This window comes from Hylobates moloch, unplaced genomic scaffold (assembly GCF_009828535.3).
Source record: "Hylobates moloch isolate HMO894 unplaced genomic scaffold, HMol_V3 SCAFFOLD_3, whole genome shotgun sequence".
Taxonomy (NCBI): Eukaryota; Metazoa; Chordata; class Mammalia; order Primates; family Hylobatidae; genus Hylobates; species Hylobates moloch.
The window spans coordinates 86,451,227-86,523,315 of NW_026652278.1; the positions used below are offsets into that span (position 1 = coordinate 86,451,227).

At 41.7% G+C, this 72,089-nt stretch overlaps 2 protein-coding genes across 3 annotated transcripts in view; one reads left to right on the forward strand and one right to left on the reverse strand.

Annotated features, from left to right (window-relative positions):
• Nucleotides 1–7,810: 7,810 nt before the first annotated feature.
• On the forward strand, nt 7,811–27,852 carry ZNF239 (zinc finger protein 239). Of its 2 annotated transcripts, XM_032142813.2 has the most exons (3): nt 7,811–7,887; nt 8,757–8,797; nt 24,339–27,852. In XM_032142813.2, the coding sequence occupies exon 3, from the start codon at nt 24,431–24,433 to the stop codon at nt 25,805–25,807; it is 1,377 nt and encodes a 458-aa protein (XP_031998704.1). In that variant the 5' UTR covers nt 7,811–7,887; nt 8,757–8,797; nt 24,339–24,430; the 3' UTR covers nt 25,808–27,852. The 2 variants fall into 2 exon arrangements, with proteins under 2 accessions (XP_031998704.1, XP_058292496.1); XM_058436513.1 differs by lacking the exons at nt 7,811–7,887; nt 8,757–8,797 and adding an exon at nt 18,560–18,577.
• Nucleotides 27,853–56,077: 28,225 nt separating this feature from the next.
• Nucleotides 56,078–72,089, reverse strand: part of LOC116480876 (zinc finger protein 239-like) — an 18,624-nt gene continuing 2,612 nt past the window's right edge. The window contains exons 2-4 of the mRNA XM_058437022.1: nt 57,268–57,465; nt 56,936–57,145; nt 56,078–56,794 (exon numbers count right to left, since the gene is read on the reverse strand). Coding sequence (XP_058293005.1) covers nt 56,078–56,794; nt 56,936–57,145; nt 57,268–57,465 — 1,125 coding nt within the window. The remainder of the gene's footprint in view (nt 56,795–56,935; nt 57,146–57,267; nt 57,466–72,089) is intronic.

Below are 72,089 nucleotides of genomic sequence, written 5' to 3' on the forward strand. Positions count from 1 at the left end.
AAACTAGTTCAACCATTGTGGAAGTCAGTGTGGCGATTCCTCAGGGATCTAGAACTAGAAATACCATTTGACCCAGCCATCCCATTACTGAGTATATACCCAAAGGACTATAAATCATGCTGCTATAAAGACACATGCACACGTATGTTTATTGCAGCACTATTCACAACAGCAAAGACTTGGAACCAACCCAAATGTCCAACAACAATAGACTGTATTAAGAAAATGTGGCACATATACACCATGGAATACTATGCAGCCATAAAAATGATGAGTTCATGTCCTTTGTAGGGACATGGATGAAACTGGAAATCATCATTCTCAGTAAACTATCACAAGGACAAGAAACCAGACACCGCATGTTCTCACTCATAGGTGGGAATTGAACAATGAGAACACATGGACACAGGAAGGGGAACATCACACTCTGAGGACTGTTGTGGGGTGGGTGGAGGGGGGAGGGATAGCACTAGGAGATACACCTAATTCTAAATGATGAGTTAATGGGTGCAGCACACCAACATGGCACATGGATACATATGTAACAAACCCGCACATTGTGCACATGTACCCTAAAACTTAAAGTACAATAATAAAAAAAGTTTTTTTAAAAAAAAGAAAGAGTAGACAGACTTCAAATAAAAAATCTAACAATGTGCCACAAGGAACTAGAAAAGCAAGAACACACTTAATCCAAAATTAGAAGGGAAAAAACAGTAAATATCAGAGCAGAAATAAATGAAGTTGAGGCAAAAAATATATACAGAATATCAACAAAACAATTGGCTTTTTGAAAAGATAAAATTGACAAACCTTTAGCAAGTCTAAGGAAGAAAGAGAGAAGACCCAAATACATAAAAGCAGAAACAACAAAAGGAGACAAAATAACTGAGACCACAGAAATACAAAGAAACATTAGAAACTATGAACAACTATACAACAACAACTTAGAAAACCTAGAAGAAATGGATAAATTGGACATATAGAACCTGCCAAGTTTGAACCATGAAGGAAAGAAAACATCAACAAGCCAATAACAAGTAATGAGATCAAAGCTGTAATAAAGTCTCCCATCAAAGAAAAGTCCAGGTGGTTTCACTGCTGAATTCTACCAAACACTTAAAGAACTAATACCGGCTGGGCGCGGTGGCTCACGCCTGTAATCCCAGCACCTTGGGAGGCCGAGGCGGGCGGATCACGAGGTCAGGAGATCGAGACCATCCTGGCTAACATGGTGAAACCCCGTCTCTACTAAAAATACAAAAAAAATTAGCCAGGCATGGTGGCGGGTGCCTGTAGTCCCAGCTACTCGGGAGGCTGAGGCAGGAGAATGGCGTGACTCCAGGAGGCAGAGCTTCCAGCCTGGGCAACTCCGTCTCAAAAAAAAAAAAAGAACTAATACTAACTCTACTCAAACTCTTCAAAAAAATGAAAAGGAGGAAATACTTCCAAACTCATTCTATGAGGCCAGCATTACCCTGATATCAAACCAGACACACAAAAAAAAGAAAATGAGAAGATAATAACACTGATGAATGTAGATGCAAAAATCCTTAACAAAATACTAGCAAATTGAATTCAACAACAGATTAAAAAGATCATTCACCATGGTCAAGTGGGATTCATCCCAGAAATGCAAAGATGTTTCAACATACATAAATCAAGAAATATTAAACATGTATTGATTTATGTTATACATTACTTAATAAACATTTATTGATTTACGTGATACATTAACGTGATACATTGCATTTACAGAACCAAGAACAAAAGCCATATAATTTCTTTTTTCTTTTTTTTTGAGATGGAGTCTTGCTCTTTCTCCCAGGCCAGAGTGCAGTGGCACGATCTCGGCTCACTGCAAACTCCGCCTCCCGGGTTCACACCATTCTCCTGCCTCAGCCTCCTGAGTAGCTGGGACTACAGGCGCCCGCCACCGCGCTCAGCTAATTTTTTTTTTTTGTATTTTTAGTAGAGACGGGGTTTCACGGTGTTAGCCAGGATGGTCTCCATCTCCTGACCTCGTGATCCGCCCGCCTCAGCAGCCCAAAGTGCTGGGATTACAGGCGTGAGCCACCGCGCCTGGCCGCCATATAATTTCAATAGATGCTGAGAAAGCATTCAATAAAATTTAACATCGCTTTATGATAAAAATGCTCAACAAACTGGGTGTATTCCATACCTCAAAGTAATACAAGCCATATATTAGACAAACCCAAAGCCAACATCATACTTAATGGGGAAAAATTGAAAATCCTTTCTCTAAGATCTGGAGCCAGACAAAGATCCCCACTTTCACCACTTTTATTCAGTATAATTCTGGAAGTCCTGGCCAGAGCAATTAGGTGAGAGAAAAGAATAAAGGGCATCTGAACTAGAAAGGAAGAAGTCAAGTTAGACTTGTTGGCAGGCAATGTGATCTTATATTTAGAAAATCCTAAAAACTCTACCAAAAAAACTCTTCGAACTGACAAATTCAGTAAAGTTCCAGGATACAAAATCAACATACAAAAATCAGTAGCATTTATATATATTAACAGCAAACAATTTGAAAAAGAAATCAAAAAGCATTTTTTGATTTACAATTTGTCCCCATTTACAATAGCTACAAAGAATACAAAATACATAGGAACCAATTTAACCAAAGAAGTAAAAGATCGATACAAGGAAAACTATAAAACACTGATGAAAAAAATTGAAGAGAACACCAAAATATGGAAAGATAGTCCATGCTCATGGACTGGAAGAACTGGTATTGTTAAAAAGACAATACTACTGGCCGGGTGTGGTTGCTCACCCTTGTAATCCTAGTACTTTGGAAGGCCAAGGCAGGTGGATTGCCTGAGCTCAGGAGTTCAAGACCAGCCTAGGCAACACGGTGAAACCCTGTCTCTACTAAAATACAAAAAATTAGCCAGGTGTGGCAGCAAGCGCCTGTAGCCCCTGCTACTCAGGAGGCTGAGGCAGGAGAATCACTTGAACCTGGAGGCAGAAGTTGCAGTGAGCTGAGATCACACCACTGCACTCCAGCTTGGGTGACAAAGAGAGACTCTGTCTCGAAAAAAAAAAAAAAGACAATACTACTCAAAGGAATTTATACATTCAATGCAATTCCTATCAAAATACCAGTAACATTCTTCACAAAAAACATTCTTCACAGAAATAGGAAAAAAATCCTAAAATTTATATGGAACCACAAAAGACCCCAAATAGCCAATGCAATCCTGAGCAAAAAGAACAAAGCTGAAGATAGCATAATACTTGATTTCCAAATATAGTATGAAGCTATAGTAACCAAATCAGTATGGGACTGGCATAAAAACAGACAAATAGTCAAACGGAACAGAATAGAGAACCCAGATACAAATCCATGCACTTACAGCCAACTCATTTTCAACAAAGGAATCAATAACATACGCTGGAGAAAGGGACAGTCTTTTCAATAAATGATGCTGGGAAACTGGGTAACCATATGCAGAAGAATGAAACTAGACCCCTATCTCTCACCATAAACAAAAATCAAATAAAATGGATTAAAGACTTAAATCTAAATCTGAAACTATGAATCTACTAGAAGAAAACATTGAGGAAACACTTCAGGACATTGGTCTGGGCAAAAATTTTTTTGTGTAAGACCTCAAAAGCATAGGCAACAAAGACAAAAATAGACAAATGGAATTACATCAAACTAAAAAGCTTCTGCACAGCAAAGGAAACAACCAACAAAGTGAACAGACAACCCACAGAATAGGAGAAAATACCACAACCTATCCACCTGACAAGGGATTAATAACCAGAATATACAAGGAGCTCCAAGAACTCTATAGTAAAAACACAAATAATCCAGTTTAAAAATGGGCAAAAGAGATCCGAATAGACATTTCTCAAAAGAAAACATAAAATTGCTAACAGGTATATAAAAGAATGTTAAACATCACTAATCATGAGAAAAATGCAAATCAAAAGCACAATGAGCTATCTTCTCACCACAGTTAAAATGACTTTTATCTGAAAAACAGGGAATAACAGATGCTGGTGAGGATTTAGAGAAAGGGGAATCCTTGTACACTGTTGATGGGAATGTAAATTAGTACAATCACTATGGAGAACAGCATGGAGGCTCCTCAGAAAACTAAAAATAGAACTACCATATGATCCAGCAATTCCACTACTGGGTATATATCCAAAAGAAAGGGAATCAATATACTAAAGAGCTATCTGCATTCCCATGTTTACTGCAACAATATTCACAATATCCAAAATATGGAATCAACCTAAGTGGCCATCAATGGATGAATGGATAAAGAAATGTGGTGTATGTACATAACGGAATATTATTCAGTCATAAACAAGAATGAAATCCTGTCATTCGCAGCAATATGGATGGAACTAGAGGCCATGATGTTAAGTAAATAAGCCAAGCACAAAAAGACAAATATTGCATCTTCTCACTCATACGTGGGAGCTAAACAAAAAAACTAGTGGATTTCATGAAGATAGAGAGTAGATTGGTGCTAACCAGAGTTCAGAAAGAGTAGAGATAGGGGTCTGAACAGAGGTTGGTTAAGGGGTATGTATTAGTCTTTTTTCACACTGCTATAAAAAAAATGCCTGAGACTGGGTAATTTATAAAGAAAAGAGGTTTAATTGACTCACACTTCCACATGGCTGGGGAGGCCTCAGGAAACTTACAATCATGTTGGAAGAAGCAGCAGTCACCTTCTTCACAAGGTGGCAGGAGAGAGAAGAACAAAGGAGGAACTTCCAAACACATCTCACAAACCATCAGATCTTGTGAGAACTCGCTCACTATCATGAGAACACCATGGGGGAAACTGCCCCTTGTAATCCAATCACCTCCCTCCCTCCACTTGTGGGAATTACAGGTCCCTCCCTCAACACGTGGGAATCACGATTCAAGATGAGATTTGGGTGGGGACACAGAGCCAAACCATATCAAGGTGTAATACACAGTTAGATAGAAAAAATAAGACCTGGTGTTCAATAAACCAGTAGGTTAGCTACAGTTAACATTAACCTACTGTACATTTCAAAATAGCCAGAAGAGAATCATTTGAATATTTCCAGCATACAGAAAAGACAAATACTTAGCCATAGATATCCCAATTTTCCTGCTTTGATCTTTACACATAATATTAATCAAATTATCACATGTACCCCCCAAATATGTGCATCTATTATATATCAATTTTTAAAATTAAGTTTAAAAATTAAATTTTGGATTTTGCATGTGAAAAAAGAGAGAATACGGGAGAAAAGAAATTGGAAACATCCCTTAGGGACAATTTTTTTAGGAGTTTTGCTGTAAAGCAAAGCAGAGAAATGAGGTAGTGGCTGGGGAGAAATAGGGTGCAAGGTAAGGGGTTTTATTTATTTTATGGACAATATTATAGCGTATTCATTAGTATGTTGATAATTCAGTACAGAATGAAAATCTTGAAATACAGAAGAGAGAGAAGGACCTCATTCATGAAAAAGCATTTAACATCCAGAGTGCAAAAGAATTTTCTCATGTAGGAACTAGGGCCAGTGACTCAGAATGAAAAGTAGAACATACAGGTTCTAATGCAGAGAGGAGGGCAGATGTGCCTGTGAGGTGGTATAGAAGTTCTCTTTACTCAGTAATAGAAAGCAAAGTCATCAGCACTGAGTGAGATGGGAGGAGTTGTTGGCAGCTTAAAAAGAGAGTAGAAGGCCAGGCATGGTGGCTCAGCCTGTAATCCCAGCACTTTGGGAGGCTGAGGTGGGAGGATCACTTGATCCCAGGAGGTGGAGACCAGCTTGGACAACATGGTGAAACTTCATCTCTTAAAAAAAAAAAAAAAAAAAAAAATTAGCCTGGCATGGTGGTGCAAACCTATAGTCCCAGCTACTTAGGAGGCTGAGGTGGGAGAGTCGCTTGTGCCCAGGAAGCAGAGATTGCAGTCAGCCAAGATCGCACTAGTGAACTCCAGCCTGGCTCAAAAAAATAAATAAATACATACATAAATAAATAAATAAATAAAAGAGAGTAGAACCTGTGAAATAGTCATTTAGGAGAGTGGATGGACTAAGACATGTAGAAGGATAGCCAGGCAGCATGAAGGGCCCACTTGAACTTAATGGGTATAAACTGAAAATGAGACCAATCATCCCAGCCATGTGGTTTTCTCAAACAACCTCTGCCATACAGGCGCAGGCCAGGAACTGGATTCAAGCAGATTTGGGTTTCTATCAAGAGAATAAAACCAAGAAAGACTGGGGCAAGAGAGTTAAGGGTAACTGCACATACACAGGACTGGCCATAACCATGGGCCATGGCCTCTTAAATTGCATGAGGAGGGAAGTGAGCACATGAGGAAGTGAATTTCAGGGCAAGGGTGGTAAAATCTAAATAGGGAAAAGCTCTGTGGTTTTCCATTGAAGAATGAGGAGAGGAGTAAGGTCCAAGGGAGACATTTTGTGTTCCCCAGGAAAAAGGTAAGAGAGCATCTCTGAGGAGGAGACTGAAGGGGACATGGGCCTCTTCAAGCATCGCAGGCTGAAAATAATAGTCCCCCAAATATGTCCAAGTCCTAACCCCGAGAAGCTGTGGATGTTAATTTCTATGGCGAGAGGGATTTTTTTGAAATGTGATTAAATTAAGGATCTTGACGTCAAGAGATTACCCCAGATTAGCCAGCTGGGCCTGATGTAATCACAACAGTCGTTATTAGAAGGACCTACGAGGAGCCAGTGACTGAGCATGTGATGTGATGATGAAGGCAGAGATTGCAGTCATGCACTTTGAAGATAAAGGAGCGAGCCATAAGCCAAGGAATGCAAACAGTCACTGGGAGCTGGAAAAGGCAAAGAAATATTCTCATCCAGAACCTCCAGGAGGAACTAGCCCCACCAGCACTGACTTTATAAAGCCCAGTAAAACTGATTTCAGACTTGGCACCTCCAGAAGTTTAAAAGAAAACATGTTTGTTATACTACTAAGTTTGTGATAATTTGTTGTGACAGCAATTGAAAACTAATGCACCAAGGAAGGGGGAGGATGTAGAAGAGAGGTCCAGGCAACATCTCTTTCCTCTCCAAAATAAATCTGAAAGAAAGGAATTGGGAAAAGACCAAATGGGTAGCTCTGTGTCACTCGGTGAGAAGTGAAAGAAATGTAAAATCCTGGCATCAACAACCCTTGTGTGCGTTTAGGAGAGTTCTGACTGCTGGGAGCCACTTGTTTAATTCCCTCACCTCCTGTGTTTGTTCCAAGATCCCCTATTTTAAATTGCAAAGTACACCCCCAGCCCTACACACCCACACACGTACCTCGCCACACCCCGCCCAGCTCTATGCTTTCTGTACCACCTCATGACACACACGACGCCATATATTTACTATATTTATGGATTGCTTGTTTCTCCCACTAGAATAGGGCAGTGACTTTTGTGCAAGCATCTTGAACAGCTCTTGGTACACAGTTGGCTCTCAATTAATATCTGTTAAATGGATGAACTTCAGAGGTGAGATGGAAGATGCTGAATGGCAAATATTCACTTCAGAATGTTTTTAAAGGTAAAGATGAAATTACGGGTATTTACATCCTTTTCCCCCAATAGTATTTTAACAAGTGAAAATCACCTTAACAGGTATTCCCAAAATAATTCTTATTTGTTTGTAATAAAAAACGACGAGGAGGACTTGAATACACGCGTCGCTGACTCAAAGATGGTCCCCTCCGCCCAAGAATCCGGCTCCGCACAGCGCAGAGCTCCGGGGCCCGCGCCGGAAGTGGGCGTGGCTCGCCCGCGGCTTGCTGGGACTTGTATTTCGGGGCCCTAGGCGCGCGAGCGGTCAGCATCCGGAATCTGGTCCCTGCAGGCGTGGGGTTCCACGTGGGAGGTGAGACTGGCCGGGCTTCCCCAGCCGCTGCAGAGGCGTTCAGGGGTCAGGAAATGGGTGTGCCGCGGGGAAGGCGCTGGGCCGCCGAGCTGCGGAAGCCTGGAGGGCGGCGATGGTAGGGCACGCGACCAGCAGAGGCGCGGCCCGCGGCGGCACGTGTGTCCTGGCACTGCATTTCCGAGCTGCTGCGCCCACGGGGCCGGGCTGCGGCCACACAGAAGCCTGTCGGGCCCTGCAGCTGAGCGGCCGCGCCTTCGATGGCCCCTCCTCCCTCCTGGCCGAACTCTGGCCTGGACCGGCTGGGGGCTTCGTGGTTGGCCACGCTGGCCTTTTCCTCGCCTGTGACGGGCGTTATTGCAGGGGGGTTTTCGGTGGACGTTAGGCGACGGAGGGGGGCTCCTGTAAGAGACTGAGGTTTCTGTCCGCAGCACTGCCTTCGCTGAAAAGAGCTTGCATCTGAGCCCCCTTCGCACCGCAGGAACGAGCCAGGCTCCTCAGAGAATGAGGTCGGGGAAGGCGTCTTGGGCAACCGTAATCCATCCCGAGAAGCTCCACCTCTTAACTAGAACTTTAGGACAGAGATCGGAAACGTCAGAGGAAATGGGCACGGCTTAGAGCTGCCGGCGGCTGCGGAATTTACTTAGCCTCTTGGTTTTGGGGGGAAGACTTGGCTTGTTTAATCGAAAGCCCTGTGGAGAGAGATGAAGGTGGTGACAGAAAATGCGTCACCTCTCACCTGATGGAGGGAGTGTGAGTGGAAGGGTTGACTGAAGAAGTGTCAGAGGCAGGAGCGAAGTAACTTTTTCCCTGCAGTCTTGCTGGACTTGATTTTCATGGCTTTTTCTCTTTCCCTAACTCTGACTTTCCAGGAATCCATCCCCCCTGGGAGTAAGAAATGACTGAGGTCCAGGTGAGTTGGCGTTCCATTTCTCCTAAAATGCCATCTCCCTGAAATGTCCCTGTGCCATGTGTTGTTTTCTTTATTGTCAGGCCCCCAGTACGGTATTTTATAGCTATGGATGTAGGGACATTAAGATACTAAGGACATGTAGCTAGCAGATGATGTCACCAGGGTCTGCACAGAGAGTTTTCACTGGCCCATCCTGCCTCCAAGAATTTATTCCACTCCTCAGAGCAGTGGGCTGTGCCCTCTTGGGGAACCTCTCAAAGCCTGCCTTTTCCTGCCAGACATTTCACTCACATTGAAAGTCATTCCAAGCTATTCCATACTCATCCCAGTGCTAAGTGGTCTCAGCAAAACAGATAGAATGATAAACCACGGTGCTTTTCGTCAAGGAGCTTACCATTTTGATGAACATATTATATTACCTGTACACAAAAAATGCATATTAATCGTGATAATTTATTAACTATGAAAGAGTCAAAAACGAGGAAATTCGTTAAATGGCAGCACAGTGGTTACAAAATCACTCTAGAAATGCTTTTCAACCAGGCTATGCATCAGAACTCTCTGTGGTGTTTTTTTAAGAACTAAGCTTCCTTCTCTCTTCCAGACGTAGTAAAAGGAGAGTTTCACTCCTTTTTTATTCTGTTGATCTTTGTACATCCAAAGGTTTATTGTGAAATATCTCTCTATACACTTGATGTAAGTGTCTCTAGGGTAGGTAAAATGAGTTATTCATCCTTTATGATCAGGTTGATTTGTTCTCTTTCACTAGCATGTCTACATATTTAACTGTTCCAGTAAATTTTAAATTACCAAGTCGTACTTTTTTAAAGAGAGTTCTCATTTGTCTCCGTAAAACCATCATAGGAGGTTACCTCAAAATTAACCCTTAGACTCCCAGGGTATTTGAGATGGTCAGCCCCCACTTAGTATCCCAGGGTGTTTGAGATGGTCGGCCCCCTCTTTGCCCTGTCCTGGCATTTTATGGTGGAGAGCTCTAACTCGGCTAACTCTGAGAGAGCCGAAGGAAAGTGCCTTGTCCTTCGTTGCAGAGAGCAGAAGGCCAGAAATAAACCCTGTGTTTTCTAACTTCAGGCTGTTCTTTCTCCATTAACTAAACAGGTCATCACATCAGAAGTTGTTTGAATAAAATATCAGACTGCGTTTTAAGGAAAAAAAAAATGTTTTTTAACACTACCAGCAAAGGCCGTCTTTTTGCTTGGCAAATACAGCCCTCACACAAATGAGCTCTTAGAAGAAATCTGTTTAGAGGACAGTAAGCTGTCTTGAGGTACTGACAGCATGGCTTCTCTGTGCCCTGAAAAGTAATTGAGGGCTTCAAGGGAGATTAACCTTAGTAGAATCAATACATTTTCCTTCCTTCGCTTCTGCCTGCTCCCTAATGATTAATTATTCACTGCCGCTGCAACTAGGGATTGCTAGTTTAGTAAATTTTGAGATTCTGATGTGTGTTACACAACTTTTTTAATTTAAAGGAAGGACTTCATTCCAAGCACTGTGTGTTTACCACACATTGTCCTTAAGTCTGCTAAAAGGCAGGAGTCTTAGTTAACCCTGCCCTTCCTCTGTGACATTGGGTAAGTCACTTCACCCTTATGAACTTTGGTTTTTTTCATCTGTAAACTGAGGGTCTTGGGCTTGACTATCTGTAAGTTTTCCTTTAGTTGTATTATTATTCATTTAAATTGAATGTGAATTTATATTTATCTTTCAGATTCCAAGTCAATTGTGGTAGTTGCCGGGGATTTAAAGATGAGTTGAGGCCAGGCATGGTGGCTCATACCTGTAATCCCAGTACTTTGGGGGGCTGAGTGGGGAGGATCACCTGCGGTCAGGAGTTTGAGACCAGCCTGGCCAACATAGTGAAACCTCATCTCTACTAAAAATACAAAAATTAGCTGGTCATGTTGGTGCCTGTTGTAATCCCAGCTACTCGGGAGGCTGAGGCAGGAGAATCTCTTGAACCCGGGAGGTCGGGGTTGTAGTGAGCCGAGATCATGCCACTGCACTCCAGCCTGGGCAACAGGGTGAGACTGTCTCAAACAACAAAGATGAGTTGAGTGTAGCCCCTATCCTTCAGAATCTTCCAGCCAACTTGGGAGACAGATTTAATAGCTGTAGTAGAGGGATGTGAAAGATGCTATGAGATCTCAGAGGAGGAGAATTCTAACTCATCCTCATGCTTCAGAAAGAGGCTATTGTCCTGAGACTGAAAGCTCCAAAATGGATGGGAGAACTCAGTAAGTTAGGGCTTATTATAGAAAGGACTGTGCTAGACTCAAGTGTGATGTGTTGAATGACTCCAGGTAATCTAGTGTGCCTCTTCCTGCTTTTCCACTTCAAAGAAATTGTTAGATACAGCAGAGATGGGCTCTGGAAAGAAGTGGGAGGCCACATGATGGCATGTATGTAGTTCTGAGGAAGTTGACATTTGTCTGATAGAAACAGGAAACGATTGTTCCTGTGACCTTCGTCTTTGGTTGGCCTTTAGAATATCGAGTCTGCTCTCCCCACTGTAAGCAGGAGCACAGCCTTGGAGTGACTCCTTAGTGCCACTGATACCTGGGAAGACTGTTGATTATTCAGTGTTTCAGTCCCAGCTTTGTCTTGCTTTAACAGGAGCACTATTTCCTTTCCTTTTCTCCCTTCCCTTGTCACAATGATTCTTCTCATTTGGTCTACTCCTGTCATTTTTTTACCCACCACAAAGTTAGTAGTCCACCAACATATCCTTTCCTTTCTCAGCATGAAATCCCACCTGCCATTTTATCTTGAGGACCTTAAAAAATTAATAATTCTGGTTGTCTAACCTAGGGACTGAAAGATGACAAAAATTGTACTACAAAGAATTGGTAAGGAGTTATTGTAGCCTAGGTAAGAAAAAAAATAAGGGTCTTACTCAGACTGGCAGTGGAAATGGAAAAGAGGTAACACATTGGAGGGAAATTTAGGAGGCAGAATTGACATGATCTGAAATGGTGTGAATATTGTTGAGGTAGAGAAGGAGGATTAGACAATCCAGATGCCTGGATGGAAGACGGATAAAAAATAAGGGAGAGAAAAGATAATTGGTGGGCTTGCATCTCTGAAAACAGAAGAAGGGATTTGATCTAGAATGCACAGGAAGAGATTAGCCTTAAACAGAAAGAAATTTTTTTTTTCTCTGTGGTCTGAAGACAAAGTCTGGTTGGGAAGAGCAGCCAGTCCACTTGCTTTTAATATGCCATGAGTCATGCCTTGCTAAAGGATGTGGTGATGGGGCTTGAAGGCAGCAACCTTTGCTTCTGCTTGTTTGTCCCACCTTTACTCCGGGGCTTGAGCCTCCTTTTCCAGCCCTCTTCCTCAGAGTGGAGACCAGTGACCTTGAACAGAAAGCTTGGGAGACAGCACCCATTCTTACCTTCATCTTTACCCTCATCCTTCCCCACTGGTGACAAGTTGGGTAAGTCATGTCACTCCTGCAGGGCAGGCCCAAGGAAGGAGGGAGTGGTGCCTCTTTAGCCTCAGGCTGAAGCTGGCTTAGCTGATCGAATTTATGAGACAGCCTTTATGACCGTTTATATATTCTATCACTTTACTTTTGAAACTGTGCCTTAGACAGTGGTGCCAGCCCATGCACTGTGCAGATATAAGTACTGAAATTGAGAGTTTGAAAAACAAAAACAAAAAACTGGTTCTTCACCACAGGTAGTTTAAGAAGCATTGCTTCATCAGACAGAGCCCTGAAGGGAACCAGATTTGCTGACATTGACTGAAGAAATATTTGGACTCCCTTTATGTGTCAGGCCCTGCTTGAGGTCTTGGGGATGCAGTCATGAACAAATGAGGCAGCCTCTCTGTTCTTGAGGAATTTAAATCTCAGCAAGGAGAGACAGTAAATAAGAAAGCAAGTGAATAAATAAGAAAATAAGGTAAGGCATAAGTTATAAGAAGAAATTAATTAAATTAAACCAGGAAAATGATAGATACAGGATGCTCCAGTGGATTAGATGGTCAGTGACACGCTTTCTGAAGAGGCAACAGTTGGACTGAGAGCTGAATCATGAGGAATGGAGAGGGCAGCTAGCGCAGAAGCTACAATGAGTTTGATGCGGTTCAAGGGCCTGCTGGGTCACTGGTGCTGAATATGATCATAAGAGAGGCCTAGGTTGGGAAGGTGACAGGAGAGCCTCACGGGCCAGGATGAAGAGTCTGGATTTTACTCGATGGCCACTGAAAAGCCTTTGGAGGGTTTCATGCTTGGCCTTGTTTTTGTTTTAAAAGATCACCTTGGCTGTCATGTGGAAAACTCATGTTTGGGGGAGGAAGAGTAGAGTCAGACCAACCAGGAGGTTGGTGTGGGTGAGAGCAAGTGCTGCCTAGGCCTAGAGAGGTGACAGTGCAGGGCAGGGGAGCTGGGTGGATGCCAATATGCTTTAGCGGTAAAGGAAGTGGGTGATGGGTGAGATGTGAGGATGAGAATGAAATGACTTCGGGGATTTTGGTTTGAACAATTGAGTGGTTTGTGTGGCTGTTTACTAAAATGGGGACGACCAGGGAAGAGCAGATGCTGATGGATATTGCTGGAGCAGGAGTTCTGTTGGGGCCTGTTAAGTTTTTTGTTTTGTTTTTTGTTTGTTTGTTCGACTCACTGCAACCTCCACCTCCCGGGTTCAAGAGATCCTTCCACTTCAGCCTCCTGAGTAGCTGGGACTACAGGCATGGACCACCACGCCTGGCTAATTTTTGTATTTTCAGTAGAGACGAGGTTTCACCATGTTGGCCAGGCTGATCTCGAACTCTTGACCTCAAGTGATCCACCCACCTCGGCCTCCCCAAATGCTGCGATTACAGCCGTGAGCCACCGTGCCCAGCCAGGGCCTGTTAAGTTTTAAGCACCTTTAGACGTCGCAGTGTAGATGTTAAAAAGTAGAAAGCTGGAGTCTGGAGGTGAGGTAAGAGGTTAGGGCTGGAAATAAATATTTGGCAGTGAATGGTATTTTAAGTCAAGGGATCCCTCAAGAGAGTGTTTTATGGCTGTGTGTATATGTGCTATTTTATTTTCCCAGTAATGTTCAACTACTTAGTTTAGAAGAGGAAGAACAGAAAGCATAGGAAGTGATTTTTAACTTGTAGGATATTAGAGAGATTAATATTTTAAGAGTAGAGGGGTCCAGGTAGTGGACTAGTCCCGATTATGGTTATTACAGTTTGATGAAATGTGGCTGAGATCATTGGCACTGTGGAGATTAAGAAATGTGAGGTCAGAGTGTTGGGTAAATTGTTCCTGCGAGTGTTAAGGTTGTCAGGATAATGGTGGGAATGGGGTGAAGATGACAACTCAGCAATGACACAAGAAGAGAGTGACACAGAAAGATTCAGTAGCTGAGAACTTGAGCATAGACATGTTGTGGGCAGGAGGGAAATGATTTGGATGGAAGTAGCCAAGTAAGTGAGAAAGGAAAGACTTCCCAACAAAACTTGGCTTAGCTCACTCAGATCCCCTGAGCTGCAAACTTCTTCTATACCTTTCTTAACTTTTCTAGCGCTGCTGACTTCACCCCACTTCCAGGGCATTTATGCAGGTGGTTGTTTGTTGAGAAGGAATGTGCTTAATGTTTTAGGAACCAGTTACATTCAAGGATGCCTCTGTGGCCTTCACCGAGGAGGAGTGAGGCCACCTGGACTCCTCCCAGGAAGCTGTGCAGAGCTGTGATGCTGGGCAACTACAGAAACTTGGTCTTGGTGGGTAAGGACATGTGAACTTGGACACCTGCCCATTGGCCTCTTTGTTTCCAACTTCCTTTTTGACACAAAAGGATGTTTTCTGACTGTTCTAAGCAGCTAAAGAACTTGTTAAGAATTGGAGAATGGTAGTTTTACTGGGTTGTCTCAAAAACCATACCTTTTCCATCCTTTATAAGCCAGAGGTGGGACTGATTTTGCTTTCTGCACAATCACCCAATCCCTGTGAGTTTCTGAAATGTGATCTCTCAGAGCAAAATAAAGATCATTATATAATAGCAAGTGAGCCCCAAAGAGCACCAGGCATCATGGCAAGTTATAAGCCAGGCTAATCCACAACAGAGGAGTCCCTTTTTCAATGTTCCAGGAGTTATCTGTTATCTTGCAGTCTGTGTCGAAAGCAGGGACTTCTAGGATGTTTCCTATGTGCTACTGTTTTACCTGATTTATTCACTTACTTCCCTTCTACCTCTACAAGAGGTTGTGGTCTTTCCCAGTAATGGTCACTTGCTTCTCTGTACTCTTGTCTTTCCCCACATTTCCCCCACATTGGTCTTGTGCCATCTTTGCTTGGACTTTATTTTTCATTGAATGTCCTCCCCATCCCTGGCAATATCCAGTTTCCATTATTTCTTTTCTTACACATTCAGAAATTCATCCCTCTCCCCTCCCAAAAATAATCAAAACTTGTGGTGAGACACTCTCATACCTTGCAGATAGATAAAACACTTTTGTTGTTGTTGTTGTTGTTTTGAGATGGAGTCTTTTGTTTTTGTTTTTGGTTTTTTTTTTGAGATGGAGTCTCCCTCTTTCGCCCAGGCTGGAGTCTGGAGTGCAGTGGCACGATCTCGGCTCACTGCAACCTCCACCTCCCAGGTTCAAGTGATTCTCCTGCCTCAGCCTCTGGAGTGGCTGGGATTACAGGCATAAGCCACCACACCCGGCCAGATAAAACACTTTTTGACTGCCTGAATCAAGGAGACTTAAACATTTTCAAATGCAGTAATTCATTTTTTAGATCTCTAGTCTAAAGCAATAATTAGTAATTTTAACTGAAAATTGCGAACAAAGATATTCATTATAGAATTATTTAAAATAGTGAAAAAATTATTTACCCACTAAATGTATCACAGGGGATTGGTCAGGCAAATTATCATGGATCACAGAAAAGTATGTAGCCATTAAAAAATATGTTCATAAAGAACTTTAATTAGATGGGGAGATGAATGTATACCTACTAGGTTGAACCATGTGAACTTGCCATTTTATAGCCAAAAGCAGCCATTCTACAAAAAACACTGAAAAGTGGCCGGGCACAGTGGCTCATGCCTATAATCCCAGCACTTTGGGAGGCTGAGGCGGGCAGATGGCTTGAGCTCATGAGTTTGAGACCAGCCTGGGCAACACAGTGAAACCCTGTCTCTACAAAATATACAAAAATTAGCAGGACATGGTGGCAGTTACCTGTAATCCCAGCTACCCAGGAGGCTGAGGTGGGAGGACCCCTTGAGCCGGGAAGGCAGAGTTGCAGTGAGCCGAGATGACACTACTGCACTCCTGCCCTGGTGACCATGAGACCCTGTCTAAAAAAAAAAAAAAAAAAACACTGAAAAATGTGCCATCACGTTCGCTTTCAGGGTTTTTGCCTCCCTCAGTCCACAGTGGGGCCCTGGTTCTCTTCCCTCAGTAACCGTGGCATTTCAGTTTCTATTTTCAGCTCATCCTTGGGAGTAAAGAGAATGCTACAGGGCAAAGTGGTTACCTCCAGGTAGTGAACCAGGCCTTTCCACGTTCTTTATATAAACCCCAGTGCCTGTGCTCTGTTCTTGTACCAAAATTGCCCACTTGGAAGTCACCACTGAACTTTTGTCTCTTTCAGAGTTTGTTCCTTTTTTAATTTTTATTTCAGCATATTTATCATTATCAGTTTTACTGATGGTTTCTATAGTGTTGATCTTCTCTTGAAATTCTTTGTCATGCATGAAATCATAGTTTTTCTGTTTCCTCCAGCTTCTCTCTTAGTCCTTTTTTCTGCAGATTCTCTGGCTTCTTTTTATTTATTTATTTATTTTTTTTTTTTTTTTTTTTGATGGAGTCTTGTTCTGTCACCCAGGCTGGAGTGCAGTGGCGTGATCTGGGCTCACTGCAACCTCCGCCTCCCGGGTTCAAGCAATTCTCCTGCCTCAGACTCCTGAGTAGCTGGGACTCCAGGCGCATGCCACCATGCCCGGCTAATTTTTTGTATTTTTAGTAGAGACGGGGTTTCACCATGTTAGCCAGGCTGGTCTTGATCTCCTGGCTTCTTTCTTTTTTCTAACTTGAAATCTCAAAGGGCTCTTTGGTTTTAAGTTACATCATCAGTGTTTCTTGGCCTTTTTCTTTATCATTACTCTCTCCCTGCCAAAAGGAGACAAATTAAATTTCTCCTTTAGAGAATTTAAGTATGAAGGAATAAGGTTTTGTCAGGTAGGATTGTTTTTGTGAGTCCCAAACCAGCATAATATGTAAGATTTGTTTGGCCAGGTGTGGTGGCTCACGCCTATAATCCCAGCACTTTGGGAGGCCGAGGCGGGTGGATCACCTGAGGTCAGGAGTTTGAGACCAGCCTGGCCAACATGGCAAAACCCCATCTCTTCTAAAAATACAAAAATTAGCTGGGCCTGGTGGCGGGTGCCTGTAATCCCAGCTACTCAGGAGGCTGAGGCAGGAGAATTGCTTAAACCCGGAAGGTGGAGGTTGCAGTGAGCCGAGATCGTGCCACTGCACTCCAGCCTGGGTGACAGAGTGAGACTCCATCCCAAAAAATAAAATAAAATAAAAAGATTTGTTGTGCCCCCTATGAACCAATTCTCACCCCTTGGGGACATTATTGCCCCTGAGAATGCATGGTATGTCCACTTATAGGAGGAGCTGTAACACATTTAATGGTGTTCAACTCTCCTTTCTATTTTGATAAGCCTAAAATTATTTTCCTTTTTAAGTTCCCTTCTTTTTTTTTTATTATTATTATTATACTTTAGGTTTTAGGGTACATGTGCACAGTTAAGTTCCCTTCTTATATTCCCACTTTTGTCAGTATTAAAGTTGTTCCAGTCTCCTAGTTTAGAAATAGGCCATGACTATATTCAATTTCTCTTGGGCCAGGCGTGGTGGCTCATGCCTGTAATCCCAGCACTTTGGGAGGCAGAAGCAGGAGGATCACTTGAGCCCAGGAGTTGGAGATCAGCCCAGGCAACATGGCAAAACCCCTTCTACAAAAAATATAAAAAATTAGCCGGGCCTGGTGGCATACGCCTGTAGTCCCAGCTACTTGGGAGGCTGAGGTGGGAGGATCACCTAAGCCAGAGAGGTTGAGGCTTCAGAGCGCAAAATTCTCCAGGCTGCAGCAAGCAAAGATCTCCAGGCTGCAGCCTGGGCAACAGAGTGAGACCCTGTCTCAAAAAAAAAAAAAAAAGTTTCTCTCTTCTTGTCCTCAGTATCTGAAATCTCCCACCAATTCTTTTTTAACTTTAACTTCTTTTAAGTTTATTAACACTCCGAGATCCCACAGATGTTGCCCTAAAATGAGTCTGTTTAACGCTTAAAATAGGGTAAAAATTAGTCAGATTGTTGCCATCGTTTTTCAAGCCCAAGTTAGATGTTGCACGTACGCTTGTCTCCTTTAAACATCATTTATGATGTCATTCTTTGGAGTATTACTATATAGTCGGTAAGTCCTATGAAGAATGGAACACTGCTCTGAGAGAACAAAGGCATGTGATGGAATGTGGGTTGTGTATGTGTCTTAGGGAGAGCCTCTGAAGTGACATTAAACTGGGAGCTAAGGGATCAATAGTTTAAACAGGTGGCTAGGGAGGGAAAGAACATTCCAGGCAAAGAGAACCACGCAAGAGGAAACCCAAAGACCTGGAAGGAGGAGTGTGGTAGACCACAGGGTGCATCTAAGAAGGACTGAGAAGAGGTGGTGAACACGGCCTGGCTCAGTTATGGCATTGAAGGCACTGGTAAAAAGTGGATTTATGACAAAAAATTAGCCAGGTGTGGTGGCACATGCCTGTAATCCCAGCTTCTTGGGAGGCTGAGGTGGGAGAATCGCTTGAGCCCAGGAGGTGGAGGTTGCAGTGAGCTGAGATAGCGCCAGTGCACTCCAGCCTAGGAGACACCGTGTGACCCCATCTCAAAAAAAAAAAAAAAAAGTAGATTTATCTTCAGTGGGCAGCCATTGTATCAGGGAATGGTGTGCTCTGATTGACCCAGTATCACTGTGACTGCTCTGTAGAGAGTGATTTACAAGTAGACAAAAATAAAGTAGGAGATGGGCTTCCAATTTCAAGCTCTGCTCTAGGTTTTCATTGTTATTAACATAAAATGGAACATACTTGTTCAACATTTTTCTTTTATGTAAGACATAAAAGTCTGAAAAACTCAACACAGTATAATATGAAATCAAATCACTTTCTATGGACTCTGTACTTATGTATGTACATTACAAGTATATGTATTAAAATTTTATGAGATTATACTGTGCGTATTTTTAATGTACTGTTTTATGCAGTATGTGTTAGAGCTTTTTTCTGCCATGTTAACTCCCTATAAAAGGACCACTTTTCTTATGTCAGTATTTTCTCCTAATGTTATACACTCATTCTTCATATTTTTCTTTTCTTCTTCTTCTTCTTTTAGACGAAGTCGCACTCTGTCGCCCAGGCTGGAGTGCAGTGGCACAATCTCGGCTCACTGTAAGCTCCACCTCCCGGGTTCAAGTGATTTCTCCTGACTCCGCCTCTGGAGTAGCTGGGACTACAGGTGCCCGCTACCACACCCTGCTATTTTTTGTATATTTAGAAGAGACTGGGTTTCACCGTGTTGGTCAGGCTGATCTCGAACTCCTGACCTCAAGTAATCCACCCACCTCAGCCTCCCAAAGTGCTGGGATTACAGGCATGAGCCACCGTGCCCGGCCTCATTCTTCATATTATTTTAAACATTTTTTTAAAAGCTAACATCACATTTTCATTAAAATGCACCTTTCATAAAATTCCTCCCCCATTCATTTTCATATACCTATAATTTCTATAACCACTAGCCATTTCCAAGTATTGTACAATATGGCTGTTGAAGCAATATCCTTTAAAATCCATTTAATCATTTCAGCCCATTTCATGATTTAATGCTACAAACTGCCCTGTTTTTCTTTTGTCATTTTTCTTTTTCATTTTTGCCATTACTTTTGAAATTTGTAAACAAAGTGATATACTCACCTGGGTGAAACAAGTTGTGTGGACAGCTCATAGTAAAAACGTTCCTGTTTCCTGACTCTGCTGCTCTATCAGCCACAGTGTGGCTTCCAAAGGCACTCAGTTTTCATCTTTCTAGCTGTTCCATATTGGGTTTGTCTTCCTACTCCAGACAATATGTTTACATATTGTTATTTTTCTCTTTCATGTAAACAATAAATGCATTCACATGGTTAAAAAAATAAATATAAAACGTACACAATGAAAAGTTTCTTTCATGTCTGTAGCTCTTGTCTATCCAGGTTCTGGTCATTGGCCTTAAAAAGTGAGCTGTCTTATGTAAATGTCATTTCACAAATTATGCCTGAAAATCTGAAGTGTAAAGCTCTAAGTTGGAATGCTGAGTGCATATATTTATGACATTGATTGATAATTGTCAAAATATCTGTCCTTCATATCAGTTTACATTCACAAGTAATGTGTGTCTTCAGACTTCGGGTTTGTGCTAGTGTAACAGGTGGAAAATGGTACCTCAGTATCCTTTAAATTTAGTGTATTGTGGTATACTGTTATTTCTCAGTTTATCAATATTTTGTAATTTCTATTGACTTCCCCATATTATAGATAAGGATGTAGCTTTTTTATATTACCTCCCCAAATGCCTAGCCTCCCAAGAATTTATGTTAGAGTCATGTCAGTGATGAATGCTTACATTGCTTTGACTTTGTAATTAGTTGTTCACTCTAGAGTCAAGTAGTACAGTATGATTATAGTTCCTTTTTACTTTTTTTATTTTTCCTCTGAAGCTAATACTTGCTTTTTAAAAATATATTTTATTTGGGGGATTTTGACTCCATACTGTTATTGTAGAGTTTTGTTTATTTTTTTCTTTTATTTTTCAACTATGGTTTTGGGGTTTGGGGGTTTTTATTTTGTATTTTGTAGAGAGAGGGTTTTGCCATGTTGCACACACTGGTCTCGAACTCCTGAGCTCAAGCAATCACCTCGCCTCAACCTCCCAAAATGCTGGGATTACAGACATGAACCACCACGCCTGGCCTAATTATGTATTGACTTGACTTCTTGGCTTACTGTTATTTCTTGTAGCATGTATCCTTTTTCTTAAATTTTAAAAAATTTTGCTATAGTATATTTCTGAATGATTGTTTTAGTAATTGAATCTTTTCATGTCCAAAAGAGTGTCTGTTTTTTCCTCCCATTGAAATGGTTAATTGGCTGGGTAAAAATTATAATTTCACAATGACTTTTAACCCAAAATTTGAAGATATTGAAGATTTGCAATATTGCCAATTAGTTGTTCAGTGTCAATATAATTCTCATTTATTTGCACATAACCTGGCTTTTCTGTTTGGAAGCTTTTAGCATTTTCTGTTTTTTTTTTTTGTTTGTTTATTTGTTTGTTTTTTCCTTGAAGTCCTGAGGTTTTAAAAGAGTATGTTTAGTTCTGGGTCTTTTTACATACCATTTTTTAGCATTTATTGGGCCCTGAATCTTGAATTCTAGGAAACATTTTTTTGTTGTTATTTCTTTTATCATTTTCTCTCCCTGCGTTCCATCTTCACTGTCCTCATGCAGCTCCTTGGAGATGGACTTCTATCTTTCTATTTGTCTGTCTTTTCATATGCATTCTTGGAGAATTCCTCAATCTTCCGTCTTAGCCATGTGTTCATTTTACTATTTAACTCATCTAGATTGCAGGCATTTGACTAAAACAGCCTGACACATATCTAGGAAACAAGTTACATAACCTATCATCATCTTCAGTCATTTTATTTAGAATTATTATTTTTCATACAATATGTTTATATTTTATTATTAGATTGTGTTTAAATGTGATATCCACTCTAGTTTTTTGGGGATTTTAATTATGTACCTTTTAAATTCTGTTTGTCTCCTTATATATTTTTTCAAAATTCTTGTGTTCTCAGCATGATATTGGAGTGTAGGACACAACCCATGCTTGACCCACTTTGGCATGCATGTGTGTTCTACTTTAGGGGACGCTTCTGCTGACTGGGCTAGGGAAGGAGGTAATAAGAATCCAGATGGTGGATGTTATAGGCCTTTTTTTTTTTTGACAGTTGGCAGAGCTAGCTGAGGTTTTATTTTGGGAAAAAGAAAAAATTTGAATTGTTTTGTAGCTGGATGCGTGGGCAAGGGGGCTACCCAGGCAGTAAACTCCCCCCACAGGTGGGCTAAGGGCTAGGGCTGAGCCTCAGGTGGGCCTCCTATTCCCTGTACTCCCCTGCACAGTGGTGTAGGCCATTTTTTAAGTCCACCTCTTTTGCCACTGAGTTATCTGGGGCATGCCCTGCTTCTTCATTTCCAGTGCTGGGCTATCTTCCTTGTCAGAACTCCTATTAAAAAGTTTAGCTTGAAGTTTTATCCTGGGCACTTACGTTGTCAATTGCTTCTTTTTTGTACCTTAATCCATTGGGCATTTTGGAGGTTCAACATTACCTCAACCTCTGCTTCTCTCTTCAGTCCAGTTAATATTATTAGCAGTCTTTCTTTGGCAGATCATTTATTTTATTCTTGAGGCTTTATATGAGGGCACTGCTGCTAGCCATCCAATATTTCTATTTCTAAGAGGAAGAAGGTGGGCTGGGAGAGTGCTGCTAACAGCAAAAACTAGCACAGCTGTTAGGAATGCCTAAGTTGAATTAAGAAATGTCTTACTTTATCATTGTTTATTATTTTCTGAGACATAGACTCCAGAGAAATGGGGTCAGTGCTCCCTGACTTTGTAATTATTGATTCTGAGTTTGGTAATTAAATTTCTATGATTTCTTAAGATGTTTTACCCATGAAGAAGCCTTCTGTTATACATAATTTAAGCTGTACATTTTTTCCCCTAGTTCCTCCATCACTCCTAATCCATCTGCTCCTTATCATTTAGGAGTTCCTCAATGTTTTTATTCTGATGATGTCAGCCTTTCTGTTTTCCCAAGAGTATTATGGATTTCTTGTCATTTCAGTGTAATATTAGGCTATTCACTCTAATTGCTTTAGTAAGTCTGGGGGAGGGTTTTGTTTTTGTTTTTGTTTTTTAATATACCAGTAAGTCTAAACTCTGTATTCCTAGCACAGTTCTCTCACAGGAGTTCCAGACCTATATATATCTCACAGCTTACTGACCAGTACTGCAAGAATGTTCCACCAACACCACAGATTATACAAGGCAGATTTGAGTTTCTGCCGCCTTCCCTACTTCAGCGTCTTCCTCTTGCATTTCCTGTCTGATTATATAGCACCACCATACCGTCACTCAGGCAGGGATCCCAAAGAACAGGCTTGGTGCCTCCTTTCTCTTCTAGGTTTAGTTTGTCATCATATGATCTAGAATAAATTTCTCCCATTCTCTCCACAACTATCATCCTTACCGTTTTTCTTCTGATTTGCTGTGGCAGCCCTCTCGCTACCTAAAGTCTTTCTTTCCAGTGGTGTTTATTGTCACAAAGTCAGTCATTTCACTCTGAACTTAAATTCTTTAATAGTTTTCAATCCCTTCAGGGTTTAGCCCCAGGGTCGTCATTATTAGACACTAAGCCCTTTGCTCTGGCTCCTTACTTCCCCTCGGTGGCACATTCTTCACCACTCTTACTGTTTTTGTCTCCTTCATAAGAAGCCGCTTGTAGTTTTCTTTAACGTGTCATATTTTCTCTCCACGTTTCACTTCTTTTTTTTTTCCTGTCATTTTCTCCCAGAAATCTTCCTAAACACCAGGGTCTGAGTTGAGTGTTCCTCTGCTGTGCTTCCGTGGCTGGTTATGCATACATCTCTTGTACTGTATTGTACTATACATTCATCTACACCACTCACTTAGTATTATCATTATTGAGTATATTTGTCTTCCCAGGAAGCTTTAGCTTGTTAAGCAAAAGGATTTATATTTTCTTCCTTGTATCCCCCACACCTATGAAAGCAGAATACCAATTAAATGCAAATTTACTTAAAGGAAAGTAGGCCAGGTATGGTGACTCATGCCTGTAATCCCAGCACTTTGGGAGGCTGACGCGGATGGATCACTTGAGGCCAGGAGTTCGAGGCCAGCCTGGTCAACATGGAAAAACCACACCTCTACTAAAAATACAAAAATTAGCTGGGCATGGTGGCGTGTGCCTATAATCCCAGCTACTTGTGAGGCTGGGGTGGGAAAATTGCTTGAACCTGGGAGGTGGAGGTTGCAGTGAGACCAGATCACGCCACTGCACTCCAGCCTGGGCAGCAGAGTGAAACTCTGTCTCAAAAAAAAAATGAAGTGAGATGAGATGAAATGTTATTCTTAGCAAGGATATAGGACTTACAGCCTTCTGTAGGATTAGTTAGGAAAGACTTTCCTTGGCTATGCTTAAAAGCCAAGAGAAAATTTCTGTCTTGTACCCAGATACAAATGTACCTGACCTTAACCCAAAGAACATGACTATAAGGATAAGCTGAACTTTTTCCTAGTTACTAAGCCTTCAGGCCTTAGGCACTCTCACTCTGAAATCTTGAAGTCTACCCTTTGTTCTTACCACTGAATTGTCTTTGTTCCCTAGGAGACTTGAATGAAAATTCTGTGCAGAATCTTCAGCAGAAAACACTTCAGGATCTGTTACATGAGCTTTCCTCCTGGCTAGTTTTGGAAGGCATGGCCAGTACAATTACTGGAAGTCAGGATTGTATTGCGAATCATCAAGGGGAAGTGGATGGGGAGCCTGAACTAGATATTTCCCCTTGTCAACAATGGGGAGAAGCATCTTCTCATATTTCCAGAAAGAGGGACAGTGTGATGACTCTTCAAAGTGATTGTTTCAAAAACATTGAAAGTGAAACATATTTGCCTTTGAAAGTCTCAAGTCAAATAGACACACAATACTCTTCAGTGAAGTTCTGTAAGAATGAGCCTCAGGATCATCAGGAAAGCAAACATCTCTTTGTAATGGAAGAAAGCACTGAGAGAAAAGTGATAAAGGGGGAAAGTTCTTCAGAGAACCTTCAAGTTAAACTGGTGTCTGATGGACAAGAACTGGCCTCACCATTGTTAAATGGTGAGGCAACTTGCCAGAATGGCCAGTTAAAAGAATCTTTGGATCCCATTGACTGTAATTGCAAAGACATTCATGGATGGAAATCACAGGTGGTCAGTTGTAGTCAGCAGAGAGCTCATACAGAGGAGAAACCCTGTGACCATAATAACTGTGGGAAAATACTTAACACCAGCCCAGATGGTGATCCATGTGAGAAAATCCACACTGCAGAGAAACAATATGAATGTAGTCAGTGTGGTAAGAACTTCAGTCAAAGCTCAGAGCTACTACTTCATCAGAGAGACCACACAGAAGAAAAACCCTACAAATGTGAGCAATGTGGGAAGGGCTTCACAAGGAGCTCGAGTCTGCTTATCCATCAGGCAGTCCACACAGATGAGAAGCCTTATAAGTGTGACAAGTGTGGGAAGGGCTTCACCAGGAGCTCAAGTCTGCTCATCCATCATGCCGTCCATACCGGCGAGAAACCTTATAAATGTGACAAGTGTGGGAAGGGCTTTAGTCAGAGCTCCAAACTGCACATCCACCAGCGAGTCCACACTGGAGAGAAGCCCTATGAGTGTGGGGAGTGCGGTATGAGCTTCAGTCAGCGCTCAAACCTGCACATCCACCAGCGAGTACACACAGGAGAGAGGCCCTACAAGTGTGGTGAGTGTGGGAAGGGCTTCAGTCAGAGCTCGAACCTTCACATTCACCGGTGCATCCACACGGGAGAGAAGCCTTACCAATGCTATGAGTGTGGGAAGGGTTTCAGCCAGAGCTCGGATCTTCGCATCCATCTCAGAGTCCACACTGGAGAGAAGCCCTATCACTGTGGCAAGTGTGGGAAGGGATTTAGCCAGAGTTCCAAACTCCTCATCCACCAGAGAGTACATACTGGAGAGAAGCCCTATGAGTGCAGCAAATGTGGGAAGGGCTTCAGCCAGAGCTCCAACCTTCACATCCACCAGCGGGTTCACAAGAAAGATCCTCGCTAAGTGACATTAGCCCATTCAGGTCTTCACAGCGCTCATACTGTAAAAACTGTGAAATATTTAGTATCACTCTTACCTTTATATTCTACAAAGGAGAGAGATGTAAGGGTTATTTAGATATGTTCCCTCACTGAAAAATCATTCATTCAAAGTATTTAAGTATCAAGCACTTTGTTATGCTGTACAATGAATGGATTATTCTTGTTTCTCAGATGGGTAGAGTAAAAGTGTCTGTACTTTACAATTCAACTACATACTCTACCCAGCATTTTAACAGCAAGAACTTTATATTTATTCTCAAGCAGGGCATGTTTCCCTTTGTTCACATTCTCTGAGAAATTGAAACTGGTTTCTCTTCAAATTATGTGCCTTGTGTTGTTCATATTCTTTCCAGTCCTGATTAGCCCCCTCTAAACTATGATTGTACACTGCATCCATTTTAGGCCAAGAGGGCAGTTGGAAATACAATGGACATGGAAATTCTTGTGTTTATTGCAAAAAGATATAATAGTTTGTAGCCACACAACAAAAAGCTGGAAGAGAGTTACTCATGTAGTACATTCCCATATACTATTTTGATAGGAAGTTGAACAGCCCCTCCCAGGCAACTATTCAGGAACATAAGTAGTCCTTTTTGGTGAGTACAGCTAGTTTATTGGGATACTTCCAGAGTGAATGTGAAGGACGGTCCAAAGTAACATGCCTGGCACTTTGGGAGGCTGAAGAGGGTGCATCACTTGAGCCTGGGAGTTCATGACCAGCCTGGGGAACATGGCACAACCTTGTCTCTACAAAAAAGTGCAAAAATTAGCTGGTGTGCTGGCACAGACCTGCAGACCCAGCTACTCAGGAGGGTACCTGAGAGCAGGTGATAATAACAAATAAATTCCAGAGGCAGAGCTGGAGAAATGAATACATAAGGAGCAGGGGGCAGCTTAGAGGCTGCAGAAATCATCTTGGGGCTTGATAAGCTAAAAATGGCTAGCAGAGAAAGTATTCGAGAATGCACTTTTGTTAAACATGTCTCATCACATTGGACAACATTAAGATGCGAGGAAAATTTAATTTATCAAATTACAGCAATAAGGAGAATAGGAGAAAGACTATCAGCAAATGAAAATTTGAAAGATGGAAAGATAGCCAACAGAGCAGAAGCAGGCACAGTTATGCTGCTTGCATATGGGGATAAGGAAAAGAAGGAACCAGTTTGGCTCCAGGCTCAGAAATGCATAGTACCTTGGAGGATGGGAGTGAGATGTGAAGAGAAAGCAATGAAACTAATGGCCATTTGTATATGGAACATACCTCCTCATTACATAAACACACACTGCTCCTCAACTCCTGTACATGACTGACCAGAGGTTTAACGTCCCGCAAGAAATAGGAAGTTTCTTCTCTGCAGAAGTTGAATGGCCCCAAGGGAAAGACCTCTGTATTATGGGAATTTGGGAATCCTACAGCAGAGCTACTTTCTAGCTTAAGTACACGTAAAACAGAGCTTCAAAATTCATGAAATAAAAACTGGCAAAATTGGAAGAGGCACAATTTCAATTATAATTAGATGGTTAAATAATCAAGTAATTGATAGCACAAGTCACTTAGGAGATACAACCCTTGAACAGCACTATCAACTAACTTGACTAATTGGCATTTGTAGAACACTTCACTCATTAGCGTGATACATTAATATATTTTTATTTTTTAGGGACAGTGTGTCACTTTCACCCAGACTGAAGTGCAGTGGTGCAATCAGTTAACTGCAACCTTGAATTCCTGGGTTCAATCAATCCTCCTGTCTCAGCCTCCAGAGTAGCTAGGACTATAGGCTTGTGCCACCCCACCCAGCTATTTTTTATTTTTGTAGGGATGGGGTCTAGCTCTGCTGCCCAGGCTGGTCTCGAGCTCACAGGCTCAAGCAATCCTCCCTCCAGGACCTCCCAAAGCACTGGGATTACAGATGTGAGCCACTATGCCCAACCTGTATACATTCTTTTCCATATACTATGGACTATAATAAAAGAGTCTTAAAAATTTTTAAAGAATGAAAACCATACAAGGTGTATTCTCTCACCAGGACAGAAGTAAGACCAATAACAAAGATGTCTGAACAATCTCTTAATATTTGGAAATTAAACATCATACTCCTAAATGAGCAATAAAGAGAAAGTAAGAAAAATTTGAAAATATTTTGAACTGAATGAATATGTCAGAATTTGTGAAATGTAGCTAAAGCAGTGCTTAGAGGTGAAATCAGTATTAAATACTTACATTAGATAAAAAGATTTCAATTCGATAGTCTAAACTTCCACCTTATGAAATGAGAAAAAGAATAGAAATCATCCAAAGCAAGTAGAACAGGAGATGGTACAGAGCTAAAAGTCACAAAATCACAAATGGACAAACGGAGAAAATTTAACGGAACAAAAACCTAACTCTTTGAAAGGGTTGAAAGGATTCCTAGTATCAGGAATGAAAGAGTAAATATCACTATGGTCCTATACACCAAGAAGGTAATAGAGGAATTTTATTAGTAACTTAATTCCAATAAATTCAGCAACTTAAATGGATTGGAAAATTTTATTGTAAGGAATATAGAACCAAAGCCCACTCGAGAGAGAGAACTTGAGTAGTCCTATTAAATTGAATTTGTAGCTGATAACCTTCCCCCAAAGAAAAGTCATGAGACCAACATTACCCAGATACCAAAGCCAAAAAGGACATCATAGGAAAAACTCATAGATCAACATCTCTTAATAATAATAAGATGTAAAAATCCTTTTTAAAATACCAAGTTGAACACAGCAATCTATAAAAGGAAACACATATGGCCAAGTAGGGTTTATCCTAGAAATGCAAGCTTTAACATTCAAAAAGCAATATGTTTCATATTAATATTAAAAAGAAAAACCACAATTTTTTTAATGTGGGAAAACATTTGAAAAAATTTAACACCCATTCATGATAAAACCACTCAGTTGATTAGGAATTAAATTGAGCTTCAAGAATCTAAGAAAGAGCATCTATGGGAGAACCTACATCTGATATCGTACTTACTAGTGAAGTAAAAAGCACTTTTCTCCTAAGATTGGAAACAAGGTAAAGATGTCTAGTCACCACTTCCAGTCAACCTTGTAGTGGATGTCCTAGCCAGTACAATAAGCCAATAAAAAAGAGGCTGGGTGTGGTAGCTCATGCCTATAATCCTGGCATTTTGGGAGGCCAAGGTGGGAAGATTGCTTGAGCTTAGGAGTTCAAGACTAACCTGGACAACATAGTGAGACCTCATTTCTACCAAAACTTAAATAAAAATTAGCCAGGCATGGTGGCATGTGCCTGTAGTGCCACCTACTCAGGAGGCTGAACAGGAGGATCACTGGAGGCCCAGGAGGTCAAGGCTGCAGCGAGCTGTGATCGCACCACTGCACTCCAGCCTGGGTGACAGAGTGAGACCTTGTCTCAAAGAAAAGGGATACAGAATGTGAAAGAAGGCGTGAGACTGTTTGCTGTGACATGATTGTCTATATGGAAAAGCATAAAGTGTCAGAAAATGTTTTTAAAACTAGTAAGTGTGTTTAGCAAGGTCACAGGATGCAAGCTCAATATTTTTAAAAAGTTGAAATTATGAAAACAGCATCAAAACTATGAAATATAGGGACAAAGTTACTAGACCTGTACTAAAGCTGCAAAACATGTACTAATGCTAGAAGAAAGTAAATAAGTCCTAAAATAAATAGATACACTGTATTCATGAGTTATAAACCTCAAGGACCTACAAAGTCAAAACAGTTTTTAAAGATTTTTTTCTTCTTTTTCTTTGAGATGGAGTCTCCCTCTGTCACCCAGGCTGGAGTGCAGTGGCGTGATCTCGGCTCACTGCAACCTCCGCCTCCCAGGTTCAAGTGATTCTCCCTCAGCCTCCCAAGTAGCTGGGATTACAAGTGTGTGCCACCACATCTGGCTAATTTTTTTTGTATTTTTAGTAGAGACGAGGTTTCACCATGTTGACCAGGCTGATCTTAAACTCCTGACCTCAGGTGATCCACCCGCCTCAGCCTCCCAAAGTGCTGGGATTACAGACTTTTCAAGACTAAAGCTATAGTGATCAAGATAGTATGGTACTGGATCTAGGCTACACATACAGGTAAACAGAATTGGACTCACCCATATATTTTCAAGTGGTTTTCAACAAAGATGCAAAGCTAAAGGGAAAAGATAGAGTTTTCAACACAGTTCTGTAACAATTGAATCTTTGTATAGGGGAAAAATGAGTAATATAAGCATGAAAACCATAAAGTGCCTAGAAGAAAATCTTCATTAAAGAGGACATGAAAAACATAAATCTTAGAAGAAAAAATTGTTGGGTTTCATCAGTTTTAAAACTTATGTTGTTTGAAACTTCATATCAAGAAAATGAAAGTTATGGAGTGGGGGGAATATTTATAGGACAAATATGTGATGAAGAGGTACTTACATACAGAATATATTAAAGACTGTTACAACCCAGTAATTCAGAAAAACATTCAAAACTGGACAAAAGGCCAGGCACAGTATCTCACACCTGTAATCCCAGTACTGTGGGAGGCTGAGGTGGGCAGATCACGTGAGGTCAAGAGTTTGAGACCAGCCTGATCAACATGGTGAAACCCCGTCTCTACTAAAAATACAAAAAAAAAAAAAATAGCTGGGTGTGGTGGCGCCCACCTGCAATCTCAGCTACTCAGGAGGCTGAGGCAGGAGAATTGCTTGAACCCAGGAGGCAGAGGTTGCAGTGAGCCAAGATCGCACCACTGCACTCCAGCCTGGGCAACAAGAGTGAAATTCTGCCTCAAAAAAAAAAAAGAAAAAAACTAGACGAAAGAATGGGCTTTTATGAAGGAACATATGCAAATGATCAGTAAGCACATGAAAGAATGGTCCATATCATTAATCATCAGAGAAGTACAAATTCATTTTATGATGCCAATATTTTCCTAATACCAAAGTTGTCAGACAGTACTAAGAAAACTGGGATTACAGTTTTCATTACATTACATTACATACCATACCCAGCCCAATATCCTTAATATTGAAGGATACAGGATACAGATCAATACCCTTCATATCGTACATACACAAAGTCCTCAACATTAGCAAATTGAGGCTGGGCATGGTGGCTCACGCCTGTAATCCCAGCACCGAGATGGGTGGATCACCTGAGGTCAGGAGTTTGAGACCAGCCTGGCCAACATGGAGAAACCCCATCTCTTTTAAAAATACAGAATTAACAAGGCATGGTGGCACATGCCTGTAATTCCAGCTACTCGGGAGGCTGAGGCAGGAGAATCGCTTGAACGTGGGAGGCGGAGGTTGCAGTGAGCCAAGATCGCACCATTGCACTCCAGCCTGGGCAACGAGAGCGAAACTCCATCTCAAAAAAAAAAAAAAAATTAGCAAATTGAACCCAAAAATATATCAACAGAATCATGCAGTACGACTAAGTGAGGCTTATTCCACGAATGCAAGAATAGTTCAATGTATTAATCCATCTCAAAAATAATTCAATATATTAACTCCATCTCAAAAAAAAAAAATTAGCAAATTGAACCCAAAAATATATCAACAGAATCATGCACTACGACTAAGTGAGGCTTATTCCACAAATGCAAGAATAGTTCAATATATTAATCCACCATATTAATAGGCCAATGAAGCAAAATCACATATCAAATAATGTAGGAAAAAATGTGACAAAATTCAACACCCATTCATGGTAACCTCACCAAGCTAGGAAAAGAGAGAAACCTCCTCAGCTTTACACAGATCACCTAAAAATATGTACAGTTACTATCATACTTAATGGTAAAATAAGCAGTGATTTCTTCATAAGATTGGGGACAAGGCAGGGATTCCACTCCCACAGCCCTTATTCAGCATAGTACAGGAAGTCCTGGTCAGTGCAATAAGGCAACAAAAAGGAAAAAGACATACAGATTTTTAAAAACTGTCACTGTTTGCAAATGACACAATTATCTACACAGAAAATTCAAAGGGATACATGCGTACACACACTACGAGAATAAATGAGTTCATCAAGATCACAGAATACAAGATCAGCATACCAATATCAACTGCATTTCTGTGTACTAGCAATGATTATGTGAAAACTGAAGTTAAAGGCTGAATACCATTTACAATCACTCAACAACAAAAAAAATTACTTAGGTATAAATCTAATAAAACATGTACAGGACTTGTATGCTGAAAATTACAAAACACTAATAAAAGAAATCAAAGAAGATCTAAATAAGTCGAGACATATATATTCATTGATATTTGAGATGTCAATTCTCTTCAAACTAATCTGTAGTTTTGACATAATTCCTATCAAAATCTCAGCAAGTTTTTTTGTCGATGTATAAAGGCTTGCTCTGAAATTTATATGGCAGGGCAAAGGAACTGCAACCACTGAAAATCTTTCTGAAAAAGAATGCAATGAAAGAAATCATTCTACCTGACTTTAAGACTTCCTTATAGTTAAAAACAATCAAACGGTTTGGAATTGGCAGAGATAAAACAGTTCAATGGAACAGAAGAGAGAATCCAGAAATAGACCCACACAAGTAAAGAAAACTAGTTTTTGATAAAAGCGCAAAAGCAATTCAATGGAGAAAGGACAATATTTTAAACAACTAGTGCTGGAGCAAATAGATAGCCATAAGTTAGAAAAAAAAAAAAAAAACTTCAACCTAAATCTCACACCTAATACAAAAATTAATTCAAAATGGATCCTGGTTTTAACTTTAAAACTACACCACTTGCTGAAGAAAACACTGGAGAAAATCTTTAGTACATAAGCTAGGCAAAGAGTTCTTGACATATTAAAATCATAACGCATAAAACAATAAATGGAAAAAATAGAATTTTATCAAAATTTAAAATGTTTGCACTGTAAAAGACCCCTTAAGAAGATGAAAAGAAGGCCGAGGCAGGCGGATCATCTGAGATCAGGAGTTTGAGACCAGTCTGGCCAACATGGTGAAACTCCATCTCTACTAAAAAAAAAAAAAAAATTAGCTGGACATGGTGGCGGGTGCCTGTAATCCCAGCTACTTGGGTGGCTGAGGCAGGAGAATAGCTTGAACCTGGGAGGTGGAGGTTTCAGGGAGGCAGAGGTTGCAATGAGATTGTGCCACTATACTCCAGCCTGGGTGACAGAGCGAGACTCTGTCTCAAGCTACATACTGGAAGAAAATGTTTATAAACCATATCTGACAAAGGACTGTATCAAGTAAGAACTTTCAAAATTCAACAGTAAGAAAACAAACCATCCAGTTAGAGAATGAACAAAAGACACAAAGACACATTTCACTAAAGTGAAGATACAAATGGCAGATAAGCACATAAAAAGATGTCAAACATCGTTAGCCATTAGAGAAATATAAATTCAAACCAGAATGAGTTATCACTACACACATATTAGAAGAGATAAAATAGTAAATATAACAAATGCAGGCAAGGATATGAAAAACTGGATCTCGGCCAGGTGTGGTGGCTCACACCTGTAATCCCAACACTTTGGGAGGCCAAGGCAGGCAGATTACCTGAGGTCAGGAGTTTGAGTCCAACCTAGCAAACATAGTGAAACCCCATCTCTACTAAAAATACAAATATTAGCCGGGTGTGGTGGGGCATGCCTGTAGTCCCAGCTACTCGGGAGGCTGAGGCAGGAGAATCACTTGAATCCAGAAGGCAGAGGCCACAGTCAGCCGAGATCGTGCCACTGCACTCCAGCCTGGGTGACAGAGTAAGACTCTGTCTCAAAAAAAAAAAAAAGAAGAAAAGAAAAAAGTGCATCTTGAGAAATTAATGGTAGGAATGTAGAATGGCATCCCACTCCCTAAATTAGTTTGGCAGTTTCTTTAAAACGTAAACAAACACTATATGACCCAGCAGTTGTACCCTTGTGACTTTTTCCCAGAGAAATTAAACTTATGTTCACAGAAAACCTACACATAAATGTTCATTACACCTTTCTTCATAATAGCCCAAAACTGGAGATAACCTAAATGTCCTACATTGTAGAGTTTAAAAAATTGCAGAACTTGCATAAATAGAACACACAGATGAATCTTGTAACATGCATAAATAGAACACACAGATGAATCTTGTAACTGTTATGCTAAGTGAAAAAAGCCAGGCAAAAAAGAATACACACTGCATGATTACAATTCTACTTTTATGAAGCTGTAGAAAACACAAAACTAGTGATAAGCAGCAGACCAGTTGTCGCCAGTGGGTGGGGGTGTGAAAAAGAAATAATTACAAAGTGGCATAAGGACATTTTTGCAGTGATGGAAAGATTCTATATCATGTCAACAAACTACAGTGCACAGGCCCAATTCAGCCTGCCACCTGGTTTTGTAAAGTTTTATTAGAATAAGGATTTGTTCATATATGTATTTTGCACTACAGTTGCAGAGTTGAGTAGTTGTGACAGAGACCGGATGTCATGCAAAACTTAAAACATTTACTATCTGGCCGTTTGCAGAAAACGTTTGCTAACCGCTGCAATATATGTTTGCAGTGGTGGTAACACAGATGTATATATTTGCGAAAAATTCCTTAAATTGTACATTTAATGACATTGGCAGATATTGTTGTTCATAAATTTTAATTCAATAAAGGTGATTTTAATACCTAGTACTTGTATGACACTTTTTAAATCCATTTAGCCTGTATAAAAACTTGCAGAGAAAAAAAAATCAGTCTAACTGCCACATTCATAACATTTAAATATGTATCATAAACTGGACATTTTTAATCAAACTTTTTTTAGGCATGAGATTTTTATTCATACTCTATGACTTTAATTTCTAAGTAAATAAAAATGCAACTGAAAAAAAGGACCAGTTCTGCTGAAGAGGTAACACACTTCAACCCATCTGTGCCACAGGCTCAATGGATTTGTCTAGTAAATAAATGCATAGGAAAGTTTCTTCTTAAAAGCCCTTTGGATCCAGGTGTGGTGGCTCACACCTGTAATCCCAGTACTTTGGGAAGCTGAGGCAGATGGATCACTTGGGGCAAGGAGTTCAAGACCAGCCTAGCCAACATGACGAAACCCCGTCTCTACTCAAAAAAAAAAAAAAATTTTTTTTTTTTTTTTTTTTGTGAGACAGAGTCTTGCTCTGTCGCCAGGCTGGAGTGAAGTGGTGCGATCTTGGCTCACTGCAGCCTCCACCTCCTGAGTTCAAGTGATTCTCCTGCCTCAGCCTCCCAAGTAGCTGGGATTACAGGCACGTGCCACCACAACCAGATAATTTTTTTTTTTTTTTTAGTAGACATGGGGTTTCACCATGTTGGCCAAACTGGTCTTGATCTCTTGACCTCGTGATCCACCTGTCTCAGCCTCCCAAAGTGCTGGGATTACAGGTGTGAGCCACTGTGCCCGGCCAAAAATATTTTAAAAATTAGCCGGGTGTGGTGGTGCACGCCTGTAATCCCAGCTCCTCAGGAGGCTGATGCACGAGAATCGCTTGAGCCTTGGAGGCAGAGGTTGCAGTCAGCCAAGACTGTGCCACTGCACTCCAGCCTGGATAACAGAGTGAGACTCTGTCTCAAGAGAAAAAAAAAAAAGCCCTTTGGGGCCAGGCTCAGTGGCTTCTGCCTGTAATTCCAGCACTTTTGGAGGCTGAGGCAGGAGGATCACTAGAGCCTGGAACTTCAAAGTGGACAGCAAAGTGAAACCCTATCTCTACAAAAATAAAAATAAATTAGCCAGGCATGGTGGTGCTCACCTGTAGTCTCAGCTACTCGGAAGGCTGAGGTGGGAGGATCACTCAGGCCTGGCAGGTTGAGGCTACAGTGAGCTATGATTTCGCCACTGCACTCCAGCACGGGCAACAGAGTAAGACCCTGTCTCACAAAAAAAAAAAAAAAAAAAGAAATGCATGATTTCCTTCCATCTCTGCATGCAATATGCCTAGATGTAGTATTAGTTTAAATCTATTATCAGAACTTTGCTGAATGCAGCAAAAAGAAACCAGTGCATGTCAATATTCAAATTTTCCTACCGTTTCTCAGTGGTATTTGCCCAAGTTTTCAAGATTTCAGTATCTGTATCCTTCCTTCCAAAGCCCTAACTCCAACAATAAGCCAATTATTTGGAGAACCTCACTGTTTTTTTTTTTTTTTTTTGGAGAAGGAGTCTCACTCTGTCCCCCAGGCTGAAGTGCACTGTGGTGATCTCTGCTCACTGCAAGCTCCGCCTTCCGGGTTCACACCATTCTCCTGCCTCAGCCTCCCGAGTAGCTGGGACTACAGGCGCCCGCCACCATGCCCAGCTAATTTTTTGTATTTTTTAGTAGAAACAGAGTTTCACCATGTTAGCCAGGATGGGCTCGATCTCCTGACCTTGTGATCTGCACACCTTGGCCTCCTAAAGTGCTGGGATTACAGGCGTGAGCCACCATGCCCAGCCAGGACCTCACTTCTTATAGCAAAATTATCACTTAGGGACTGCACCTAATAAAAATCCACAAGGGACCCAGTAGTGAATACAAAAGGTCTTTGCAGCAGGAATTGAAACTCATGTGCAGTTGTTTCCCTTGAGGCTAATGAAGTTTCTAGACTGGAGAAGGTACACAACAATTTTGCAGAATAAATAAAACAAAACTTCTAGGCTGAGCATAATGGTTCATCCTTGTAATCCCACCACTTTGGGAGGCCAAAGCGGTAATCACTTGAAGCCAAGAGTTCAAGGACAACAGAGCAAGACCTTGTCTCAAAAAAGAAAATTAATTAATTAAAATTAAAAACAAACTTCAAGGGAACCCACTTCAGACACACTTTCACATCGTCATTGAATCTTCTCGTGAAAGGAAAACGGGAAATATGAAAGAACCAGATATATACTAGTTGATGAACAAGTTCTGCAGTGATAATTCTCAAAGGAAAAAATAGCTAGATTTGGAAGGGAGGGTGGGTGGGATTGCTAGATGTAACACCTGGTGACTCTAATTAAATCCCATCTCGTTAAGTGATTTACAAGTCCCTCTTTCCATTAGTGTCTACCCTGTCAGATGGAACCTGGATGTCCTGCCTAGGTAATATTTTTGCAAACACCCACGCATTGATGACTCTTTGTACTCCAAAAGCAAACCTCAGTTACTTGCAATTTTTAGAAGCTCTGTTTATGCAAATGTTTATAAAAATAAGGGACAGCAATCATTAAACTACTTCACAGATTCACCTCAACACTTAAAGAGTACTTGGCATGTAGCAAAACATGTCCTTTGTGCTGTGGAAACTACGGTGAACACTCCTGTCTTCACAGTAAAATAGAGATTGATTAAATAATGAACAATGCAACTATGGATTTTTTTTTTTGAGACAAGGTCTGGATCTGTCACCCAGGCTGCAGTGCAGTGCTGTGATCATAACTCACTGCAAGCTGAAACTCCTGGACTCAAGTGATCCTCCCAACTCGGCCTCCCAAAGCACTGGGATTACAGTGCCACTGTGCCTGGCCTCACCCATGGAATTATAAATGGATATAGCATCCATGAAGATCTTTATGGGGCACGATGAAAGTATGTAAGATTGTAGTAAGAAAGCGGGTGGCACAAGACATTTTAGCATCTTTTGACACAGGATTTGGATACCAGAATGTTTGAAAACATTTAGAAATGTAAACACTGTTATCAGAATTATACCAATACCAGTGAATTTGCTTTGAAAGAGGATTTTCTGCAGCAAAACAGTGATGCCTATTTTATTTTATTTTATTTTATTGTTTTATTTTATTTTATTTTTTGAGACAGAGTTTTGCTCTTTCACCCAGGCTGGAGTGAAGTGGCATGATCTCAGCTCACTACAACCTCCGCCTCCCGGGTTCAAGCAATTCTCCTGCCTCAGCCTCCGGAGTAGCTGGGATTACAGGCGCCTGCCTCCACGCCCAGTTTATTTTTGTATTTTTAGTAGGGATGGGGTTTCACCATGTTGGCCAGGCTGGTCTTGAACTCCTGACCTCAGACAATCCACCCACCTCAGCCTCCCAAAGTTCTGGGATTACAGTGAGCCACAGTGCCCTGCTGCCTTTTTTATTCTTAAGTGAATTTTCAATTCTGCATAATTTAATCTTTTCCAATTATTCTAATATCATCTTTGCATAAATTATTATAACCTGTATCAATTATTTTCTATATACATTTCACATGATGTGATCTGTCAATCAGGTGTTTATTGTATAATGCAATAAATTTGTGTGTATGATGTTCTCTTCTAGCTCTAAAAAAAAAAAAAAAAAAAGAGGCAGGGTGTGGTGGCTCACTCCTGTAATCCCAGCACTTTGGGAGGCCGAGGCACGTGAATCACGAGGTCAGGAGATCGAGACCATCCTGGCTAACACAGTGAAACGCCATCTCTACTAAAAATACAAAAAATTAGCCGGGCGTGGTGGCAGGCACCTGTAATCCCAGCTACTTGGTAGTCTGAGGCAGGAGAATGGCGTGAACCCAGGAGGCGGAGATTGCAGTGAGCCGAGATCGTGCCACTGCACTCCAGCCTGGGTGATAGAGCAAGACTCTGTCTCAAAAATAAATAAATAAATAAAAATAAAAATAAATTAGCCAGGCGTGGTAGTGGGCTCCTGTAATCTCAGCTACTCTGGAGGCTGAGGCAGAGAATTGCTTGAACCCAGGAGGTGGAGGTTGCAGTGAGCCGAGATCGCACCACTGCTCTCCAGCCTGGATGACGACATAACAAGACTCTGTCTCAAAAAAAAAAAAAAAAAAGAGAGAGAGAGAGACCTAAGATGATGTTTCCTCCTCCAGAGGAATTTTTCTTGCTGCTAACGGGGGACACGCTCGTTGATATCTTTAAAGGAATTTCATGTTGGGTGCAGTGCCTCATGCCTATAATCCCAACACTTTGGGAGGCCAAGGCAGGAGGATTGCTTGTGTCCAAGAGTTTGAGACCAGCCTGGGCAACTGGACAACAGACCCTATCTCTACAAAAAAAAAAAAAAAAAATTACCTGGACATGGTGGCACACGCCTGTAGTCCCAGCTATTTGGGAGGATCATTTGAGCCCAGGAAGTTGAGAATGCAGTGAGCCATGATCACACCACTGTACTCTAGCCTGGGCAACAGAGCAAGACCATATCAAAAAATAAATAAATAAATAAAAAGAGATTTCAGGGCTTAAGAATGTTCTGGGCTTCCCAAACATCTTGAAGACCAACTGCAATTTGTGGGAAGGCTGATTTTCTTCTTGTTCGTGCTACCTGTACAGAATCCTCCAAGGGTCCAGTCAAGGCAGAGGTATCCTGGTCCATCTCATCCATGGGCCACAGAGGTCTCTTTCTGCCCCATCATCCCTGCAACACCCTTAAAAGCAAACCTCAGCCTATTGCCTCTCTCAGGTCAGCCTGAGTTTCCAGAGCAAAGGCAGCCTCATACGTTGTACTGACATGGAATTCCCATTCTTTTTACATCATACCCCAGTGATCACTGTCTTATTAGTTATGTGCTTAGAAAGAATGTTGAAAGTATTTTTATTTTTTTTCGAGACAGAGTCTCGCTCTGTCACCCAGGCCAGAGTGCATTGATTCATCTTGGCCCACTGCAACCTCCACCTACTGGGTTCAAGTGATTCTCATGCCTCAGCCTCCCCAGTAGCTGGGATTACAGGCATGTGCCACAAAGCCTGGCTATTTTTTGTATTTTTAGTAGAGATGGGGTTTCACCATTGTTGGCCAACCTGGTCTCAAACTCCTGACCTCATGTGATCCGCCTGCCTCGGCCTCCCAAAGTGCTGAGATTACAGGCAAGAGCCACTGCACCCAGCCTAAAATATTTTTTTCAGCTTTGTCCATTTTCTTTATTTCACAGGTTGATCAAAATTATCTCGTCTACTTTTAATGGAATAATCCCCTACACGAGCAAAAACAGAAGTTGTCTAAATGTCAAAATATAGGATATGGGTAAAACCAAATGCAGTTTTGAAAAGTGGAAAAATATTTGGCCATTAAGCATATTTTCAAGATAGAATGGGGCATGGAAAGAGTTCACAGCATATCATAAAATTTTAAATGCAAGTTACACAAGAATATTGGCTGGGTACGGTGGCTCACCCCTGTAATCCTAGCACTTTGGGAGGCCGAGGCAGGTGGATCACTTGAGGTCAGGAGTTCGAGACCAGCCTGGCCAACATGGTGAAACCCTGTCTCTACTAACTCTACTAAAAATACAAAAATTAGCTGGGCATGCTGGTGAGCACCTGTCATCCCAGCTACTTGGGAGGCTGAGGCAGGAGAATCGCTTGAACCCAGAGGGCAGAGGTTGCAGTGAACTGAGACCACACCACTGCACTCCAGCCTGGGCACTGGGCAACAGAGCAAGACTCTGTCTCAAAAAAAAAGAATATTTAAGACATGATCTCATTTTTTTATAAGTATACATATACCCTAAAATCTAAACTGAAGTGTAAGAAACAAAGAAAAATTCAATCAATACAAAACAATTACTTGGGCCATGCACAGTGGTTTATGCCAGTAATCCCAGCACTTTGTGAGGCTGAAGCAGGAGGATCACTTGAGGCCAGGAGTTCAAGACCAGCCTGGCCAACATGGTGAAACCCCATCTATACTAAAAATACAAAAATTAGCTGGGCGTGGTGGCGCAGACCTGTAATCCCAGCTACTGAAGAGGCTGAGGCATGAGAATCACTTGAACCCAGGAAGCTCATCACAGCCTTGATCTCCCCAGCTCAAGTGATCCTCCCACCTCAGCCTTCCAGTATGATCGCTTGGTGCTAGCACAGCCTTGTTAATCCTGAGCCCAGGGCCACTGTGTTAGCCCATTCTCGCATTGCCATAAAGGAACACCTGAGGCTGGTAATTTATGAAAAGAGGCTTACTTGGCTCATGGTTCTGCAGGCTGTACAGGAAGCATGGTGCCAGCATCTGCTCAGCTTCTGCTGAGGGCTTCAGGAAGCTTCCAATGATGCTGGAAGGCAAAGGGGAGCCAGCACATCACATGGCAAGAGAGGAAGAAGAGAGACCTGAGGAAGGAGGGGCCAAACTATTTTAAACAACCGGCACTCAGCTCTCCAAAGAACTGATCGAGAACTCACTCATCACCAAGGGGATGGTGCTAAGCCATTCATGAGGGATCCGCCCCCATGATCCAGTACCTCACTAGGCCCCACCTCTGACAGTGGAGGTCATATTTCAACATGAAATGTGGAGGGGACACACATCCTGACCATATCAGCCATGAACCCAGGAACTATCAATGCTGAGGAAGACATGAGGGCACTAACACTTCATGGAGACTGAATGTGGTTCCTAATCTCTCTCAATTTCCCTTTCTCTTTAATAGAATGTTACTCTGAGACCACAGAACATGATGGCACCCAGGCGCTAAGCTGTACTTGTGCAGCCTTAACATCTGAGCTCCCTCTCCTGGACCCACTGAGCACGAGGTAGGGGGCACACATTAGACAAGTAATAATGGTTTGTTCAAGGCTTAGTTCCACTCTTCCAGATATAGATAATTCTACCCATTTATAGATGAAGAGATAGAGGCTCCGATGGGAGGAGAAAAGGCTGAGTAATTGGGGCCCAAAAGGCTCATTTGAAGCATTTGTTATGGACTGAATGTTTGCGTCTCCCTAAAATTCCTATGTTGAAGTCAAAATCCCCAATACGGCTGTATTTGGAGATTCTGGCTCCAAATTACATCCTCAATTAAGGATGCAACTAAGGTAAAATGAGGTCATAAGGGTGGCATCCACGTCCAATGGGATTGGTATCCTTATAGGGAGAGATATCAGGGAGCTCTCTGTCTCTCTCTCTGCACTGAAGCACCAAAGAAAGGCTATGTGAGGCCAGGCACAGTGGCTCACGCCCATAATCCAGCACTTTGGAAGGCTGAGGCAGGTGGATGGCTTGAGGCCAGGAGTTCAAGACTAGCCTGCCTAATATGATGAAACCCCCTCTCTAATAAAAATACAAAAATTAGCTAGGTGTGGTGGCACTTGCCTATAATCCCAGCTACTCAGGAGGCTGAGGCAAGAGAATCACTTGAACCTGGGAGGCAGAGTTGCAGTGAGTCAAGATCGTGCCACTGCACTCCAGCCTGGGTGATAGAGCAAGAGTCTGTCTTTTTTTTTTTTTTTTTTTTTTTTTTTTTTGAGACAGAGTCTCACTCTGTCGCCCAGGCTGGAGTGCAGTGGCACAATCTCGGCTCACTGCAAGCTCCACCTCCCAGGTTCACGCCATTCTCCTGCCTCAGCCTCCCGAGTAGCTAGGATTACAGGCATCCTCCACCACACCTGGCTAATTTTTTTTTGTATTTTTAGTAGAGATGGGATTTCACCATGTTAGCCAGGATAGTCTCGATCTCCTGACATCGTGATCCACCTGCCTCAGCCTCCCAAAGTGCTGGGATTACAGGCATGAGCCACCGCACCCAGCCAAGATTCTGTCTTAAAACAAGAAAGAGAGAGAGAGAAAGAAGAAAGAGAGAGAGGGAAGGAAGGAAGGAAGGAAAGAAGGAAGGAAGGAAGGAAGGAAGGAAGGAAGGAAGGAAGGAAGGAAAGAAGGGAGGAAAAAAGGAAGGAAGGAAAAGAGAGAAAGAGGTGGCTCATGCCTGTAATCCCAGTACTTTGGGAGGCTGAGGCCGGTGGATCACCTGAGGTCAGGAGTTCCAGACCAGCCTGGCCAACATAGTGAAACCCTGTCTATATTAAAAATACAAAAATTAGTTGGGCATGGTGGCGCATGCCTGTAATACCAGCTACTCAGAAGGCTGAGGCAGGAGAATTGCTTGAACCTGGGAGGTGGAAGTTGCGGTGAGCCGAGATGGCACCACTACACTCCAGCCTGGGAGACAGAGCAAGACTCTGAAAAAAAGAAAGAGAAGAGAAGGAGGGGAAGGAAAGGAAAGAGAGAGAAAGAAAGAAGAAAGAGAGAGAAAAAAGAGAAAGAAAGAAAAGAAAGAAGGAAGGAAGAATATCGGGGGAACCAGCCCCCATATTTCAATGTAGATTCTTTCTATTTTCCATAAGTGTTGGCTGGCTGAGAAATAAAGAGAAAGAGTACAAAGAGAGGAATTTTACAGCTGGGCCTCTGGGGGTGACATCACATATCGATAGGACTGTGATGCCCACCTGAGCCACAAAACCAGCAAGTTTTTATTAAGGATTTCAAAAGGGGAGGGGGTGTACGAATAGGGAGTGGATCACAAAGATCACATGCTTCAAAGGGCAAAAGGCAGAACAAAGATCATATGCTTTTGAGGAAAAAGGACAAGGGCAAAATCAGAACTACTGATAAGGATCTATGTTCAGCTGTGCACGTATTGTCTTGATAAACATCTTAAACAAAAGAAAACAGGGTTCAAGAGCAGAGAACCAGTCTGACCACAAATTTACCAGGGTGGAGTTTCCCAATCCTAGTAAGCCTGAGGGTACTGCAGGAGACCAGGGCGTATTTCAGTCCTTATCTCAACTGCCTAAGACAGACACTCCCAGAGCAGCAGACCTCCCCCCAGCAATGCATTTCTTCCCCAGGGTATTAGTTATTAATATTCCTTGCTAGGAAAATAATTTAGTGATATCTTCCCTACTTGCACATCCTTTTATAGGCTCTCTGCAAGAAGAAAACTATGGCTCTATTTTGCCTGACTCCACAGGCAGTCAGACCTTATGGTTGTCTTCCCTTGTTCCCTGAAAATCGCTGTTTTTTTTCAAGGTGGACTGATTTCATATTATTCAAACATATATTTTACAATTAATTTGTATAGTTAACACAATTATCACAGTGGTCCTGAGGTGACGTACATTCTCAGCTTACGAAGGTAACCAGATTAAGAGATTAAAGACAGGCATAAGAAATTATAAAAGTATTATTGGGGAATTGATAAATGTCCATATTAAAATGAAATCTTCACAGTTTATGTTCAGAGACTGAAGTAAAGACAGGTGTAAGAAATTATAAAAGTATTATTTGGGAACTGATATATGTCCATATTAAAATGAAATCTTCACAATTTATGTTCCTCTGCCACAGCTCCAGCCGGTCCCTCCATTCGGGGCCCCTGACTTCCCACAACAAAGGTAGGAAGGAAGGAAGGAAGGAAAAAGAAAAGAAGAAGAAGGAAAGAAGAGGAAGGAAGAGGAAGGAAGGAAGGAAGGAAGAAAGAAAGAAAGAAAGAAAGAAAGAAAGAAAGAAAGAAAGAAAGAAAGAAAGAAAGAAAGAAAGAAAGACAGACAGGCGGGCTACGTGAGGACATAGCAGGAAGGTGGCCATCTGTAAGCCAGGAACAAAGAGAGCACTCACAAGAAACTTAATCTTCCAAGAACTCAGTCTGGGACTTCTAGCCTTCAGAACTGTGACAGAATAAGTTTCTGTTAGTTAAGCCATCTCTTCCTTAGTATTTTATTTTATTTTATTTTATTTTATTTTATTTTATTTTATTTTATTTATTTTATTTTATTTTATTATTTTATTTTATTTTATTTATTTTAATTTTACATAGTCTCTTTCTGTCACCCAGGCTGGAGTGCAGTGGTGCTGTCTTGGCTCACTACAACCTCTGCCTCCTGGGTTCAAGTGATCCTCCCACCTCACCCTCCTGAGTAGCTTGGACTGCAGGTTCCCACCACCATGCCCAGCTAATTTTTGTGTTTTTAGTAGAGACAGGGTTTCGCCATGTTGCCCAGGCTGGTCTCGAACTCCTGAGCTCAAGTGATCCACTGGCTTTGGCCTCCCAAAGTGCTAGGATTACAGGCATGAGCCACTGCGCCTGGCCCCTTCTGTAGTATTTTAAGGCAGCACGAGCATACTGATACAGATTTTGGCACCATAAAGTGGGGTGCTGCTATAATACCTAAAAATGTGGAAGTGGCTTTGGGACTAGGTGATGGGAAGAGGCCAAAAGAGCTTTGAAGTACATGCTAGAAAAAGCCTAATTTGCCTTAAGGGACTGTTGGTGAAAATACTAAGATTAAAGGAAATTCTGGTGAGAGTTCAGAAAGTAAGAGAAACAGAGAGAGCCTCTATTGTCCGAGAATACATATGTTATCATGAACACAATGTTCATAGATATGTGGATGTTAAAGCCATTCTGGTGAGGCCTAAACAGAAATGAGGACCGTGTTATTGGAAACTGGAGGAAAGGCAATCCTTGTTATAAGGTGGCAAAGCTGGCTGAGTTGTGTTCTAGTTTTGTGGAAAGTAGAATTTGCAAGTGATAAAACCAGATATTTAGTTGAGATTTCTAAGCAAAACAAGGAAGGTGTGGCCTGGGTCTTTCTGATTGCTTACAGTAAAATCTGAGAAGACAAAATTGAAGAAATGATGGGCAAAAGAGAACAAGAACTTAAAGATTTGTAAAATTCTGAGCCTATCCACACTGCAAAAGAGAAGCATGTTCTGAAGAAAACACTGAGGATGTGGCTAGATTGCCACTCAACAGAGATTAAGGGATTATACAAGCAGAAATACTGTCAAATTGAACTGAAGGTGATAGAAAAGGGAAGGCTGCTGGGCTTCTTGGATTTTGCAGAATGGGACAACAGAGCTATTTGGTTGGGAGATGCACTATTCTTTGAAAAGGAAGAATGACCCCAAAGATCATAAAGGCTCCCTCCTTGGTTTCAAAGAATAAAGCCACCACTTCTTCCATTTAAACAGGCCAGGCTAACCCTGCCTAGGGTCTTGTGGGCAGGGCCACCTGACAGAGTATGGGGTGGGACAACCACCTAGGGCCATGGGGGTTGAGGCCACCACCCCAGTAGGAATGGCATTGAGCCAAAGAGGTGTTTTTTTTTTTTCCTTTGAGACAGAGTTTTGCTATTGTTGCCCAGACTAGAGTGCAATGGCACGATCTTGGCTCACTGCAACCTCCATCTCCCAGATTCAAGCAATTCTCCCACCTCAGCCTCCCAAGTAGCTGGGATTACAGGCATGTGCCACCATGCCCAGCTAATTTTATAATCTTAGTAGAGAAGGGGTTTCACCATGTTTCAGGCTGGTCTCGAACTCCTGACCTCAAGTGATCCACCTGCTTTGGCCTCCCAAAGTTCTGGGATTACAAGCATGAGCCACCATACTTGGCCAATAAAGAGGTCATTCTCAAGCCTTAGATCTAATGGAATTTGTTTTGCTAGTTTGGGACTGGCTTGGGACCGTCACCCCTTTTTTTCGGATTTCTTCCTTGTGGAACAGGAATGTCTATCCTATGCATATACCACCACTACATTTTGGAAGCCCATACCTTGTCTGGTTTCACTGGTTTCATACCTGGAAAGGAACTTTGCCTCAGAATGAATCATACCTCAATGGTCACCCTTTGATGATTTAGATAATATTTAGATGACACTTTGGACTTTAGATCTACAGAATTGATGCTTGAATGAGTAACACTTTTGGGATTGTTGGGACGGAATGCATGTATTTCAAATGCAAGGACATGAACTTTGAGGGGATAGGGGCAGAATATAATAAATGAAATGTTTGTGTCCCCCCAAAATTTGTATTTTGAAGTGCTAAGCCCCAGTGTAGCTTTATTTTGAGATAGGGCCTCTTTGGCAGCAGTGAAGGTTAAAGAAGGTAGTAGGAGTGGGCCCTGATCTAATAGAATATGTCTTTCAAATAAGAGATTCTAGAGCACATGCTATCTCTCCCCTATCCCCCACCCTGCAAGCCATGAGGAAGTGCCATGCGAGGATACAGTGAGAAGGCAGCGATCCAGAAGCCAGGAAGCACTTAACAGAAAGAGAATTTGCCAGCACCTTGATGATGGACTTTAAGCCTACAGAATTATGCAAAAATAAATGTCTGTTGTTTATGCCACCAAGTCTGTGGTATTTTGTTACAGCAGCCCAAACAGACCAATACAGCATCTCAAACATGCCCAATCCTTGCCCACTCCCAATATATCCATGGGATCTTCAAAAATCCATACTAACGGAGGAAGAGACTGTCATCTCAGGAACCGAAGGAGGAAGAATCTTGGCTGGTGGGAGCTTGAATTATTCCCAACTCTGTATGAGCTCTGGGAAGTGTTTGTCTTTGAGTTCCCCAATAATTGCTCCTTTGGCAGCAGCTGTTCTTTGCCAAGCCTTAAAGAACATGACCTGTTGCATATGCAGATTGGTACTCAGATTTCTCAAATTGTCCCTGCTAGCTCCCTTTCCAGTATGCTAGTCCACATACTACAGCTGCCTTAATCTTGAACTCTGAAATATTTATGCTTCATAGAATAAGAATATGTTTGGAGTTATCTCTATCTATGCCACAGTCTAGGAATTTCCTTCTGACAAGAAGCTGTGCCAATCATAAGACTGGCCATATTTGCTTCCTTTCTTTCAAGAATCATGGTTGTGCAATTCCTAATATCCAAGTCTTAAAACAGTTGTTTCATACATTTTTCCAGTTTTCTAGTTATTTCATATATCTTGGCCAGTTTGCCAGTTGTTTAAGACAACAAATCCTGGAGAATGGGTGGAAGCAAAAATTCCTCTTATAGGTGGAAGCAAAAATCCTTTAAATGATTTCGTATTTAACTGTTGCATAGTTTATTATTCCATTTGGCTGACTCTGAGTTTACAGTCACACTGTGTGGATTCTTTTTTGTTTAATAATACATTTTTAATATAGAGACAGGGTCTCATCTGTTGCCTAGGCTGGTCTCAAAATCCTGGGCTCAAGCAATCCTCCTGCCTTGGTGCCTTGGTCTCCCAAGGTGCTGGGATTACAGGCATGAGCCACCATGTCTGGCCTCTCTGGGTTCCTTACTGGGTAAGTAGTTTAGTAATAATGGTGTATTAGTCCGTTATCACGCTGGTATAAAGAACTATATGAGACTGGGTAATTTATAAAGAAAAGAGGTTTACTTGACTCAGTCCTGTCCCACAGGGCTGAGGATGCCTAAGGAAACTTACAATCATGGCTGAAAGTGAAGGGGAAGCAAGGCACATCTTACCATGGCAGAGCAGGAGAGACAGAGAAAAGGGGTAAGTGCCACACTTTTAAACTATCAGATCTCATGAGAACTCACTATCACAAGAACGGCAAGGAGGAACTCCACCCCCATGATCTAATCACCTCCCACCTGGCCCCTCCCCTGACACATGGGGATTACAATTCGACATGAGATTTGTGTGGGGACACAGAGCCAAACCATATCAAATGCTAACACTTATTTATGTGTGAGTAGAATGTAACAAGATTTCAACACATCAATTTACTCTCTACAAATATTTTATTTAAAATATACCTTTTTTCTTATAGCTAAAAAAAGAAAAACATTGAGTGTGGGAAATTTTAAACACATCATTAAAATTATTAAATAAGGGCATATTTACATAAGATTATCATGAGTTCCTGTGACACAATCAACACATATAATATTTCTCTTATAAAGCACACCCACAGCAGGCATTGCAAGATGGCCAAATAGGAACAGCTCCGGTCTGCAGCTCCGAGCATGATCAATGCAGAAGATGGGTGATTTCTGCATTTCCAACTGAGGTACATGGTTCATCTCACTGAGACTGGTTGGACAGTGGGTGCAGCCCACAGAGGGTGAGCTAAAGCAGGGCAGGGTGTTGCCTCACCCTGGAAGCACAAGGGGTCAGGGGATTTCCCTTTCCTAGCCAAGGGAAGCTGTGACAGACTACCTGGAAAAACGGGGCACTCCCACCTAAATACTGCACTTTTCCTAAGGTCTTAGCAACTGGCAGACAAGGTGATTGTCTCCCATGCCTGGCTCGGCAGGTCCCACACCCATGGAGCCTTACTCACTGCTAAGGCAGAAGTCTGAGATCGATCTGTGAGGCAGCAGCCTGGCTGGGGGAGGGGCATCTGCCATTGCTGAGGCTTGAATAGGTAAACAAAGTGGCCCAGAAGCTCAAACTGGGCAAAGCCCACCACAGCTCAACAAAGTCTATTGCCTCTAGACTTCATCTCTGTGGGCAAGGCATAGCTGAACAAAAGGCAGCAGAAACTTCTGCAGGCTTAAACGTCCCTGTGTGACAGCTGTGAAGAGAGCAGTGGTTCTCCCAGCACAGTGTTTGAGCTCTGAGAATGGACAGACTGCCTCCTCAAGTGGGTCCCTCACCCCGTGTAGCCTAACTGGGAGACACCTTGCAGTAGAGGCCAACAGACACCTCATATAGGCGGCTGCCCCTCTGGGACAAAGCTTCCAGAGGAAGGATCAGGCAAAAATATTTTCTGTTCTGCAATATTTGCTGTTCTGCAGCCTCCACTGGTGATACCCAGGCAAACAGGGTCTGGAGTGGAACTCCAGCAAAATCCAACAGACCTGCAGCTGAGGAACCTGACTGTTAGAAGGAAAACTAACAAAGAGAAAGGAATAGCATCATCTGATGGGTGTACATGAAAGTGACGGGGAGAATGGAACCAAGTTGGAAAACACTATTCAGGATATTATCCAGGAGAACTTCCCCAACCTAGCAAGGCAGACCAACATTCAAATTCAGGAAATACAGAGAACACCACAAAGATACTCCTCAAGAAGAGCAACCCCAAGACACATAATTGTCAGATTCGCCAAGGTTGAAATGAAGGAAAAGATGTTAAGGCAGCCAGAGAGAAAGGTTGAGTTACCCACAAAGGGAAGAGCATCAGAGAGCAGAAATCCTGCAAGCCAGAAGAGAGTGGGGGCCAATATTCAACATTCTTAAAGAAAAGAAATTTCAACCCAGAATTACATATCCATCTAAGCTTCATAAGTGAAGGAGAAATAAAATCCTTTACAGACAAGCAAATGCTGAGAGATTTTGTCACCACCAGGCCTGCCTTACAAATGCTCCTGAAGGAAGCACTATACATAGAAAGAAACAACCAGTACCAGCCACTGCAAAAACATGCCAAATTGTAAAGACCATCAATGCTATGAAGAAACTACATCAATTAATGGGCAAAATAACCAGCTAACATCATAATGACAGGATCAAATTCACACATAACAATATTAACCTTAAATGTAAATGGGCTAAATGCTCCAATTAAAAGACACAGACTGGCAAATTGGATAAAGAGTCAAGACCCATCAGTGTGCTGTATTCGGGAGACCCATCTCATGTGCAGAGACACACATAAGCTCAAAATAAAGGGATGGAGGAAGATCTACCAAGCGAATGGAAAACAAAAAAAGGCAGGGGTTGCAATCTCTGATAAAACAGACTTGAAACCAACAAAGATCAAAAGAGACAAAGAAGGCCATTACATAATGGTAAAAGGATCAATTCAACAAGAAGAGTTAACTATCCTAAATATATATACACCCAATCCAGGAGCACCCAGATTCATAAAGCAAGTCCTTAGAGACCTACAAAGAGACTTTGACTCCCACACAATAATAATGGGAGACTTTAACACCCCACTGTCAATATTAGACAGATCAACAAGACAAAAGGTTAACAAGGATATTCAGGACCTGAACTCAGCTCTGCAACAAGCAGACCTGATAGATATCTACAGAACTCTCCAGCCCAAAGCAACAGAACATACATTCTTCTCAGCAGCACATCGCACTTATTCTAAAATTGACCACATAATTGGAAGTACAGCACTCCTCAACAAATGTAAAAGAAATCACAACAAATTGTGTCTCGATCACAGTGCAATCAAATTAGAACTCAGGATTAAGAAACTCACTCAAAACCACACAACTACATGGAAACTAAACAACTTGCCCCAGAATGACTACTGGGTAAATAACGAAATTAAGGCAGAAATAAAGATGTTCTTTGAAACCAATGAGAACAAAGATACGACATACCAGAATCTCTGGGACATATTTAAAGCAGTGTGTAGAGGGAAATTTATAGCGCTAAATGCCCACAAGAGAAAGCAGGAAAGATCTAAAATCGACACCCTAACATCACAATTAAAACAACCAGAGAAGCAAGAGAAAACAAATTCAAAAGCTAGCAGAAGGCAAGGAATAACTAAGATCAGAGCAGAACTGAAGGAAATAGAGACACAAAAGTACCCTTCAAAAAATCAATGAATCCAGGAGCTGGTTTTTTGAAAAGAGAGCAACAAAATTGATAGACTGCTAGCAAGACTAATAAAGAAGAAAAGAGAAAAGAATCAAATAGATGCAATAAAAAATGATAAAGGGGATATCACCACTGATCTCACAGAAATACAAACTACCATCACAGAATACTATAAACACTTCTATGCAAATAAACTAGAAAATCTAGAGGAAATGGATAAATTCCTGGACACATACACCCTCCCAAGACTAAACCAGGAAGAAGTCGAATCTCTGAATAGAACAGTAACAGGCTCTCAAATTGAGGCAATAATTAATAGCTTACAACCAAAAAAAGTCCAGGACCAGACGGATTCACAGCTGAATTCTACCAGAGGTACAAAGAGGAGCTGATACCATTCCTTCTGAAACTATTCCAATCAATAGAAAAAGAGGGAATCCTCCCTAACTCATTTTATGAGGACAGCATCATCCTGATACCAAAGCCAGGCAGAGACACAACAAAAAAAGAGAATTTTAGACCAATATCCCTGATGAACATTAATGCGAATATCCTCAATAAAATACTGGCAAACTGAATCCAGCAGTACATCAAAAAGCTTATCCACCACAATCAAGTGGGCTTCATCCCTGGGATGCAAGGCTGGTTCAATATATGCAAATCGATAAACATAATCCATCACATAAACAGAACCAACAACAAAAACCACATGATCATCTCAATAGATGCAGAAAAGGCCTTTGACAAAATTCAACAGCACTTCATGCTAAAAACTCTCAATAAACTAGGTGTTGATGGAACATATCTCAAAATGATAAGAGCTATTTATGAGAAACCCACAGCCAATATCATACTGAATGGGCAAAAACTGGAAGCATTCCCTTTGAAAACTGGCACAAGACAAGGATGCCGTCTCTCACCACTCCTATTCAACATAGTGTTGGAAGTTCTGGCCAGGGCAATCAGGCAGCAGAAAGAAATAAAGTATATTCAATTAGGATAAGAGGAAGTCAAATTGTCCCTGTTTGCAGATGACATGATTGTATATTTAGAAAACCCCATCATCTCAGCCCAAAATCTCCTTAAGCTGATAAGCAACTTCAGCAAAGTCTCAGGACACAAAATCAATGTGCAAAAATCACAAGCATTCTTATTCACAAATAACAGACAAACAGAGAGCCAAATTATGAGTGAACTCCTATTCACAATTGCTACAAAGACAATAAAATACCTAGGAATCCAACTTACAAGGGATGTGAAGGACCTCTTCAAGGAGAACTACAAACCACTGCTCAACGAAATAAAAGAGGACACAAACAAATGGAAGAATATTCCATGCTCATGGATAGGAAGATTCAATATCGTGAAAATGGCCATACTGCCCAAAGTAATTTACAGATTCAATGCCATCTCCATCAAGCTACCAATGACTTTCTTCACAGAATTAGAAAAAACTACTTTAAAGTTCATATACAACCAAAAAAAGCCACATTGCCAAGACAATCCTAAACCAAAAGAACAAAGCTGGAGGCATCACGCTACCTGACTTCAAACTATACTACAAGGTTACAGTAACCAAATCAGCATGGTACTGGTATCAAAACAGATATATAGACCAATGGAACAGAACAGAGCCCTCAGAGATAACACCACACATCTACAACCATCTGATCTTTGACAAACCTGACAAAAACAAGAAATGGGGAAAGGATTCCCTATTTAATAAATGATGCTGGGAAAACTGGCTAGCCATATGTAGAAAGCTGAAATTAGATCCCTTCCTTACACCTTATAAAAAAATTAATTCAAGATGGATTAAAGACTTAAATATTAGATCTAAAACCATAAAAAACCCTAGAAGAAAACCTAGGCAATACCATTCAGGACATTGGCATGGGCAAGGACTTCATGTCTAAAACACCAAAAGCAATGACAACAAAAGCCAAAATTGACAAATGGGATCTAATTAAACTAAAGAGCTTCTGCACAGCAAAAGAAACTACCATCAGAGTGAACAAGCAACCTACAGAATGGGAGAAAACTTTTGCAACCTACCCATCTGACAAAGGGCTAATATCCGGAATCTACAAAGAAGTCAAACAAATTTACAAGAAAAAAACAACCCCATCGAAAAGTGGGCAAAGGATATGAACAGACACCTCTCAAAAGAAGACATCTGGCTGGGTGCCGTGGCTCATGCCTGTAATCCCAGCACTTTGGGAGGCCGAGGCGGGTGGATCAAGAGGTCAGGAGATCGAGACCATCCTGGTTAACATGGTGAAACACTGTCTCTATTAAAAATACAAAAAAAAAAAAAATTAACTGGGCATGGTGGCAAGCACCAGAGGCTGAGGCAGGAGAATGGCATGAACCTGGGAGGCAGAGCTTGCAGTGAGCTGAGATCGCGCCACTGCACTCGAGCCTGGGCGACAGAGCAAGACTGCATCTCAAAAAAAAAAAAAAAGAAGACATCTATGCAGCCAACTGACACATGAAAAAATGCTCATCACCACTGGTCATCAAAGAAATACAAATCAAAACCACAATGAGATACCATCTCATGCCAGTTAGAATGGCAATCATTAAAAAGTCAGGAAAAAACAGATGCTGGAGAGGATGTGGAGAAATAGGAATGCTTTTACACTTGGTGGAGTGTAAATTGGTTCAACCATTGTGGAAGGCAGTGCTGCAATTCCTCAAGGATCTCGAACTAGAATTACCATATGACCCAGCAATCCCATTACTGGGTATATACACCCAAAGGATTATAAATCATGCTACTATAAAGACACATGCACACGTATGTTTATTGTGGCACTATTCACAATAACAAAGACTTGGAACCAACCCAAATGTCCATCAATGATAGACTGGATTAAGAAAATTTGGCACATATACACCATGGAATACTATGCAGCCATAAAAAAGGATGAGTTCATGTCCTTTGCAGGGACATGGATGAAGCTGGAAACCATCATTCTCAAAAAACTATCACAAGGACAGAAAACCAAACACCGCATATTCTCACTCATAGGTGGGAATTGAACAATGAGATCACTTGGACACAGGGCCAGGAACATCACACACCAGGGCCTGTCAGGGGGTAGGGGGCTGGGGGAGGGATAGCATTAGGAGGAATACCCAATGTAAATGATGAGTTGATGGATGCAGCAAACCAACATGGCACATGTATACCTATGTATCAAACCTGCACATTGTGCACATGTACCCTAGAACTTAAAGTATAATAAAAAAAAAAAAAAAGAAATCCACTCAGAAGGGACCAAGGAATTTAAGCATCAAAATTCCCACCTGCCCCCTGCCATTTTTTTGTGAGCCCAGGATGGCTTTGAACTCCCAGACTCGAGCAATCCTCCCCAATCAGCCTCCAGATAATTACAGGCATGAACTACAAAGCCTGGTTCATCTTCTTTGATTTTTCTCAATGTCACTTGAGTCTTTTGTGGCCCACACTAGATAGGGGAATAGCCTGATCATCTGGCCAGATCTAAACTGAAATATCTGATGAGGCAGCTATATTTGGAGAGGCTGAGCTGAGATATAGAAGATGAAGATCTGGTATTGAGGATTCAGGCTTGTAAGGGGAAGCTTCAAATGCAAATTATGCACCCTAATTTTTTTTAACCAATTCTTTCTTCTGGTTATAATTTACTTTTTTTGGAGATTGCATATATTTACACTTATTTGCTAGGTGTTTGTATTTCTTTTCTGAATTGCCTTTTCATCTTGATAGTGTATTTTTTGTTCAGTCACTTAGAATAAAAATTCAAGTGTGAAGAAAGAAAAATAGTTTAAGGCTTAGAAATGTAACCTTTTACTTTATTTTAGAAATTTTTATTTATGTGATTATGCATTTCCTAGATACTAGTTCTTTCTGTTCAAGGCCATTTACTCCAGCACCCAAGTGGATTTCTTGACTGCAGATTTATTACTATAGGATGTATTTGTGTAGAATTATTTCTTCCCATTAGACTGGCCTTATTCACACTTCTGTGCTTTAATACAATGAAAAATTGCTTTGACATTGAAGTTCTGTATTGAGTCCCACAAGATATTATTCCCTTACAGCACTTGTAATTTGCAAACTGAACGTTTGAAAAATCAAAATGAAAGCATGTAGCATAAAGGTCTGCCTTTTTTTTTTTTTTTTTTGAGACAGAGTCTCACTCTGTCGCCCAGGCTGGAGTGCAGCAGCGCAATCTCGGCTCACTGCAAGCTCCGCCTCCCAGGTTCACGCCATTCTCCTGCGTCAGCCTCCTGAGTAGCTGGGACTACAGGCACCCGCCACCACGCCCGGCTAATTTTTTTTGTACTTCTAGTAGAGACGGAGTTTCACCGTGTTAACCAGAATGGTCTCGATCTGACCTCGTGATCTGCCCACCTCGGCCTCCCAAAGTGCTGGGATTACAGGCGTGAGCCACCGCGCCCAGCCAAAGGTCTGCCTTTGAAGGATAATTGCATGCATGTAAGGTGCTGTTAAGAAGAGTATTGATTGCATTAGCAGCACCTTGATTTTAGAACAGGGGTCAGGAAATTAGTGGCTGTTGGCCAAGTCCAGCCCACTGCCTGTCTTTGTCAGTACTTTTTTTTTAACCTTTAAGCTCTGTTGGACTTGAGTAAGTAAAGTTTCACTGGAACACAGAAAAATAAAATAAAATGAAATAAAAAATAAAAATAAAGCACGCTCACATAACCTAATGACACTTTGCATTTGTGTTTGGTGTATTTATGACTATTCGACCTAATTGTGCTTTTTGAAGTTAGATTCCTAGTACACAGTATGTCTGTAACTGAATATTTTCAATAAAATTTTGGTATATCAGAAACAAGAATTTTAGTATAATATTTCTAGAGGAAGTTTTTAGTCTCAATTACCAAACTGGTATATTTCCAGTGAGCTAAAATCTCTGATGTATAACCAAAAATGAATCATTTTCAAAGCTACAACTTATTCAAAATATTCATAAGATGTTTCAAATATCAAATATCTGCTGCTAACTAAGATGGCCCTTTATTTCTGGGCAAAATATTTCTCATACTTACAAAGTTTCTCCCCTTCACTGTTTTTAATGTAAACTGAGCAGGTTACGTAAGAAAAGGTTTCTGGACTTTCAGAAGATGCTAACAGGGACTTCTTCTCTCTGTACTTTCTCAGATTAGTGAATTCTGACAAAAGGCTCTCCACATTTGTAGATTCACAGGATTTCTGCCTTCTGCGTGTTTTCTGATGTGCTATAAGTGATGATTTCTGGTAGAAAGTCTTCTCACATTCACTACATTTGCAGGGTTTCTCTCCTGTGTGGGTTCTCTGATGTACTGTGAGGGATGACTTGTGGTAAAAAGTTTTGCTGCCTTCATTATATTTATGAAGTTTCTCTCCTGAGTGAGTTCTTTGATGTTTAATAAGAGCTGAATTCTGGTTAAATGTTTTGCTGCATTGAATACATTTATATGGCTTCTCTTTTTATGTCTTTTTTGATGTACAGTAAGGGATAACTTCTGGGAAAAACTTTTCCCACATGCATTACATTTATATGGTTTCTCCCCTGTGTGTGTTCTCTGATGTACTATAAGAGATGACTTCTGGGAAAAGGTTTTCCCACATTCATTACATTCATAGGGTTTTTCCCCTGTATGAGTTCTCTGATGCACAATAAGTTTTGACTTCACTGAGAAAGATTTCCCACATTCATTACATTCACAGGGCCTTTCTCCAGTATGAGTTCTCTGATGATAAGTGAAGTCTGGCTTTTGTGAAAATGTTTTCCCACATTCGTTACATTCATAGGGTCTTACACCTATGTGTATCCTTTGATGTACTATGAGGAATGAATTGTAAACAAAGGTTTTTCCACATTCTTTACACTCATAGGATTTCTCCCCTGTGTGAGTTCTCTGATGTACTTGGAGATTTGACTTCTCACAGAATTTTTTTCCACATTCACTACACTAATAGGGTTTATCATCTGTGTGTGTTCTCCGATGTACTGATGTACTGTAAGGCCTGACTTATATCTGAAGGCTTCCCTTCAGATATAAGTCACATAACCTAATGACACTTTGCATTTGTAGGTATTGAATGTGCATGACATATTCAATACATTCATAGGGTTTTTGCCCTGTGTGTATCTGCCGATGAACTGTAAGGCCTGACCTATTTGTGAAGGTTTTCTCACATTCAGTACATTCATAAGGTTTCTCCCCTGTGTATATCCTATTATGTACCATGAGAGATAAAATGTGGCTGAGAGCTTTCCCACACTCATTATATTCATAGAATTTTTCTCCTACATGTGTTTGCTGATGTTTAGGGAGAACTGACACATGCCAAAAAGAACTCCCATAATGACTATTTTGAAAGACTTTCTTTTCTGTGTATGTATGCTGTTGAGAGAGACTTGGTTTCTTAAAGATTTCCCTACCTTCATTACATTCAAAGCTTGTTTTTCCTTTTTGAGTTCTTTCAGTGTCAATGAAGAGTGACTTTTGCCAAAATTATTCTCACACTCATAGTATTTTTTCCCCATGATTCCTCCATGGTGTTTATTTAGAAATTTCTCACCAACAGACCTCCTCCCACAGTCATTAAACTCATAGTGATTTTCCCTTGTGTGAGTACTCTGATAAACAAGGAGGTTTGGATTGTCAGAAAAGGCTCTTAGTTGTTCATTATATTCACAGGGTTTCTCCCAGAAGCACACTCTCTTATGGGTACTGAAGGCTGCCTCCTCATGAAAAGCTTTCCCACACTCAAGATATTCAAAAATTTACTTCAGAGTTTGAATATCCTGATGCTGAAATAAGTCCTCATTCTGACAGATGGCTTTCTCATTTCTGTCACACTCAAAAGGTTTCTCTCTGGCATAAGGATGCTCATGTCATACGAAGGAGCAATTGCACATCTGCACTGAGCTCATCAAGCTTCCTTACAAAGGAGTTTCTATTACTAACAATTAATTCTGAAATATAATTCACATTCATTATACATAAGTCATATTTATCAGGTATTTTTCTCATTGGAACAAGGTTTGAATTTACATTAAATGTTTCTCCTAAAACACTATTTCTGTCTGTGTTTTGTTGGTGGCAAAACCAGCTTTCCTCAAATGCTAGTCTTGGTTTTCCTGGTTCTTCTCCATCAGGTCAACTTTCCAGAATTCTAGAAATTAGAATAGTTTACCATATCTTATAAATATTAACACATTTCATGTGGAAAGGGGATGTAATATGCAAATGCTCTAGGATAGCCCAGGCATCTGGTCTGAAAGTAATCCTGAAGGCATATAGCTCACTCCCTTAGGATTAGACAAAACAAACTGAATATGAAAAAAGGAGAGGAATCTGCAAATAAAAACACAGTAATCTGGCACTTTAGAAATGTGACCTTCAAAACTGGATAAAGTGGAATAAACAAATACAACAAATGGTACTTTAGGATGAATGGTAGAGGCATGAAGGGGAATCATCGAAAGCATTGAATAGTAGGTAAAATTGCCAGAAAAAAAATTAGGTGATAGTGTTTGAGGGGCAACAGCAAAGGAAAAATTAAGTTTGGAGGAGGCAAATGTAGATAATTATCTCCTGCTGTAAAATACTCACTAATACATGTGTTTCCAATGCATCACTAATTTTTTCTTTGTTTTTATTTTTTTATTTTTTGTTTTTTGAGACAGAATCTAGCTCTTTGCCAAGGCTGGATTGCAATGGCACAATCTTGGCTCATTGCAACCTCCACCTCCCAGGTTCAAGTGATTCTCCTGCCTCATCCTCTCAAGTAGCTGGGATTACAGGCACCCACCACCGTGCCCGGCTGCTTTTTGTATTTTTAGTATAGACGGGGTTTCACCATCTTTGCCAGGCTGGTCTCGAACTCCTGACCTCAGGCGAACTGCCTGCCTCAGCCTCCCAAAGTGCAGAGATTACAGGCATGAGCCACCACAGCCTAAGGTCTTAGCAGGTGTTGCTCTATCTCTGATTTCTTTTAAATTATCTGATCTGAATGAGTAGTAAATCAGTGGACACATACTAGTAAGTGGTATTTGTATTTTTTAGTAGAGATGGGGTTTCACCATATTGGCCAGTCTGGTCTCAAACTCCCGATCTCAAGTGATCTGCCCACCTGAGCCTTCCAAAGTGCTGGGATTACAGGCATGAACCACCTTGCCTGTCCCTTCTTTTCTCTTCCACTCATCAACACCAAATTACAATTTCGGACAGCAATAATTTTCCATGTGCAAAAGAAAACTCCTATTGCCCAGACAGTAATTCTTACTCTAGCTGATTCACACAAAAAGCCAATGTCCAGAAAAAGCATACATGTGGTCAGGCACGGTGGCTCACGCTTGTAATCCCAGCACTTTGGGAGGCCGAGGCGGGTGGATCACGAGGTCAGGAGATCGAGACCACAGTGAAACCCCGTCTCTACTAAAAATACAAAAAAATTAGCCGGGCGTGGTGGCGGGTGCCTGTAGTCCCAGCTACTCGGAGAGGCTGAGGCAGGAGAATGGCGTGAACCCGGGAGGTGGAGCTTGCAGTGAGCCGAGATTGCGCCACTGCACTCCAGCCTGGGTGACAGAGTGAGACTCTGTCTCAAAAAAAAAAAAAAAAAGCATACATGTAGGCTACGGAAACAAGATCAGGTGTGTAGTTTTATTCTGCTGTTGTATCTTCATTTTCTTCTACCACAGTTGTCATTAATGAACCTGTCATAGCCATCAAATCATAGAATTTCCCTATTTATCAATTTATTTCATAAACAGTCTTGTACTTCACACAACTCTATTTTTGTATATATAAAGTCATCCTTTACTTTTCATATACATATAATATATATAACTGTGTATATATTACATATATGAATATACATATATAATTTTTAACCATTTATTTATTTCAGCATGTCTGGTTTCTCTTTCCAGTGTAAGCTTTAAAGACCACAGTTTTCAACCTAATCTTAGAATCTTTACTGATCTTCATACAGTTAATCCTCATTATTCATGGATTTTGTGACAACAAATTCATCTACTCATTAAAACTTATTTGTAAACCCAAAATCAAGACTGTTTGTGCTTTCATTGTCAAGAACATGCACTGAGCACTTAAAAATTTCAGTCACCCAATACACACATTCCCAGGTGAAACTAAGCAAGGCAATGCTCTAGCTTCTTGTTTCAGTTCTCATACTATAAACAAGTGCCCTTCCCTGGTACTGTTAGTGCCACATTTTTCAGTTTTGTGGGTTTTGCTGGTGATTTCACTGTTTAAAATAGTCCCCTAGTGTAGGACTGAAGTACTGTCTCTCGTGTTCCTAAGCGCAAGAAGGCTGTGATGTGCCTGTGGAGAATATATGTGTGTTAAATTAGCTTTATTCAGGCATGAGATGTTAGTGCCATTGGCCATAAATTCAATATTAATAAATCAGCTATATATAAAATATTTTTAAAAATAAACCCATGTTAAAAAAGATTATGTATGGATCAGCTAACAAAACTGTGGGCAGAGGCTGGCAGGAACTAACCCTGTATTTCTTCTGGGAGCAATGATTCAATATTCATTAATTCAGTGCTTGTGGTAACTTTCCAGAACATAAATACCATGAATCATGATAATCAACCATATCTTTTTATTATGAAGTTTCCTCTGACAACTATCACCCTGTTCTTACTCAGATTCAACACAATATTAACAATACTATGGTCAAAAACCTACCACATCCCTGAGCCTAGTGTCCCAAAGGACTGAGAAACAAAGTCCACACTCACAGACCAGATCTGACAAATGGATTCTATTTGCTATTGGCAACTGTCACTCCTTATTACCACAATCACTATCCTCTGCTGTCCACAATCCAAACAATCTTTCCTCCATAATTGCTCATCCCCAACCACAGAGCTGCATTATAAACATCCACTTGGTTACTGGGCCTTTCAGTCTTAGCCTACTCAGCAGCTGGATGCCTTCAAGAAATAGCTATTATCTCATAATATCCCAAAAAAATCTTCATAAATCTTTACAGTTAAAAGGTGGTGATATTACCTTTATCACTTTGTATGGCACTGCTCTATAACAAATATTTCCTTCTAACTGTTTAACTTTAAAATATTTTCATGCTGGTTTTGTTCTTTTGCCACAAATGCACCCTAAGGTCCTAGCAGGTGTTGCTCTATCTCTGATTTCTTTTAAATTATCTGAATGAGTAGTAAATCAGTGGACACATACCAGTAAGTTGCATGCATCACAATTTCTTGGAAAGCTATTTCAAAACACAAACCTTAAACTTCTTGCCAATTTACACCCAATAATCAAGCTGAATATTTTCACCTTAGCATATCTACTCAAAAAGAGTTCCTTGGTTTTCTGTGTGAATAAATATAAAAGAGTACTCACAACCCAGGCTATACAATCAACAAAGAAATATCTACTGCACATTACCTAGTAAAGGAAGGAAGAGTAAAAGAGGGATCTTTCTCTCTGGGGGTAGAAAAGCTTAATTGGAAAAAAAAAAACTAGTCAAGAACTTAATGTGGTCAGGTATCAGATAATCAGGTATTAGATAATCTAATATTAGATTAACATACAGTCATTTTGTGTACATGAATAATGCAGCTAATGGATATTTCACAAAAAAAAAAATTAGAAGCCGGGCGCGGTGGCTCACGCTTGTAATCCCAGCACTTTGGGAGGCCGAGGCGGGCGGATCACGAGGTCAGGAGATCGAGACCACAGTGAAACCCCATCTCTACTAAAAATACAAAAAAATTAACCGGGCATGGTGGCGGGCGCCTGTAGTCCCAGCTACGCGGAGAGGCTGAGGCAGGAGAATGGCGTGAACCCGGGAGGCGGAGCTTGCAGTGAGCCGAGATCGCGCCACTGCACTCCAGCCTGGGCGACAGAGCGAGACTCCGTTTCAAAAAAAAAAAAAAAAACAACATTAGAAAACTTCAGCTCTAACCTAAAATGTATGTAACAAGAACAACAGCAATAAAACTTTATTATATATGCAAGGCACTGCTTTAATCACTCTTCACTTATTCATTCATTTAACCATCTGGACAGGAATGATACACACTAGAATGAAAAGGGCAAACGAGGTAAGGAGCACTACATGTTTGAAAGACATCTAGGTGACTTTACCAAATGGAATTAGGCAGGGTTTGGGGCAACAGAGAAAAATAAATTTGGTCAGGCTAAATGTGGCCACATGTGAGGCTTGTTAAAGAACTTACATTTTAGGCCAGGCACAGTGGCTCACGCTTGTAATCCTAGCACTTTGGGAGGCCAAGGCAGGCAGATTGCAAGGTCAGGTGTTCGAGACCAGCCTGGCCAATATGGTAAAACTCCGTTTCTACTAAAAATACAAAAATTAGCCAGGTGTGGTGGCAGGCGCCTGTAGTACCAGCTGCTCGGGAGGCTGAGGCAGGAGAAACGCCTGAACCTGGGAAGTGGAGCTTCTAGTGAGCCAAGATCGCACCAGTGCACTCCGGCCTGGGCAACAGAGCAAGACTCTGTCTCAAAAAAAAAAAAAAAAAACCTACATTTTAGGTGTTAGGTAAGAGGAGAGAAATAGATTTATCCTGCCAGGCTAGTAACAAGGTAAATCAGAAATTTGAAGTTTTACATTTTAAGTCTAATTCTATCATGAATTAGATTAATCAGAGCATGATCATAATAAATATATGGATCTGCTTGTGGGTGATGTCAGTAGAAAGTAAGAATAAGAAGATATTTTGAAGACACTTTATAAAAGTGAAACAAGAACTGCAAAACAACAAGAGTGTGATAATGTATGGTGGCTCACACTTGTAATCCCAGCCACTGAGGAGACTGAGGCAGAAGAAACATTTGAGCCCAGGAGTCCAGGACCAGCCTGGGCAGCACAGCAAGACCCCATCTCAAAAAAAAATTTTGAGAGAGCTAGAAGATTTAAAGTGATTTCATTTTTGTCGGTTATAGTAGACCTAATGAATTAAAAATGTGAAGTGATGAATTAAAAATGTGAAGTGAAAATTTAAGATTTGTGAGATATAATTTTACTTTTTAGTTTTTACTGTATTGAGAAAGTTAGAATTAAAACCCAAGAAGAATTTAACGTTAAGTAGGTAAAATACTGTAGGACTCTAGAGCAAATGAGACAAGTGAGAGAGTGATAACAATTTGAGAATCACAAGCTTTAAGTCTTGAGAATGTGTAAGAGAGTTGTGAATAATGTTTTGAGAGAATTGCTGTAAGAGAGAACAGAAGGTCCACAGGGTAGTTTTTGAAGATGCATAGAAGAGCCCTGGGAATCACCATCCATCCATCTAATAGATATGTTATTATGGGACAATTGTGTGCCAGGCTTCATTCCAGGAACGGAGTATGATGGTCTGAGCAGGGCAGACAAGAGGTGGATAAGCACTTCAAGATTAAGTTGACAGAAAGGGGCAATATGGCAAGATGGTCATCAAAAACATAAACTTTAGAAGTGTCCCCCTTTATGGCCAATGAAGACAGTCTGGGAACCTGTGTGGCACTGGCATAGGAAGTGCTATACCTAGGGGACATAAATTCAATCAATGTCTGTAGCAATAGTGATACACAGCAGGGTATCCATTTGCTCCTTTGTAACTTAAATCGGAGAACTCCTAACTAAACCAGCTGCTTGGGGCCTAGATGGGAGGTACAACTTTCATTGAATGCCTTTTTCAAAAGCTCACCACTGTGTATTCTGTGAGGTGCCTTGGTCACTATCAGTAATGTCTGGTCAGAAAGGTGTGTTCAGGTAAGGTCCTGTATTGTGGCCTTGACACCAGTTACTTTGATTTATATTCTGGATATCTGTGAAGCAAGAGATTCCCAGAGATCTTTACCCCAAAGGGGGCAACTCTTAGGCAATGGCCTAAAAATGTACTGACAGCATCATTTTTTTGGCCAGGGTTAGGACATCCAGTGCTAGGATGACGGCCTGAAAGTGGCCACTGGTGCTGACCCTTGGTCAGGAGCATCCCGAATAAAGGATGGCAAGCAGCAACATTCCACCGAGCTCCAGCATGTATAGTCTAGAAACTCCTATTTCTGTTCAGTTAATCTCACAGGGATCCTCAGGTAGCCAAGGACCTCCTCCAGTACCATGGCATTTGCCAAGAGACTGAGAACAAAGAAAGCCACCCCTCCCACAGATGGAGTATGCCAGAGGGCTCGGGTGTGGCTCCATCCTACATCAAGGAGGTTTTGGTAGCTGTGCCAAACTTGCAGGGCCCTGCTTCTGTGACCCAAAGAACAATGGGCAGCTGGTATGGGGGGTCACAAGCTCAGGACCTGTAAAAGCCTCTATTTCCAAGAGACCCCAGTATGTGACCAACAGTTGCTGCTCTAATGATGTACAGTGCAATGTCAAAGAGGGCAGTTTCTTGCATCAGGGGCTCATGGGCAATTTGTGGCCATCATGAGTTATGAGAGAAGGCTGCTAAAGCCCCTATGGTAAAGGAGTCTTTGAGGAGACTCATGGGATTCTTGTCGTATTGCAATGTGGACAGATTCTAAAGCCTTTTGTTGAAAGGAATCCATTTAAGGTGAGCCAACTTGCAAGTAACAGCATCAGTGAAATTCAGTAAAACTTGTAAATGAGGAATATGTCACCTCTAGATCTCAAAGAGGACTAAAAGATATTTGTATTAACATTGTGTGTACTGAGAAAGTCAATAGCTGCTTCTTGATGGTGTCAGGGATGAAATGACCCTCAGATTACCAAACTTTCAGGAATTTAACACAGGTGGCAAGACCCCTTACACAACATGTGGAGACCACTTTTTGTGTGCTCCTTTTTCAGTACTTGTATGTCCTGAATTAGTGTGTCAAAATATCTTCTCAGAAGATGTCATCAATGTGATATAATAGTTGTCCTCTTAGAGAAATTTGGATGCAGTTGAGATCTTGCCTACAAAGACTGTGTGATGACAAGGCTGCTACGGTACCCCATGGATAACCTGCTAGAGGCATACTGTGTCCCTTTAGAGATGAAGGAAAACTATGGCCTAGAGGCTGTTGAAATAGGCTCTGAACAGAGCATATTAGCCATGTGATGGTTAATACCAGGTGTCAACGATTGAAGGATACAAAGTATTGATCCTGAGTGTATCAGTGAGTGTGTTGCCAAAGGAGATTAACATTTGAGTCAGTGGGCTGGGAAAGGCAGACATACCTTTAATCTGGGTGGGGCACAATCTAATCAGCTGCCAGCATGACTAGAATATAAGCAGGCAGAAAAATGTGAAAAAGACTGGCCTAGCCTCCCAGCCTACATCTTTCTCCCATGCTGGATGCTTCCTGCCCTCAAATAGCAGACTCCTCAGTTTTGGAACTTGAACTGGCTCTCCTTGCCCCTCAGCATGCAGACAGCCTATTATGGGACCTTGTGATGATGTGAGTTAAGACTTAATAAACCCAGCCGGGTGCGGTGGCTCACGCTTGTAATCCCAGCACTTTGGGAGGCCGAGGCGGGCAGATCACGAGGTCAGGAGATCGAGACCACCGTGAAACCCCGTCTCTACTAAAAATACAAAAAATTAGCTGGGCGTGGTGGTGGGCACCTGTAGTCCCAGCTACTCGGAGAGGCTGAGGCAGGAGAATGGCGTGAACCCGGGAGGTGGAGCTTGCAGTGAGCCAAGATTGCGCCACTGCGCTCCAGCCTGGTGACAGAGCGAGACTCTGTCTCAAAAAAAAAGACTTGATAAACCCCTCTATACATATATATATGTGTATTTGTGTGTGTGTATATATATATACACATACACACACACACACAGACAAATACACATAATCCATTAGTTCTGTCCCTCTAGAGAACCCTAATACAGATTTTGGTACCAGAAGTGGTTCTGAGGAAGAGAATATTAAGTATGAATTTCTTTCATTGGTTTTGGGGTTTCTGGAGTTGGCTGCTTGCTGTGATTAGACCCAAAAATGCCAAGGACTCTACTTCTAATAGTATGAAAAAAACTGATAGTCCTGTTTAGATAGTTATGCAAAATAAATGCATTTGACACTCCTGATTCATTGCTCGTGACAGGCAAGGAGTTTAGTAACCCTATATATAATAACTTTGACCATATGTGGAGAACCAAAAAACATAATGAAGCTGGTTGGTTGCTCCCACATTCAGTGGACAAAGTGGTGAAAGAAAATGATGAACTAGGCTGGGCGCGGTGGCTAACGCCTATAATCCCAGCACTTTGAGAGGCCAAGGTGGGCAGATCACGAGGTCAGGAGATCAAGACCATCCTGGCCAACATGGTGAAATCCCGTCTACTAAAATACACACACACAAAAAAAAATTAGACAGGCGTGGTGGCGCACTCCTGTAGTCCCAGCTACTCAAGAGGCTGAGGCAGGGGAATCACTTGAACCCAGGAGGTGGAGGTTGCAGCGAGCCGAGATTGCACTGCTGCACTCCAGCCTGGCAGCCGAGTGAGACTCCGTCAAAATAAAAAAAGAAAATGAACTCAGGGATTCTCTCTCCCTGCTTCAGAAGCAGAGACTGAGACTCAAATCTGCTAAGATTGCCCTGAGTGAGTCTTATCTCCTGTAGAGAAAGAGTGAAAATTGTAGAAAAACAGACACAAGCTCTTACCATGCGAGTGGCTGACCTGCAACAAAAGGTGAATGCACAACCTCACTAGGTATCTATTGCAAAAGTGAGGGCATTGACTGGAAAAGAATAGGACTTGCAACTTGGAATGGTGATGTGTGGGAGGACCCTGATGAAGCTAAGGACACTGAGTTTGTAAACTCTGATGAATCTTTTTTGCCAGAAGAAACAGCTTCCCCATCCCCAGTAGTGGCAATATCCCCTCCCTGACCCATGCTGCCATCAGCCTTTCCACCTTTGTCTGAGGAGAGAAACCTTGTGCTGCCTGAGGCAATGGTGATGGTTGCCAGGCAAGATAATGTTGATTTTCCTCAGGAGCCACCCCCAACACCCATTTGCTTCTAGACCTATAACTAAAGTCCCAACGGGCCCCTGGAGGTGAGGTTGAGAGTGTGCACTATACTCAAAAAGAACTGCTTGAGTTTTTTAATTCACATAAATAAATCTGCAGAACAGGCATGGGAATGGATATTAAAGTTGTGGGATAATGGTGGAAAGAACATAGAGTTGGATCAGGCTGAACTTATTGATTTGAGTCCACTAAGTAGGGACTCTGCATTTAATGTTGCCACTTGGGTAGTTAAAAAAGGTTCTAATAGTTTATTTGCTTGGTTAACTAAAATACAGATTAGAAGATGATCCACTGTGAGCAAGCTGGAAATGCCTCATCTCCCTTGGTTTAATGTAGAGGAAGGGATACAAAGGCTTAGGGAGATTGGGATGGTGGAGTGGATTAGTCACTTTAGACCTACTCATCCCAGCTGGGAGGGTCCAGAAGATATACTCTTGACCAATACCTTGTGAAACAGATTTGTGAGGGCAACACCTGCATCTTTGAAGAGCCCTCTAATTGCTCTTCTCTGTATGTCAGATCTAACAGTAGGAACTGCAGACACTCAACTACAAAATTTAAATACAATGGGAATAATTGGATCCCGAGGTGGCAGGGGCCAAGTGGCAGCACTCAACCATCAAAGGCAAGGTGGGCATGGCTACTGTAATGGACAGCAGAGGCAAAGTGGCAATCAGAAGAGTCTGACTGATGTAGAGCTCTAGCATTGGCTAATCATGGTGTTCCTACAAGTGAAAGTGATAGGAAGCCTACTGCATTCCTACTTAATTTATATAAGCAGAAAATTTCTAAGTTGAAGGGACAAAAGTCTAATTTGAATTATAAAAACAGAGAATCAGCCAACACAGTGGCTCACGCCTATAATCCCAGCATTTTGGGAGGCCAAGGCAGGTGGATCACCTAAGGTCAGGAGTTCAAGACCAGCCTGGCCAACACGGTGAAACCCCATCTCCACTAAAAATACAAAAATTAGCCAGGCATGGTGGTGCAAACCTGTAATCCCAGCTACTCAGGAGGCTGAGGCTGGAGAATTGCTTGAACCCAGGAAGTGGAGGTTGCAGTGGGCCGAGATCACACCAATGCATTCCAGCCTGAATGACAGAGGGAGACTGTGTCTCAAAAACAAACAACAAAAACAAACAAAAAAACAAAATAGAGAATCACAACCCTTCAATCAATTTCCAGACTTGAGCCAGTTTACAGATCCAGAACCCCTTGAATGAAGGGGAGACCAGGTCCCCTTGAGGAAGGACCCTACTACATTACCAACAATTTACATAATGACTCTTTCTCCCATCCTTCCACAAGGAGACCTCCAACCTTTTACCAGGGTAACTGTGCACTGGGGAAAGTGAAATAATCAGACATTTCAGGGACTGCTGGACACTGGCTCTGAGCTAACGTTGATTCCAGGGGACCCAAAACTTCACTGGTCCTCCAGTTAAAGTAGGGGCTTATGGAGATCAGGTAATTAATGAAATTTTAGCTCAGGCCCAACTTACAGTGGGTCCAGTGTGTCCCCGGACTTATCCTGTGGTCATTTCCTGAGTGCCAGAATGCATAATTGGCATAGACATACTTAGCAGCTGGCAGAACTCCCATATTGGCTCCCTGACTGGTAGGATAAGGGCTATTATGGTGGTAAAGGCCAAATGAAAGCCATGAGAGCTGCCTTTACCTAGAAAAATAGTAAATCAAAAACAGTATCACATCCCTGGAGAGATTGTGGAGATTAGTGCTACCATCAAGGACTTGAAAGACGCTGGGGTGGTGATTCCCACCACATCCTCATTCAGCTCTCCCATTTGGCTTGTGCAGAAGACAGATCTTGGAGAAGGACCATGGATTATTGTAAGCCTAACAAAGTGGTGACTCCAATTGCAGCTGCTGTACCAGATGTGGTTTCACTGCTTGAGCAAATTAGCACATTTCCTGGTAGGTGGTATGCAGCCATTGTCTTGGCAAATGTCTTTTTCTCCATTCCTGTCCATAAGGCCCACCAGAAGCAATTTGCCTTCAGCTGGCAAGGCCAGCAATATACCTTTACTGTCCTACCTCCAGGGTATATCAATTCTCTGGCTTTGTGTCATAATCTTATTCGGAAACACCTTGATCGCTTTTTCTTATTTGGAGGCACCTTGATCACTTTTCACTTCCGCAAGATATCACACTGGTCCATTACATTGATGACACTACGCTGACTGCATCCAGTGAGCAAGAAGTAGCAAACACACTGGACTTACTGGTGAGACATTTGTGTGCCAGAGGATGGGAAATAAAACCAACTTAAATTCAGGGAACTTCTACCTCAGTAAAATATCTAGGGGTCCAGTGGTGTGGGGTCTGTTGAGATATTCCTTCTAAGGTGAAGAATAAGTTGATGCATTTGGCCCCTCCCTCAACCAAGAAAGAGGCACAATGCCTAGTGGGCCTATTTGGATTTTGGAGGCAACGCATTCCTCATTTGGGTGTGTTACTCCAGCCCATTTATCAAGTGACCCAAAAGGCTGTCAGTTTTGAGTGGGGTCCAGAAGAGGAGAATGCTCTGCAATAGGTCCAGGCTGCTGTGCAAGCTGCTCTGCCACTTGGACCATATGACCCAACAGATCCAATGGTGCTGGAGGTGTCAGTGGCAGACAGGGATGCTGTTTGGAGCCTTTGGCAGGCCCCCATAGGTGAATCAAAATGGAAGCTTCTAGGATTTTGGAGCAAGGCCCTGCCATCTTCTGCAGATAACTACTCTCCTTATGAGAGACAGTTCTTGGCCTACTACTGGGCTCTGGTGGAAACTGAAGGTTTGACTATGGGTCATCAAGTCACCTGGCAACCTGAACCACCTATTATGAACTGGGTGCTTTCTGACACATATAGCCATAAAGTGGGTAATGCGAAGCAGCATCCCGTCATCAAATGGAAGTGGTATATACGTGATCAGGCTCGAGCAGGTCCTGAAGACACAAGTGAGTTACATGAGGAAGTGGCTCAAATGCCCATGGTCTCCACTCCTGCCACCCTGCCTTCTCTCCCCTAGCCTGCACCGATGGCCTCATGGGGAGTTCCCTATGATCAGTGGACAGAGGAAAAGAGGACTAGGGCCTGGTTCACAGATGATTCTGCACGATATGCAGGCACCACCTGAAAGTGGACAGCTGCAGCACTACAGCCCCCTTCTAGGACATCTCTGAAGGACAGCGGTGAAGGGAAATCTTTCCATGGGCAGAATTTTGAGCAGTGTACCTGGTTGTGCACTTTACATGGAAGGGGAAATGGCCAGATGTGCTATTATATATTGATTCATGGGCTGTAGCCAGTGGTTTTGCTGGATGGTCAGGGACTTGGAAGAAGCATTACTGGAAAATTGGTGACAAATTTGGGAAGAGGTGTGTGGATGGATCTCTCTCAGTGGTCAAAAACTGTGAAGATATTTGTATCCCATGTGAGTGCTCACCAACAGGTGACCTCAGCAGAGGAGGATTTTAATAATCAAGTGGATAGGATGACCCGTTCTGTGGACAGCACTCAGTCTCCTTCCTCAGCCACCCCTGTCATCGCCTAATGGGCCCATGAACAAAGTGGCCATGGTGGCAAGAACGGAGGTTATGTATGGGCTCAGCAACATGGACTTCCACTCACCAAGGCTGACCTGGCTATGGCCACTGATGAGTGCCCTATTTGCCAGTAGCAGAGACCAACACTGAGCCCTTGATATGGCACCATTCCTCAGGTGATCAGCCAGCTGCCTAGTGGCAGGTTGATTATATTGGACCTCTTCCACCATGGAATGGGCAGAGGTTTGTCCTCATTAGAATAGACACTTACTCTGGATATGGGTTTGCCTATCCTGCATGCAATGCTTCTGCCAAGACTACCATCTGTGGACTCACAGAATGTCTTATTCACCATCACAGTATTCCACACAGCATTGCCTCTAACCAAGGTGCTTACTTTATGGCTAAAAAGTGCGGCAGTGGACTCATGCTCATGGAATTGACTCGTCTTACCATGTTCCCCATCATCCTGAAGCAGCTGGATTGACAGAACAGTGGAATGGCCTTTTGAAGTCACAAATATAACACCAACTAGGTGACAAAATTTTGCAAGGCTGGGGCAAAGTTCTCCAGAAGGCTGTGTATGCTCTGAATCAGCGTCCAATATATGGTACTGTTTCTCCCGTAGCCAGGATTCATGGGTCCAGGAATCAAGGGGTGGAAGTGAAAGTGGCACCACTTACCATCACCCCTAGTGTTCCACAAGCAAAATTTTTGCTTCCTGTTCCTGCATCATTACGTTCTGCTGGCCTAGAGGTCTTAGTTCCATAGGGGGGAACACTGCCACCAGGAGACCCAACAACAAGTCCATTAAACAGGAAGATTGCCACCTGGACACTTTGGGCTTCTTCTACCTTTAAGTGAACAGGCTAAGAAGGGAGTTACAGGGCCGGGCGCGGTGGCTCACGCCTATAATCCCAGCACTTTGGGAGGCCAAGGCGGGCGGATCATGAGGTCAGGAGTTCGAGACCAGCCTGACCAACATGGTGAAACCCTGTCTCTACTAAAAATACAAAAATTAGCCGGGCATGGTGGCATGTGCCTGTAATCCCAGCTACTCCGGAGGCTGAGGCAGGAGAATTGCTTGAACCCAGGAGGCAAAGGTTGCAGTGAACTGAGATCATGCCATTGCACTCCAGCCTGGGTGACAGAGTGAGACTCCTTCTCAAAAAATAAAAATAAAATAAAAAATAAAAGGGAGTTACAGTGTTGCCTGGGGTGGTTGACCCGGACTATCAAGATGGAATCAGTCTACTACTCCACAATGGAGGTAAGGAAGAGTATGCATGGAATACAGGAGATCCATTAGGGTGTCTCTTAGTATTACCATGCACTGTAATTAGGTCAATGGGAAACTACAACAGCCCAATCCAGCCAGGACTACAAATAACTCAGACCCTTCAGGAATGAAGGTTTGGGTCACTCCACCAGGAAAAAAAACCATGACCTGCTGAGGTGCTTGCTGAAGGCAAAGGGAATACAGAATGGGTAGTAGATGAAGGTAGTCATCAATACCAGCTATGATCACGTGACCAGCTGCAGAAATGAGGACTGTAATTGTCATGAGTATTTCCTCCCTCTTTTGTTAAGAACATGTTTGTGCATATATATACTTGTACTAAAAAAAATCTTCATTTTATTTCCTTTCCCTTGATCATGTGGCATAAGATTTATTGACTTCACATCAGCATTTATGTATTGTTAACTTTATGTAACAGT

Coding starts and splice junctions, on each gene's coding strand:
- ZNF239 (XM_032142813.2), top strand. CDS start 24,431: ATGGCCAGTACAATTACTGGAAGTCAGGATTGTATTGCGAATCATCAA.